The 72,089-nt window shown below is 37.6% G+C and overlaps 1 non-coding gene and 2 pseudogenes across 1 annotated transcript; 2 read left to right on the top strand and 1 right to left on the bottom strand.

Annotated features, from left to right (window-relative positions):
- Positions 1-5,966: 5,966 nt before the first annotated feature.
- LOC114498204 lies at positions 5,967-6,070 on the top strand. The gene has a single exon (XR_003684652.1). It is a non-coding gene; the product is annotated as a U6 spliceosomal RNA (small nuclear RNA).
- A 15,771-nt stretch (positions 6,071-21,841) lies between these two features.
- Positions 21,842-24,867, top strand: LOC114496315 (annotated as a pseudogene).
- A 21,788-nt stretch (positions 24,868-46,655) lies between these two features.
- Positions 46,656-47,700, bottom strand: LOC114496316 (annotated as a pseudogene).
- Between the last annotated feature and the right edge of the window lie 24,389 nt (positions 47,701-72,089).

Genomic DNA, 72,089 nt, shown 5'->3' with positions numbered 1-72,089 from the left:
TTCCCAGTCACAGTACATGCCCGGGTTGCAGGCCATGACCCCCAGTAACCGCACATTGATGTTTTTCTCTCTCTCTCTATCTTCCTCCCTTCCCTCTCTAAAAATAAATAAATAAAATCTTTTAAAAATATAGAAATAAGTAAAATTAAAGATAAAAACAGTAAATAAAGTTAATGTAACCAAACTTTAAAAGGTGTTCTTATAAAAGATGAGGAAAATTTTTTACATTTTCTGACTGACCATAGAAAGTATTAAAACAAAAATTCTACTTGTGTTTGTTGCCCTTGCATTTTTGCTTTGTCTTACTTGAGTGATTTTATAGGGATGGATACAATATACCCAACCCTGGAAAGACACAATTCTAGCAGAATGTGAGACCTCATGTCTAGCTGAAACAATTTACAAAGAATATATATTTCATTTATTATAAATATATATATTTATAATATTTATAATATAATATAATATAATAAATATTTATATATTATAAATATATATTTTTATATAAATATATAGCTATTTATTTCATTTAAAACAATATTCAACCTTCGCTTGGAGAATGTGTAAATACAAATATACTTCTTAATGATCTCATATCACATTTTTAATTAAATCCTAAATAGGTAATATTGTGCAGTGAAACACCACCAGAATGTTACCTGTGACTGGACCTCAGTTCAGCAACCTCAGTACTTGGGTTCCAGGTAAGGAAGAATTCAGAGTCAAGACCCAAACCATAAGAAAATGTTTATTTAGAAAGTCACAGAGAAAGATGTGAGTCATAAAATGGGCTCAGGAAAGAAGAGATTAGCAAGAAAAACGTGCCTGGGGAAAGGGGGAAGGAAAGACACTGGCATGTGCGTGTGCAAGTGTGTGTGTGGGTGGATTTTAAGGGTGGGATTTGTGTCCTTTGGGGGTCATTAGTTTCCACAGCTGTCAGCCATGGCTTCATCTGGTTTTGCTCTCAGGTTCTGCTGCTTTTCTGGGCCTGGAGCTGAAACACAACTGAGACCCAGATGTTATCTCTAGGGCTTAATGCTAAGAGCCTTGTTGAGCCAGAGCTTGTATGGGAGTCATATGAGGCTATTCTCTGGCCCTTGTTCCTCCTCTAAAGACATCTAAAACCACATAAGTGGCAACATGCCAGGGGAAGAAAGGTCAGGGGAATGTCCCAACCACATGAGCAGGCATATGAGAGGTCAGGGGGTCTAAACTGCATGACCAGCAATGTGCTAGGGGAAGAAAAGTCACCCTGGAGGTGAGGTCCTTGTTTTCCCAGTTTTGCCAGTTGGTTGGTACCCAGTGCTCTCTGCCCTGGTGACCTTCTGTGCCTGGCCTACCGTCTTTGTTTGGCTCATGTCTGTCTAACTGCCTGCCACAATATTACTAGGGGATTTGATTCTATTAATGTCATTGAAGATTCATTTTCATTTTCACTGAGGGATTTTACTTCTCTCATCCATATCTCCTGGTTATAATTGAAATTGAAGAGGCCATTATCTTTATTTCATAAACTCTGCAGGCAAAACTAATTTTATATAACAATGTGTATCTCTTCAATTTAGAGAATCATAATTTTTAAAATGACTTAACTAGTCTTGGGGAAAAATACTTAGTAAAGTAAAAAGAAAATAAGTCTTGCATTTGGCAATGACAGGAGAAGTGAAAATAGTCCTAATACTAATCAGGCACCAAGATGTGACAGTCTTTGTACCGTGTCTTAGCAAGGAATATTAATACTTTAAAAAACAGGGTTTTTTTTAATTTAGAGATATCAATCCAATTAAGTAGACAAAAATGCTTCATGTAGGTAAAATCAATGTGAAAGGTAGAAAAAGATTTGTTCAAAGAACAGAGACAATTTTAGTAGGTTTTTCTGAAGTAAAAAATGCATAGAAAAAATAGTTGAACAAAGAAATAAAACTAAAAGAAGTAGCTTATAATCATTAAATGCTAACCTAAAGTTTTGAATAATATTCTGTAATAAGGAGAGTTAATGCTTATTTATTCACTTTCCTTGTGTCAGGCAACTGTAGTTAATCATTTCAATAATCTCATGAAATAAAGACTATTACTTTAACGTGAACAAAATCAATTTAATGGAGGTAGTATAATTTGCCCAAGATATAGCTGGAATTACAATCCAAGGATTTGTGATTATAAAGTACATGTTCAAATCCATTCTAATATATTTCCAAATATCTCCTAATGTACCCAGTTAAACAGAATTAGAAAACTGGAAATTATCGCTACTTACCTGAAAGCCTCTAAGATGGTCAAATTTTATGCCAATTTGAAGGCACCACAGAGCGTCCACATTAAACATTATTTCTGGGTGTGTCTGTAAGGGTGTTTCTGGATGAGATCAACAGCTGAGTTGGTGGACGCTGTACATTGCCCTCTCCAGTGTCGGGAGGCATCATTCAGTCCCTCGAGAGCCTGTATACAACAAAGGTGGAGAAAAAAGAATTCATCCCTTTTCCCTTTTGCCAGCCTGCTTGAACTGAGACATCTCATCTCACCTTTTCCTGCTCTTGGGCTGGGAGTTGCACCATCAGCTCCCTTGGTTCTCACTCCTTAAACTTAGACCAGAATTACAACACCAGCTTTCTTAGGTCCCCAGATGGCAGATGGCAAGTCGTGGGATTTCTTGCCTCTATAACCATGTCAGGCAATTCTTCCTCATAATAAATTCACTCTCTCTCCCTTTATTCATTCTCTCTTTCTCCCTCTACCCCTCTCCCCCACCCCCACACATGTATCCTGTTGCTTCTCTTTGAAGAACTCTGACTAATACAACCTCTTTATCCACGTGCCCCTATTTTAATGGTTGCTCTTTTAAATAAATTTGAAACAATAGCCTCACAAAGAAAGGCATTACCCTAATTCAGTTCATTTTGACATTCAATCTTATTGACTAGATGAAAATATTTAAGTAGAAATGTTCATTTTAGACCTATAAAATCTTATTAACCAATGCCACCCCAATAAATTTAATCTTAAAAAGATTTTTAAGAAAGATCTAGCACCTCACTGTTGTCTCTTTTGAGGATGTAGCTTAAATTTTTTTAGCCTTACCTTGGGAATATGATAACATTAAACCAATATTTCTACTTCTGCAAGGCTCCAAAGTAAGACTTAGTCAATTTAAATTTCAGGTCACTGGTTCAGAGAACCTCTCTTAGAACAACCGTGTGTGCAGCACTAGCCAGTGTGGCTCATTTGGTTGTGTGTCATTCCACAAACCAAAAATTTGCCAGTTTGATTCCTGGTCATGAGGCCAGAGTGATGTCAACAGTGAGGGATGAGCCACAGGAAACCCCCGAGGTAGCTCAGGAACAGCCTCCATGTTCCCTTGGGGCATAACAACAGATTTCCCTCTCCCCGGGCAGAGACACCATAGGAGGATGCCTTGCATGGAGTCTGTGTGAGTCTGGCTATATGACTGATAAAGGGAAAAGTCTCTCACTCCTTTTCATAACATGGCAGGAGGGGGAGATGCTACCTGCCAGTCTAACCTGGGAAAAGAATGGTGTGGCAGATAACAGCCAGCAGTATCTGCAGCCGCTGCGAATGCTCAAGACACAAGAGAAATACACATGGACTACCAAGTCCTGTGGAGGAATAGGGACAGCACGGCCACTCTCTCTAGAGGAGAAAAAGCTCCCAGAGCTACTGCCTGAGTAGGCTTTTTATTAGGTAGTATTGGGTAGGAACATGGATACAGCTTATTAACCATTGTCTAGCAGTGAGGATCAAACAGATAGATAATGTCCAAAGGGCTAAGAAGGGCTCACACTGAGTTGGGGTCTTATCACCTACAGAACTTAAGGGAATAAATTAATTTCCTGCCCGGGCCTTCATAATCTAATTAGAGCATCCTCAGGAAAGCAGGCTTCACAGGATTTTACACATCTTTTTATCAGGCCTAATCGTGTTGGGAAGTCCACCGTCCCCAGTCTTGGATTGCACCACCCCTTGTTATTGTCACAGGCTTGAGTTGGGCAGAGGAGACAAAGGCAGCGGGAGATTTGGATGTCTTGCAGGCAGAATGAGGACCCAGGCTTCATCAAAACCAGGGGGCAGGGGTTGGTCACCCCCTCTTTTCCACAGCCCCCTGAGTCTCTCCCTGAGGGCCTTCTCACGTGTTCATGCCTGTCTTAGATCCATCCTCCTCTGAGGAATGTTACCTGTCATTGGCTAGCTGACCAAGCAATGCTGGCCAGGCAAGAAGCAGAAGCAGTGCTCCTGCCAGGGAAATAAGCTTATCTCCTTAGTGGCTTCTGGTCCAGATGTCTCTCACTCAGCCTTAGCCTCAGGGGATTACAGCTCCTGAAACCAGGCAGTGTGGTTCCCAACAGAATGGGATTGGATGAAGAACTTGACTGTTGTAGAGCATATGAAATGTTGTGCCAGGAGATATAAATGGAGGGAAGGGAGAAATGCATGCCTTCTCCTTCCCCTTGCTCACCTTGTCAGGGGCCAGAGTGCTTGCAGACCAGAAGGCCCTTGGAACTGCATGGCCAGGCAGCTGATGTTTTCTTCTAGGATTTTTATGGTTCCTGGTCTAACATTTAAGTCATTGATCCATTTTGAATTAATTCTTGCATAAAAAAGGTATTTTTAAATGAGAGAAGGAACCCCAGACATAGCCTGGGATTGGTCTGGCAGGGTTTTTCTCTGGGTGTACAGAAGGGATGGGCTCTGAGGCAGCAGCCTGCCACTCTTCCAAATTGTGTACCTCAGAATAAATGACCCCTTTCATTTTTCATTAAACCTCTGCCTTTGGAGTTTGCCTAGGGACAGTGGGCAGCAGAACCATATTTCTGTTTGGTAACAGGGCACATGCCTGGGTTTCAGGTTCAGTCCCCATTTGGAGCATTTACAGAAGGCAACCAACCAATGTTTCTCTCTCATGTCAATATTTCTCTCCCTCACATTCTCCCTCCCTCTGCCTTTTTCTAAAATCAAGAGGGAAGGAAGGAAGGAAGGAAGGAAGGAAGGAAGGAAGGAAGGAAGGAAGGAAGGGAGGGAGGAAGGAAGGAGGGAGGATTAGTTGTGTATGCAGTAAATAGAGTGAAAAAAATGAATCTCATAAATTGGTACTTGGTCTTGTATTACTTGGTGGTTTTCTGTGACTTCTAGCACAGCAGCAGTAACCTGATAAGTTCAGGCTTGGAGAATACTGAGATACAGAGATCCTCCTTCCACTTTCCTGATTCTCAAAATGTAGTTGCTTACTAATATTCCATTTTTTTCTCACCTTTCCTTCAATACCACCTATTCCTCCAAGAAGATAAGCACTTCATTCCACCCCTGTTTGAGAACATTTGTGAAAGAAAGGAACCAATTGCCAAAGAATTCTTCCTGAGTTCATGTTATGTAGCATTTAGATCATAATATATATCACAAGCAAGGTAGATTAAACCCAGTGATGCTTGTGGGGAAAAGCTCTTAATATATTTATCACATTAGCAGGTTAAAATAAAATGAAAAACATGATACAAAATGCTAAAATGTTTAAGAAGGGCCCTCAATAAAATTCAATACTTACCCAAAATAAGAGTCTCAGGAATCTAGGGGGAAAGTATTGTTAACATGATAAAAAATATTTCCAAAAATATAGAATAAGTATCAAGCTTTACGGTAAAAGTTAGTAACAGTTGGAAGATAAGAATGCTCTTCACACTACCACTACTAAACTTTGAAATGGAAGCTGTAGCCAGAATGGAGATAGATAGATAGATAGAGAGAGAGAGAGAGAGAGAGAGAGTTTTGGAAAACAAAGAAAAAATTATTCTTTGAAGATGATATTATCTACAAAGAGCACATAAGAGACTCTACAGTGAATCTGTGAAAACTAACGAGAGTTCAGAAAGCTATTATAATCCACTTTAATATATATAAGATCCATGAATAAATGGTGATATACTATATGCATAGGTAAGAGGAATTCATATGTTTTAGCGCTCGCTTCGGCAGCACATATACTAAAATTGGAATGATACAGAGATTAGCATGGCCCCTGCACAAGGATGACATGCAAATTTGTGAAGCATTCCATATTTTTCTCTATTCTTTTACACACTACTCCTATTTACTAATCTTTATTCCAACCTTACCTTAGAATCTGACCTCCCACAGCCTCACAGCTTGCTAGATCCAACTAACAATCCTTTCATCTCCAATAAGAGTCTTGCCTTCTTTCCATCCTTTCTAAAACGTGGATAGTGGGGTGGAGGATCACGGTTAACACTATAAGGAGCCAAAGGATAACCCATCTCTTCTCTACTGGCTGCTAATGTAAATATCATAGTATACTGTCTTGCTGTCTTAACCCATTTTGCCTTACTCCTCCAACTGATCACAAAAAAGAGTAGGGGGAAGTTGTGAACAGCAGGATACACGAAGGAGACTACACCACTGAATCTCACAAGTATTCTACCACAGAAGTTCACACCATAAGTACAGGGAACCAGAACAGATCAATTTAAGAAACAGAGGCTAACAAGAAGAAACCCACGAACAATGAGAAAACAAAGAAACAATCCCCAAATGAAGGGAAAGGAGGAAGCCTCAGGAAAAATGCTAAATGAAATAGAGGCAACTCAACTATCAGATATTGAGTTCAAAACAATGATTATCAGGAATTTCAATGAACTGACAATGAGCTATCAGAAACTAGAGGGAACCTACAACAATCTCATTGCAAACTGTATAAACATGAAAAAGGAAACAGAAACTCTCAACAAGGGCCAAGAGGAAATGAAGAATGCCATTTCTGAACTGAGGAACACAATAGAAGGAATGAAAAGCAGGATCGATGAAGCAGAAGATCGGATTAGTGAGCTAGAGGACAAAGTAGAAAACAACACCCGAAAGAGCATGAAAAGGAAAAGACTCAGAAAGGATGAAGAGGGATTAAGAGAAATGCAAGACAACATGAAATGTAATAATATCTGTATAATAGGGATACCAGAAGGAGAAGAAGGAGAGCAAGGGATCGAAAACCTAGTTGAAAAAGTAATGAAGGAAAACTTCCCTAATTTGACGAGAGAAAAAGTCACACAAATCCAGAAAACACAGAGAGTCCCAATCAAGAGGAACTCAAAGAGGCCCACCTCAAGACACATCATAATTAAAATGGCAAAATTTCAAGACAAAGAGAGAATCTTAAAGGCAGCAATGGAGAAACAGGAAGTAACATACAAGGGAGCCCCAATAAGGCTAACAGCTGACTTCTCAATGGAAACACTTCAAACCAGAAGAGAATGGCAAGAAATACTCCAAGTAATAAGAACCAGAGGTCTGCAACCAAGGCTCCTTTATCCAGCAAGGCTCTCAATCAAGATAGAAGGCCAAATAAGAAGCTTCCCAGACAAAAGAAGTCTAAAAGAATACACCTCGACCAAACCAGCTCTGCAAGAGATTCTAAAGGGACTGCTTTAAGGAAGGGAAGGAAAAAGAGAGAGAGAGGAACACACGTACATAAAAGACAATGAATAAGTACCTATCAATAATAACCTTAAATGTAAATGGATTAAATGCTCCAATCAAACGACACAGAATACCTGAATGGATAAGAAAAAATGACCCATATATATACTGCCTACAAGAGACCCACCTCAGGATAAAAGACCTGCACAGGCTGAAAGTGAAAGGCTGGAAACAAATCTTCCAAGCAAATGGACAGCAAAAAAAAAAGGCAGGGTAGCAATACTCATATCAGACAAAATAGACTTCCAAAAAAGGTCCATAAAGAGAGACCCAGAAGGTCACTTCATAATACTCAAGGGAAGAATCCACCAAGAAGACATAAATATTGTAAATATATATGCACCCAACATAGGAGCACCCAAATACATAAAGAAAATCTTAGAGGACTTCAAGAAAGATATGGACAGCAAAACAATTATAGTGGGGGATTTTAACACCCCACTATCAAAAATGGACAGATCTTCCAAACAAAATATCAACAAACATATTGTGGCATTGAACAATACTCTTGATGAAATGGATTTCACTGATATAAACAGAGCTCTCCATCCCAAAAAAAGCTAAATACACATTCTTTTCAAATGTACACGGAAAGTTTTCAAAGATTGACCACATGATAGGACACAAAACAAGCCTCAAGAATTTCAAAAAAATTTAAATCATACCAAGCATTTTCTCAGACCACAGGTGACTGAAGCTAGAAACCAGCCCCAAGGAAAAAAACCCAAAACACCCAAAATCATGGAGATTAAATAGCATGCTATTAAACAATGAATGGGTCAAGAATGATATTAGGGAAGAAATCAAAAGGTTTCTGGAAACAAATGAAAACGAACTCACAACAACCCAAAACTTATGGGACACAGCCAAGGCAGTCCTGAGAGGGAAGGTCATAGTGATACTGGCCCACCTAAAAAGTTAGAAACATTCCAAACAAACAACCTAACCCTACGTCTACAAGAACTTGAGGAACAACAACAAAGGCAGCCCAGAGCAAGCAGAAGGAAGGAAATAACCAAGATCAGAGCAGAATTAAATGACATAGAGACTAAAAGCACAATTCTAAGGATCAATGAATCCAAGAGCTGGTTCTTTGAAAAGATAAACATAATCGACAAGCCTTTAAGCAGACTCATCAAGACAAAAAGAGAGAAGATGCAAACAAACACAATCAGAAATGAAAGAGGAGAGATTACAACAGATACCACAGAAATACAAAGGATTGTAAGAAATTACTACAAAGAGCTGTATGCCAAGAAATTTGAAAACCTAGGTGAAATGGACAAATTTCTAGAAAAATATAATCTTCCAAAATTCAATGAAAAAGCAGAAAGCCTGAAGAGACCAATAACAACAAAAGAAATTGAAGCAGTAATCAAAAAACTCCCAACACACAAAAGCCCTGGGCCAGATGGTTTCACAGGAGAATTCTACAAAGCATTTAAGGAAAAGTTAACCCCTATCCTTCACAGACTATTCCAAAAAATCCAAAAAGATGGGAGACTCCCAAACTCTTTCTATGAGGCCAACATCATCCTAATTCCAAAACCAGATAAAGACACAACAAAGAAAGAAAACTTCAGGCCAATATCACTGATGAACATTGACGCTAAAATCCTCAACAAAATACTGGCAAACCATGTCCAACAATACATTAAAAAGATCATACACCATGACCAAGTGGAATTCATTCCAGGATGCTAGGATAGTTCAATATTCGCAAATCAGTAAATGTAATACATCACATAAACAAAAGCAAAGACAAAAACCACATGATCATATCAATAGATGCAGAAAAAGCATTTGATAAAGTACAGCACCCATTTATGATAAAAACACTCTGCAAAGTGGGAATAGAGGGAGCATTCCTCAACATAATAAACGCCATATATGAGAGACCTACAGCCAACATCATACTCAATGGGCAAAAATTAAAATCTTTTCCACTAAGATCAGGAACAAGACAAGGCTGTCCACTTTCACCACTTTCACCACTTCTATTCAATATAGTACTGGAAGTTTTAGCCACAGCGATCAGACAGGAAAAAGAAATAAAAGGCATCCAAATCGGAAAGGAGGAAACAAAATTGTCACTGTTTGCAGATGACATGATAGTGCACATAGAAAATCCTATGGATTCCACCAAAAAACTGCTTGACCTAATAAATGAATTTGGCAAAACAGTGGGATACAAAGTCAATGTCCAGAAATCAAAAGCATTTCTGTACACCAACAATGACACAGCAGAAGCAGAAATCAAGGAAAAAATCCCATTTGAAATAGCAAAAAGAAAAATAAAATATCTAGGAATAAACCTAACCAAAGAGGTAAAAGACCTGTATTCAGAAAACTACAGAACACTCAGGAAAGAAATCAAGGAAGACACAAACAAATGGAAATATATGGATGGGAAGAATTAATATCATCGAAATGTCCATACTACCCAAAGCAATTTACACATTCAACGCAATTCCTATTAAAGTACCAATAGCATATTTCACAGACATAGAACAAACACTTCAAAAATTTATATGGAATCATAAACAACCCCAAATAGCTGCTGCAGTTTTGAGAAAGAAGAGTAAAGTAGGAGGGATCACAATACCTGACACTAAACTATACTACAAGGCCACTGTAATCAAAACAGCCTGGTACTGGCATAAAAACAGGCACATAGACCAATGGAACAGAACAGAGAGCCCAGAAATAAACCCAAGTCTCTATGGTCAATTAATATTTGACAAAGGAGGCAGCAACATAAAATGGAGTAAAAATAGCCTCTTCAACAAATGGTGTTGGGAGAACTGGACAGCCACGTGCAAAAAAATGAAACTTGAGCACCAACTTACACCATATACAAAAATAAATTCAAGGTGGATAAAAGACTTAAATATAAAATGTGACACCATTCAAGTCCTAGAGGAGAACGTAGGTAGGAAAATCTCAGGTATTTCACGCAGAAACTTTTTTAACTAACTTGTCCCCTAGAGCAAGGGACATAAAGGAAAGAATAAACAAATGGGACCTCATCAAAATTAAAAGCTTCAGCACAGCTAAAGAAAACAGTATCAAAATTAAAAGAGAACCAACTGTATGGGAAAACATATTTGCCAACGATACCTCAGACAAGGGTTTAATCTCCAAAATATATAAAGAACTTACAAGACTGCACTCTAAGAAGACAAGGAATCCAATTTAAAAATGGGCAAAGGACTTGAACAGACACTTCTCCAAGGAGGACATACAGAAAATCCAAAGACACATGAAACGATGTTCAATATCGCTAGCTATCAGAGAGATGCAAATTAAAACCACAATGAGATACCACTTCACACCAGACAGAATGGCCATGATAAACAAAGCAACAAACAACAAGTGTTGGAGAGGTTGTAGAGAAAAGGGGTCCCTAGTGCACTATTGGTGGGACTGCAGACTGGTACAACCACTATGGAAAGCAGTATGGAACTGCTTTAGTTTTCCTCAGAAAACTCAAAATGGATCTGCCTTTTGACCCAGGAATTCCACTGCTGGGACTCTATCCTAAGAATACTAAAACACCAATTCAAAAGAACCTATGCATCCCAATGTTCATAGCAGCACAATTTACAATAGCTAGATGCTGGAAGCAACCAAGATGCCCATCAGTAAATGAATGGATCAAAAAACTATGGTACACTTACACAATGGAATTCTATGCAGCAGAAAGAAAGAAGGAGCTCCTACCCTTTGCAACAGCTTGGATGGAGCTGGAAAGCATTATGCTAAGCGAAACAAGCCAGGCAGTGAAAGACAAATACCATATGATCTCACCTTTAACAGGAACCTAAACAACAAAACAAAGAAACAAGCAAAATATAACCAAAGACACTGAAATAGAGGACAGGCTGACAGTGACCACAGGGGAGAGAAGAGGGAATTTCAGGGGACAATGGGAAGGGTTCACAGGAACAAATTTAAAGGACACATGTACAAAAACTAGGGGGAGGGTGGTAATGGGTAATGGGTGGGCTGGATTGGGAGTAAAAGGGAGAAAACTGTACTTGAACAATGATTAAAATAAAATTAAAAAAAAAAAAAAATATCAGTGAAGAAATGAAAAGCTCTAGAACCTCAAAAAAGGTGTGGGGAAGACTTACAGTACCAAGTTATCAATAAATGTAACTACTGTGGCAATTAAAACAGAGTAATCTTTGTATAAGAATAGAACTATAGAGTACAGGTCTCATAACAGAACCAAGGTTTTATGAAATTTGTGAGAGGTTTGGTCCACAGCTCAGAGGAAGAAAAGATGCATATATGTGGGGGAAATTATATAAATGAAAAAAAGAACTTAAATCTGATAGCCTACAGCAAAATAAAAGTCAGGTGGAGTAAATAACTACATACATAAAGGCCAACTTTTAAACCTATTACAAGGAAATTTGGGGAAGAGTTCAAAGGAAGATTGTAGGTATACAGCACAGTTTTTGACTTTCCAAATTCCCCTTAAAAAAAAAAAAAAAAAACGGAAAAGGAGACTAATAACAAAACATCCAGCCAAAATCTACATCAAAACTAAACAAAAAAATATCTCTATAAACCCTAAAATTTGGGGCATTTGGGGCATTGAGGCTGGCTATCGCAAGCCTCCCATAGGTACTGGCAACTGTGTGGGAGGAAGCAGAGTAGACAAAGGGATTTCTGACCGCTGGGAGAACTGCAGGACTCAGACACTGAATTGCTCAAAAACCCAAAATGAAAGAGTCCTTTCCGGAAAGCTCAGTGGGCCATGGTTAGAACAATACCAAAATAGGTACTGGCTTCATGGGCTCCAAATTGTGGTGAGTGCTAAGTGACGGCAGCACTTCAGACTATGCAGGTCAATTTATGCCTTAGGAAAATAGGAAATAAAACAACTAAAGCTCCCTTGTAGGACAAAGATCGGCCTCCAAGAGAATCTTCTGGGAGTAGAAAGTAAACTGAGCAGGATGGAGACAACAGGATCAAATGAAAGAAAAGATCCAGATAAAATTAAACAAGGAGAACAGAGAAGGTAGATCACAGATAGTAGATCATATATTTGAAGACTTCATATTAATAAGAGAAAGTTCCATAACTGTGAAGCTAGAAAAACTATTGACCAACATTCCTCTTCTGAGATTTTTAAAAACCCCATCTCACTTAAACACGAATAAGAACAAAGACTGTGGTCCAGTCGTGTACAGAGTTATTGTAAGATAAAAGAAAATAATGCACAGAACCATACAGCAGGATGTATCATGAGTTTTTGTTTTGTTTGGTGTGTTTACTTTTTTATATTCCACATATGAGTGCAATGATAAGATTTTTGTCCTTTTCGGTCTGAGTTATTTGACTTAGCATAATATCCTCAAGATCCACCATGTTGTCACAAATGACTATAGTGCATGTTTTTTATGAGTAGTATTTCATTACAGCTATATCACATTTTCTTTATCCATTCATCCATCCATGGACAGACAAACTAACATAAAAAACTCATAGATAGGCCACAGAATGACGGTTACTGGAGGAAGAGAGGGGGTGGAGAGGTGAATTGGGTAAAGGGGGTCAACATATGGTAATGGAAGGAAACTAGACTTTTGGCAGTGAGCACACAGTAGAGTAAACAAACATCATTATACTGTTGCACATCTGAAATTCATATAATGTTATTAACTGATGTTACCTCAATAAATATGTCTCTGGCCCATATATCCAGGGAGTGATGGATCTGAAAAAGAAAGTACATTCTGAATCCAGGTTCAGTATTTCTCTCATTTCATCATCTTGTTCTTTCTTTCTTCCTGCTCTATATGTCTTTTAAAATGTTTTTCTTCCCTTTACTTTCCTTCTTCTCCCTTAGTATCATTTTATTTTTTAAGGTCAAGTATTTTAGGACCTGAGGCTTAGGTGGTAGTCCATTCAGGCTAAAGGTGGTTATAAACTTGCTGTTTAAACATTTTTATAAGGTTTTATTTATTTTTAGAGAGAGGGGAAAGGAGAGAGACAGAGAAGGAGAAAAACATCAATGTGTGGTTGCCTCTCATGTGGCCCCCATTGTGGATTTGGCCCGAAACCCAGGCATGTGCCCTGATTGGGAATCAAACCCATGACCATTTGGTTCGCAGCCTGTGTTCAATCCACTGAGCCACACCAGCCAGGGCCCTTACTATCATATTTTTTTCTTGGTATAGAGAAAGGTACTGTGAAAAGTGGATGGATGGATGGATGGATAGGAGGGTGCATGGGTTAATGAACCTCTTCAAAATAGGCAATGAGATTACTGTAAAGGTATCAACTGGTAGGTCAGACATCAGAGGTCATCTGGCTTCTCTTGATCCTCATCTTATGGCTTTGCTCTTTTGATTACTGCTCTCAGCACACTGGCCTTCTTGCTATTCCTCAAATAGGACAAGTCCATCTGTGCTCTCCATTCACTATTACTCCATTCAGAATTCTCCTCATGGCCCTTTGCTTAAGAAGAACTTTAATGAAATAGCATCACTCACTCCTCTTATTATCATCCTTCTCTGCTGTTTTTTCTATAGCTATTATCACCATCTGGCACAGTATAAATTTTATTGGTTTATTTGTTCTTTGCCTTTCCACACTAGTGTAAACTCCGTTACGGCAAGGATTATAGTCAGTGTGTTCTTTGTAATAGTGTAAGAGTAATTTTATCTGACCCCAGTGATCAGTTAGCTTCTTGTGTTGGATCTATAAATAGTCACATTCTAGATAAAGGAAAGAAGTATATATTCAGAATATAAAAGTGAATGCCTACTTAGAAACTCCAAAAGGTGTTGGTGTGGGGAGAGGGGTGAGAATGGGTTGTAAAATAACAAGGGTTCCTTAAGGAAGAAAGGAATGAAAAGGAAGCAGTAATTGCAATTGGAACTCACATTTCAAGTGATGTTTTAAACCTTTGGAAGTGCACTTACTGTCTTTTTGGTTAACCAAGGTCACAGATCATTGTAACTTAGTAGATACCACAGATCACCCCACAGCAAATCAAGAAAGCAGTAGCAGACACAAGAGAATCCAGCTCTCCCTGCAGCATCATCCAGTGGCCCTGAGTTCTTGACTCAACCAGGAAATTTATGTGAAAAGGTCATAGTTGTTTGGGAAAAGCAAAAAAGTACTGAAATCCAAGCCAGTGTCCACTCATTAATCAAGCCTAAATGAAAACATTGCTTCTGGATCTAGAGGAGGTATCTTCTATATAAACTAGAGATATTTTGTATGTGGAAAAAAAACTTTCATTTTAGCAATTACATCAATATTTTAAATTTTATATCGTACCAAGGAAAAGGAGTGGGAAATGATACAGAAAAAAAGCTTGCACCAAAAATAAAAAGAAAGTATATATGTAAATTGAGGATCACTGTAAATTTCTGCCTCCTTATTAAACCAGCTACTGTTTCACTAAACATGGTGAAAGTATTTTTTCTATATTTTATCAATCTTTTTCATCATTTATTAAATAGTGTAATATTCTGTATTAGAAAACCATAACTGCATTTGATTAAAAAATAAAAACTAAACTTTTATAACAATGGAAATAGAAACTACGTATTTATAATGTGGCCTCTTCCCACATAACTCAGATTTGGGTCAATGCAATTCCTGATTCAGTGTTTGACATTTGAAGAGTTTTAGCTTATTTGAGGCCTTTTTTCCTCTGCTCCAAAATAACTGCTCCAAAGAACTAATACACAAGTATGTCTTTTGGCAGTTTATTACTGAGTGCCCACAATGCTAAAGACAAATGTAGGCACTCTTTCCTCTCAGGCTCCACTGCCCCCTGTATGCATGATAGCACATTTCACATTGCAGTTAAGCTTCCAACCCTTGGGAGCTAAAACTTCTTAATTTCATTACTATTATGGTGCCTGGCAATATTAAGTACTTCTTTGAATGACTTTTAAATTAATAAGTGAATAATGGATAAACCAGTCACCACTAGGAATGTGAAATTGTGTTAAGACTCAACTGATCTTACAAGTTAGCTGAATAGATAAGATATGCAAAATTAAATAACAATCCAAAAGTTGAATTTTCCCAGAGGCTAAACTCTTACAGAGAAGAGTACCTGGACCATAACTATTGTGAAAGGAAGAAAGGCAGGACAGTGTGCTCAGTAAGAGTTTAGGCTCTGAAATCAGATGGAATTTGTTTGTTGCTTCATTCTACCATTTGGTAGAATGGTCAAAAGCCAATGACACCATCACTCTTATTGAAATAAAAAACAAAGTTAAATGTATGACTTATTATGTCAAGGGAGGGTAATCCTGATCAGGCTCTGCTGATCTTCCATAAAATTTTGGGAAAGCAAGTTGTTCTTGGAGACTTCTAGAGGCATGTAGAAGCCTGACTACTGGGAGATAAGACTGTTGTTGATTGGTTGAAACTCAGAAATGTGTTTATTAGGGTAAGGCTTGACTGGCTGACTTTCAGAAGAAAAAGGCTGGCCCCGTTTGGTTGGTTTATAAAAGTATACCCACTGGTTTAAAAACAGTTCTGTTGACTATTTGTTGCCATGGCTGTAGAGCAATTAATCTGTTTTTACATTTGTGAAAATTTAACTTTTCTATGTTATGTATAAAACTCACTGGGATTTTATAGGAAAATTTTAAAAATTTCAACTAACCCTGGCTGATGTGGCTCAGCAGATTGAGTGCCAGCCTGTTAACCAAAGGGTCGCTGGCTCAGTTCCCAGTCAGCACACAAGGCTGGGTTGTGGACCAGGTCCCCAGTTGGGAGTGTGAAAGAGGCAACCACACAGTGATATTCCTCTCCCTTTCTTCCTTTCTCCCTTCCCCTCTCTCTAAAATAAGTAAATAAAATCTTTAAAAATAAAATATCAATTAATATGGTACCTTATTTACAAGGCCTAAGACCAATTAAATAGGTTTGTATTATCTAGGATTCCACTTTTCTTCTACTCTACCTTACTTAACTCACCTAGGATTCTGAAGGCATGAAATAATGCCTTCGGAGAGAATATGCTCCAGAGCTCTAGGAGAATAGGTGGAGATGTGACAGGCTAGATTATCCTCTTCCACCTTGTTACAGAATCATTCATTCCCTTACCATATCGCCCACCAAATAACAGAGTCTGTTCCCCACTTCCATTGATACTGGCATTGGCCATGTGGATTACTTTAGCCAATGGATGGCTGCAGATGTAACATACAAAGTTTTAGGCTTGCTTTCAGGATTTTGGCTTGGAATTTGAATTTCTGTCATCTACCAGGAGAGTAACATACTCCATCCAAGAAAAACAGGAAAACACATAGAGCAGTTCTGGACCCAACATGCAGATTGAAGCCAAACCCAGCTCACCAACAGCCCCTTGACTGAAAAAAAATAAATATTTGCTGGTACGAAGCCACAAAATTTTGAAGTTTGTTATGCAGCAAAAGCTGACTAATATATAAGGGAAAGACATGAGGTGAAGCTTGGATGATTATAGAACAGAAAGGAGAAATGGAGCAGGAATGGGAGTAAAGAACCAGGGAGTAGATTAGCCTAAGGAAAATATTGCCATTACTTTGTTTTGCTTCAGCTGTAAAAGAAACATTAATACATTAATACTTTCTCTCCTCCTAGGTACAAAGTAACACTAACATAAAGCGATCTTTCGTCTGCCACATTATCTATATTATAACAATATTTTCCTAGGATATGGATTCTAAGACTTCTAGGAATGAACTGTCACACTTTCAAACATTCTATCAGTTGAGTTTCTCTGGATGAAAGCAATATGATCTGACATTGGTTAACCCAAGCAAAAAGAAAATCCAGTATGGAATGCTATCTACCTAACAGCATCAGATAGTCACAATAAAAGTTAGAGCAGCTCTGAATACCTTTACGTGAGCTAATAGACAGTGTCATCAGAGTTAATAAGCTGCAATTATTTTTAGCTTTGTGTCCTTCCCCACGAGTTTCTGAAACCAAGGCCGGTGAGATAGATTGCCCTGCACTATGCCATGCCCTTCAGCACCACCTGTTTGCAAGCAATGGGGGAGAGATAGGTTACCCAGGAAAGAAATAGTTAATCACCAAAAGGGGGAGGGCGACCTGGAAGCTAGGTGGCAAACATAACAGATGTACAGAGGGACAGTTCTTGTTTGGGTTTTTTCATTAAAATGTACCTTGTGGTGCCTTTCTCAGAGTTTGGCCCACAGTGGGCCAAATAAATATTTGTTAAACAAATATTGAACAAAGAACCTAGAATAATCTCGGTCTCATTGACAATCCCCTCTTTTCCATCTTTTATAAAATAGAGATATCAATATGTCCTATTTTCCTTTCATTTGTCTCAAAAATTCCTTGGGGTACATGACACAAATCATTCAGAAAATTTAATGTTTTACATAAACAAAAGGGAGTTGATATTTTTTGTCTACAATAACTCACATTTCTTTGGCACGTCCAGTGAGCTAGCCACCATGCCGAGTACCTTACATAATCATTTCATTTACTCTCCAAACCCTATGCAGTAGATGATTTTATACACTCCTCCTTTGCTTCCATTTTACAGATGCAAAACTAAGGTGTAAGGAATGGTATGTGAGTTTGTTCAAGGTGACATAGTAAATCACAGAGTACACATTTGAATAAAAAATTTCATGATTTCAAAGAGCAGTCTCTTAACCATTTCACTCAGTCTCTCGGATTTTCTGATCCAGAAAGAACTTGCAGGTTTTAGAATTATCAGTGTCAGCACACATTATCTTTTAAATACTAGTATGCAATATTGGGAAAGTGGCTCATATCATTTGAGTCTTCTCATTTAAATTATGAAAAAATTATATTATGAAATCAAGTATCATACCTTTTAGGAATTATTATCTTTTATTAAACTAATATTAAAACTCTGACTAACTTCCAGAACAGCTTTGGTTATTAGGTCAGATCCATTTTCCATAAGACCCCTGTTAATTTATGTGTACAGTTAATTTCTTTCATATTTTCAGATTCCAAGAATTTTACAATGACATTCAAAACAAAGATCTTTTTTAAAAAGATTTTATTTATTTATTTTTTACAGAAAAGGGAAAGGAGGGAGAGAAACATCAGTCGCTTGCCTCTCACTTGCTTCTTGCATGCCCCCAACCAGGGACCTGGCCTGCAACCCAGGCACATGCCCCAACCAGGTATCGAACCAGTGACCTTTCAGTTTGCAGGCCAGTGCTCAATCCACTGAGCCACACCAACCAGGGCCAAACAAAGATCTTTCTGAAAGCAAAATTTAAATTTAACAGTTTAAGTTATATTTGCCAGATTACATCTCAAATTTAGATACTCTTCTCAAAAGATTAGAATGCAATGAAGTTAAACTGTTTATATTGGGAAATTTTGAACTTTTAAAAGAAAACCTCTTCAGTCACCATCGGCTCATCACTATTTAAAACAGTTCATGTGTATTTAATGGTATGAGGTTCTCTTTCCTCACACACTGTGATGGTGTTATTATAGTAACAACTTTGAAAAAGTATACTTTGTTCTCACTTTTGCACTTCTTCTTTATAACATTCTTAATTTATCTACAGAGTCAAAAGAAAAGCAAAAATAGAATCCTTTCTTTTTCCCCACTTAAACTGCTATTGCTAAAAGAAGACTTGGACTCCTGAATTATTTTGTTGAATAATAATTTAAACTTTCACTTTGATTCAACAAAATAGGCTTTGAGGAATTAGTAAATGTGGCTTTTGAAAGTGAGGAAGCACTTTGAACTAGTAATTATTTATCAACTACAATGCTTCCAGCTACCATTTAAAAAACCACACAAGCCAGTGATCCCATTTCTGGGAATGTATCTGAAGAAACACAAAACACTAATCCAGAAGCATATATGCATTGCTACATTTACTGCAACATTATTTATCATAGACAAGATCTGGAAACAGCCCAAGTGCCCATCATTACATGTGTGGATAAAAAAGCTGTGGTACATTCACACAATTGAATACTACTCAGCCACTAACCAAAAAAAAAAGGAAATCTTACCTTTTGCGACAGTGTAGGAGACTGTTCTGCGTGGCGTGGGCCCAGCTCCCCCTCAGAGGCGCACAGGACCCACTCCCACAGATAGGTTCTCCCGTGGGGAATCAGGTCTGCAATGGGCCTAGGCCGCTTTGAGTTGTGCTATTGCTAAAAATCTCCCTCACCTTGAATTAAGGACATTTACTGCAAAGCAAATTCCTAAAATTCATGCTAAACCTTCCAAGGAGGAGTGTAACTGGTTCAACCACTTTTGCCTTTTCGTTTGCAAATATCCCCCTTCTGTGATGGGAGTAATGGCATTGGCTCCTTCATTTTCTATGAAAGGTAACCACCTAAAGCCAACCTGTGCATAGTAAATGATGACTGTCATGTAATGGGCGAAGAAACCCAATAAAGGCCTGTCATGGCAGAGGCCTCGGCTTTTGCTCCCCTTGAGAGAAAAGCCATGCTGTCCCTTTTCCTCCACAGGACTCGGTAGTCCATGTGAATGTCTCATTTCGTCCATAATGACATGGGCATTGCGGGCCGGTGTCTGCATCACAACAGCATGCATGGACCTGGAGGACATTATGCTGAGTGAAATAACCCAGTCATAGAAAGATAAATACCATACAATTTCACTCATATGTGGAACCTAATGAACAAAATAAACTAACAAACATAGTAGAAACAGACTCATAGACACAGAGAACAGACTGACAGCTGTCAGAAGGGAGGAGGAGGGGGCTGGATGAAAGACAGAAAGGGATTATGCAAAATATATATATACACACATATATATATTCATCTACAGGTGTATATCACATAGACATGGACAGCAGGGTGGGTGGTAGGTGGAAGTGGGCAAAGATGGGGGAATGGGGAGGGAAAGAGACTTCGGGATGATGGGTGCATGACACAGTGTACAGATTTTTTTTGTCTTGTACAACTGAAACCTTTAAAGTTTTGTGAACCAATGTCACCCCAATAAATCAATAAAAAATAAAATTAAAACACACAAGTCAGTTTTTTAAACAATAAGAAATTCTATTATCAGGAAGTTCTATTAACAGGTAGAGAAGCTCCTAAGTTGTTGAATTCAGCAGCTCATCCATATCAGGGATCTGGTAGCATCATCCGTACACTGATTTTCATCCATGAGCATGTGCCCTCTTGGTTACAAGAGGACTTCAGCAGCTCTGGGCATCACATCTCACAGGCAGAAGAAAGGAATGTCCCTTCCTCCTTTTTTTCAAAAGTTCCTCAGACAGACTTTCCTCTAAGTTTACTGGACAGAAGTGATTCACTTGATTATTCTTAAATCCATCACAGACAAGCAGAATGAAACCAATGCCTTAGGACAATTAAAATTCATTCCCTGGGCTGAGAAAAGACCCAGGCATCCTTGAAACCTATGGCCCCAAAGGATAAAACTGGATTTAATACATACATAGCATGAGGAAAAAATTACTATTGAATAAATAATAGTATCTACCATAGGTTTTTAGCTAGTTTTATAACTTAATTTTTTTTCAAACTTTAGATATGTATTTTAATTCTCAAAACAATCTGCAAAGATGGTAAATAACTGATTATTCCTATTATACAAATGAGAAAACAAAGGCACAGAGAAGTTAAGTGTTTTGCACAAGGGCACAAAAGTGATAAAAAAATAACAAATAAAACAAACCTTGAATCTGTATCATATTCAGTTTTTGTTTTTTTAAATATTTTATTGTATTTTTCCATTACCATTTAGTCCTTTTAGATTCCCCTTCCCCCGCAGTCACCACACTGTTGTCCGTATCCATGATTCCTTTTTCCTTTGTGCTCAATTCCTCCACCCCATAACTTGGCCCCAGAGTTTGGATTAGAACACACGCTGCTTGGTTTCTTGCTCAGTTGCCTCTAAATGATAGACTTTTTGTCCTTTTTCTTTCACATCATCACACCTAAGTCTCTGAGATCAATCCAGTTCCCTCCATTCTTCATGGTAGAGGAAACTGTCTTCAGCATTCAAGTGGCTTATATAGAAAATTATGAAAAGAAGGACAAAAGCATCAAGAAAATATTCAAGATATAAAGACAATAAGTCATTCAATAAGCCCCCAAAATTCCTGAAAACTTTTCTTAATTTAATCTCCTGTAGTTGCCAGCAAGATGCATGCATGGTTAGTTGTGAGGAAATAATAGGAAACTGCTAGCAAAATTGAATCTGAAAAACAAATGTGCTATGTAAGAGAATTGTCCAAAATGTACCCAACATGGCATGTCAGTTTTATAACAGAGCCTAATTCAAGCAATCATTCATCGTGGGCTAAATATCAAACACATTTATATTCTTACAAAGATGTCACAGTAAGCTACCATGTGCAAATAATATATATAAATAAATATCAAAGTGCTTCTATGAAGGGCCTGGGTTTGGGGGAAACATAATTTCTTATCACATATTAGATATTCAACAAATATCTGTTAACTGGATAAATGAATATGTACTTCAAATCTGATTATATAATTGTGTGTCTGCTGGCTGTCCATTTTTGATGTACTTGAAAATTATCTTTCTTCTTTACTATCCTACAGAGTGAAACAAAAAGTGGATTTTTAATTTAATACCATCTGAACCAATGACCAGTGTTTCAATTTTTCTACTGACATAAACACTATACATTGAGAAATATTATTTCCTTAGATAAACAAGCTGCTCTAATAATTTTCTAATAAAATTTCATAGAAGTCTCCAAAAAGAAAGGGAAATGGAGAGGCAGAGAGAGATAAATAAAGAGAGAAAAAGAAAAAGGGATTGAGCTATGCCTGCAGTGTGATTCCTCTAGCGCTGCCTCTCAGGCCTCAGAACAACTTTGTGCCTCCGAGCCTTATGTCTTCTAAGATCCATAGTTTAGTTTCCTGGGTGGACTGCTGACTTCCACCGTCCTTGAACATCATTTTTCCACCCATTCAAATTACCTCTACCTGGTGCTGCTTTTTCTCTACCCCACCCTCTCTCTGCCTGGCAGAGTGTGTCTTCTTTGACCCATATACAAAATAGAAAGCAAAGGATTGGGATTGCTTTCCATGACCTGTCTTTTCATCTCCCCTTAGCTGAAGCATGAAATATTAAGCATAAAGCAGAGTGCACTTTTTTTCACTTCTTTCAACCAAACTATCATTTTTGCAGCATCCACTAGAGAACATCTATACAAGTTCCACAAATAATAAAAGAAGTAGGAAATTCTAAGAAGACACTTAGCTATTGTATACAGCTCTGTTCCTGGAAGACTACTGAGATTTGGAATTAAGAGACGAAAAGGAGGAAAGCTATAAATACAGCAAGACTGGAAACTACTATTTCTGGAATTAGTTGGTTTTCAAGTGCATTAGTCAAGAGCATTTATTTACCTAACCTTGACATGTTTATGATTTGTACTCATTTGTTCTGTTCTGTCATCAGAAAATAATTTCGGCCACAGTCATCATTGCCACTGTGTTATTTTGGCGGTCAGGTATAAAATCATCATTTTGGTAGTTTTACATATTTTAATTATGCTACCACATACTGCTCTCTTTAATCTCTTTTACATTTTACAGCTTATTTTAAAACCTATACTGTATTCTAGTTTCTTTTCTGTTTTTCCCCCCCACAATTATCCTCGGATAAAAGCTTTAAGGATTTCACTAGCGTATTACAAACTCTGTCTTCTGTCCTGGATGATTACAAGAGGCTCTTCAGAATCTCAGTGGCTGCATCCACAGCTCCCGAGGGCGCTGACTCCAACTCAGCAGCACAACTTGCAAGTTTATCTGCTTCTTTAATATTGTACCCAAAGCAAGGTGATTTTTTTACTTGACTTGGTTTTTCATTTAAAAGATAAATATTCCTGTCTGTTACAAACACCTTAGACCAATACTTATAAGAAATCCAATCCAGAGCAACAACTATTTATTATAGGTTAATAGTAAAAAAAAAAAAAAAAAACCTAAGAGAGAGTATAGATCTCTTCCCCCAGTGATTTTACAGCTGCATAGAACTATGATGTCCTAAATTAAAAAGAAAAAGCCTGGGTAGATAACTTTAAATTTTTTTTTCAGCTCTACGATTCTGTGATTCTGTTAAAAACAAAGGTGAGGCTTCTATGGTATGGTCAGTGACATCAGCTAGCACTCGGGGAAAGAGCAGACTACAAGAGTCTCTTTCCAATAGACGCATCTTCGACTTTTACTAGCACACACATGCACACACAAAAGCAGGAAAAAAATTATTACTCCTTTTATAAAAATAAGAAGAAAATATACTAAAAAAGGAACCTGAACTTTAGTAACAGCTGCAACAATCCACAGCAATGGTGGAAGAAGATATTTAATTCAGCTGATTTTCTGTGGTTGTTGGCTGCTCACTAGTCTCACTGAGAAGCTACAGGAGGTTTGGTTCCCCAGGGAGCAATCCAAGACAAATTGAAGATTTGGGAATCTTCACACAATCCCAAGATTCAAATGAGACATACTTTGGAAGGATGGGCAATGCTCAATCATAAGTGTGACAAAAGCTGACAAGCAGGAAACTCAGGCACTCATCAAAAACAGCGTGTTTGTCTCCGAGAGATGCCTCACGTTGAGGATGCATGGCGCACCCTTGATGACAGCTCTGGTTCTCCTGCTGAAAGTTGCTAGAGATTCACAGTGGGATTGGTGCAATGCAAAGCTTCTTTTATTCTTGTAAGAACTTCATGAAGCCTCTCACTAAGGATACCCAGAGCAAAATTTCCAGGAGGAAGTAGTTTCTTAATTCAACTTTCCCAAGTAGAGCAGCATTTTGTATGGCACATATGAATTCTGATTGTTGATACCTGTATACTTTAGATTTCCCAGTTGGTACTTTTATACTTTTGGTCAGTCAACCAGGTCAAATCCTGGAAATTCCGATGAGGGTGCTTGACCCAGCTCCAGATTCATGTGAAAGATGGTGTTATTGCCAAGGATGTTATCATGAGAATTGAATTTGTGACCTGAAACCAGGTCCTGTCATTAAAGCCACAATGTTTAATCCTTGTGGGAATTAGATGAACAGCATAAAATTGGATGGAACTTATCAGACTATTCACATCACTCCAGAATTAGAATTTTCTCATGTTAGCTTTGAAACAAACTTCACTCAGACCTCCTACAATGCCTGATTAGGAAAGCTGTAGAAGTCCCCAAGCCAGGAAAGTCTGTGACCACCTTGTTTGTAAACCAGAGCTCTAAATGTGGCACAGTGCTGTCTTCACCAGAAGACTGAAGGCTTTAAACATCTTGATTGCTAGAGTGCTGTGTTCAATAGAGGATAACTTTGTTTTCACCAGCTTCGCTAAGAAGTAGCAATAAGAGCAGAGTTGATTAAGAAAAATGAAGAAGGAAAAAACACAAAAAGAAAACACCCATAGAAGATGGTAGTGGCTGCTTCTTAGATATTGATACCGGGGAGTGTGTTTTCCATAACCACCATCTGGTAGTGGGCAGAAAGTTCTAGGTGCAATGATAGGGTGGCCATATTGAACTGTATGCATTATTATATCAAGGAGTTGGATATCTTGCATGAATGTTCTCTTTTGTGTTTAGGTTCCCTATGCCTCTCTTGCTGTGAAATTGAAATGCACCTAGAAAAAAACTTTTACTATATGAAACTTTACAACACTTGTGACAACAACTCAATTCAGTTCATGCACTGTGTAATATTTCTCCAGGTATCATCCAAAATTCCCACAGACAATGCTTTTGTCTGCCCGAGGTGTTGGCCTCAGCTGAGCCATCTGGGACTGTTCTATCAAATTGCTGCCAGGATATTATATCGAGTTACCTCCAATTTCTAGAATGTATTCTCTACTAATGTTATTGAAACCAATTTCTATTTCATACAGATGTTCTCTGCAACTGCAATTAAAGTTTTTCTTCTATGAGTCAAGTCTCTTAAGAAAGTAATTGTACTTATCCATTTTTTGTATTACTATTTTAACATTATTGCTTCCTGCACTTGTATTCTTTTAATTGATTGTGTTCCTCACCACAGTGTCTCCCCTCCCAACCCTGCCCCAATAAAGCAGTACCACTGTTACACTGTGGGTTTACACCAGTCTTATACCCCAGCAGGGGAAGAAGGGTGGGCCCTGAGCTTAGTTTTCTTTTAAGGTCAAGTGAGTTTGGCTTCTTTTTTATTGGCATTGGCTCTTTTGGAAGATAGTGACAAAAATAAACTTTAAGTGTTGATTAGCAAGAACAACATATAGATTGATATTAGAGCATACTGGCAGAACTACATAGGAACTCTATGCCATTCTGTGCTCTCCAGTAAATGAGATTTGATCCTCATTGAAAAAAAAAAAGAGTAAAGGATGAATAAACAACTTCAAATGCTAGAGCAAAATAGATTGAATGCATTCCAGTGTTTACAAAGGAACCATGGTAACTATCTGCAGTACTAAAGAAGAGGAAAGAAAAAGGTATCTGCAACTCTGTTTCAAGGGAGAGTATGAGCTTTCTGATTCCCTGAGTAATCTACCTCATGTATTTTATTATTTTTGTTTCCACACGTATCTAGCATCCCTCAGCACGCTGGCAACCCCTTCTCTAAGTGCTAAGTGATCTATATCCTATAGCATATTTCCCTGCCACAGCTCTTGCCTCCCTCTCCACACCTCACTGTCAATTCCTGAAGAGCAGAGATGTTGGAATTAATCATCACATTAATGGAGAGTTCTTCTTTTCTAGATAGAAGACACTTGGATATGCTTGTAGACTGAGAAAAATAAGTATGGTAATTCAGGGATCTATGAATGACTATGTTGTATTTCTATGGTGCCTTCTTACTTTTATCTCCTCATCTTCCTCCAGTTTATATCCTATGTGCATTTCAGGACATCTTGCCAAGAATCCAGACAGGAGAGGAGAATGATATGGAGCCAAGGATGCTCTAGCACAGCAAGCCATTTAGATTGCTTCCTCAATCAAAAACCTACTTTAAATCTACACTGTCATCAAAGAAGTGAATGCTATAGGGAGCATGGACCAGTGCAGACCCATCTTTATTTCTGTAGACTGGTACTCTATTTACAAGGTGTATCTAGTTCAGTGGTGAAAAACATGAGCTCTAGAGTCAGACAGGCCTGAACCCTAGTTTGTCTCTGCACTTATGGCTGTGTGAACTTGAGCAAGAATTTCAGTCCTTTTACATTCGGTTGTTCAATATATGAAATGTTCGTACCCATAATAAATCCCTCATAGAATTATTTGGAAGTAAATAAACCAATCTGTATAAAAACAGCTAATAGTGACTAGCACTCGGTAAGTGCTTAATGAAAAGTAAGTACAGGGTGGGGCCAAAAAATAGGTTTACAGTTGTTTGTATGGAAAACAATACAATATTAATAAATAATAATGCAAGAATAAATTGTTTTGTGTACTCACAAATGTAAAGCTAGTTTTGTACCCTGTATAATAATTCATTCATTTTTTCATTTTTTCATGTTCTAAACAAATATCGTTGCTAAAAAAAGAGTGAAGAAAAGGAATAAAAATCTTTTTTGTCAAGCTTTTAGTCTAGTAATCAAGACAACTGACAAGATTCATAAATATAATGCACGAGGTGATTATGCAGTGCAAGGGAGAAAAATACAACAGGAAAAGAAAATTGAAGGGCATAACAGCAGTAGTGGTTGTATTTTTAAATTAGGTGGCCAGGAATGGCTTCATTCTGAAGATGGTGATTACATAAAATTATTACAACTCTTCCAATTCCCTGTGCCTAAATAGGATCATATATAGAAATAAAATTTTCAGAATGTAAACATTATGAGGTCAAAAATTGCATTTATTTGATTCATTACCATATACTTAGTAATAGTGCTTAACTTGTGTCTAATAAATATCTGATGAATGTTGATGAATAAATATTAACAATATGAAAGGCATTATGTGGTTTACATTATAAACACCTTTGTTCACAAAAAAGTTATAATCATTCTGGACAAACAAGTATAAAAAGCAAGTGATAGAATATAATCAATAAGAAATTGTTAGGAGTAATAAACATTTGACTAGAAATACTCTGTGGTACCTGCTCTCCAGCCGGGACTCCCCACCACCAGTTTCTCTCTTAGGGGATCTGCTTCATCTCTCACTCCTTTATGGTAAGCAGAGGACTACAAAGCAATAAAGTAACAAATGTGTGGAAAAGGGTTGAAGGGAAACGAAGTCAATCAGATCTTCTCCTTGAGGAATTTGAACCGAAAGGACAAAGAAAAACATTACCTCTGATTTGGGTGCTTTGACTGATGGTTAATCTAGAGTTTGAGCTGGAGTGGTCACATCTGAGCCATAGTTAGGAGGAAACAGAGACTCCGAGAAAGCTGGCTGGGAGTGGGAGGTCAGAGCAACACCTCAGGGAGGGAAGGGGAAGCGACAGAATGACAAAGATGGGAAAGTGCTGGCACTTCAGACCACCTCAGTTCCCATTGACTCAGACATCCTTGTGCCCTCAAAATAAACTCATTTTTACTTAAATTAGAGGTAGGGTCTTTTTTCCTTTTAACCAAGAGAGCAGATTCTTGGTCATCAACTATGCACTATGTACTCCAAATATATAATCTGATTTAAACATTAACATGATCCTAATACTTATTTACTGTATTTCTTATTTAGCAAGAAAAAATAACAGTTCAGCCCTGGCTGGTGTGGAGCACCAGCATGCAAACCAAAAGGTTGCAAGTTCAATTCCCAGTCAGGGCAGACTCCTGGGTTATGGACCAGGTCCCCAGTTAGGGGCATATGAGAGGCAACTGATCGATGTTTCTCTTGCACATCAATGTTTCTCACCCTCTCTTTCTCCCTCCCTTCTCCTCTCTCTAAAAATCACCATTTTGTGAAAATAAGATAAAATTCCAAAAGAGTTACATGATTTCCCAAAATAGAATGGCTATCAAATGAAAGAACTGAAATTTGAACCAAAGCCTGTCCAAATCCAAAGCTAATGATTTTCATCCTGTTCTGGAGCAATAAGCACTATGGGAAGTCATGAAAAACAGATTCATTCTAATTAGAGTATACTGATACATCTCCATTAAGAAAGGAAGAACTTGAGCAGATCTTGAAAGATGAGTGGAATTGAGAAGCATGTAGAATGCTTTGGAGTAGTGAAGGACTCTGTTCCAGGGACAGGAACATGACTGAAATCAGGGTGACAACAGTGAGAACACTGGGCAAGACCTAAAGTCATGAAGTTCACCGTGAGGGAGAAGCAGCTTCGTGTTGGAGGATGGCAGGAACACAAGTTAGATAGTGAACTGTTACAAAATGTGAATTCTTCACCTTGCACATTTCACACAGCTAAATGATTGTTAAACATTTTTTGAGCCTTTAGTAGAATGTGTAAGTGGTCTTATTTCTGAATTTTAAGAGTTGGAACTTTTGTAACTTACTTTTCCAATAGCTTCTACTCCTTTACCACCCACTCATTATTAACCCAGTGCATTCTGGCTTACCTAAACTCTTCGAATGTAAAAGTGCACATTAGTTTGCTAGGGCTGCTATAACGAAATATCACAAACTTAAATAACAGAAATTTTCCTCACAGTTCTAGAGGTTACAAGTCCAATATCAAGGTTTCAGCAGATTTGGCTTCTTCTGAGGCCTCTCTCCCTGGCTTGCAGATGGCTGTCTCCTCCTGTCTCCTGACACGGTCTCCCATCTTTCTTTAGTGTGTGCACATCCCTGGTGTTCCCCTTTTGTGTTCAAATTTCCTCCTTCTCTAAGGACTGCTGTCAGATTGAATTAGTGCCCACCTTAATGGCCTTGTTTTAACTTAATTACCTCTTTAAAGGTCCTATCTCCAAATACAGTCACATTCTGAGATCCTGAGGGTTAGGATTTCCCCATATGAATTTTGAGAAGACAATTCAGCCCATAACACTGTGGCTTCCTAATGAATAAATCCAAAGGTCTTTCTCATCTTCACCATCCTTATATCCTCTGGAGCATTTAATCCTGTTCCACACTTCCTCCTCAAAGTTTTCCTCTCCTGGCTTGAGGAACATACCTCAGGATCTCTCACCTTCGAGCCTTCTTGTGTTTTGTTTTTGTTTTGTTTTTTTTTCTAATTAGAGCAATTCCCATGCACTCTTTCCTTTCATTCCTAACTGAACACTATTTCATTGGGATGCCTTCCATGACCATCCTAGTCACCTTGGATGCAACCTAAAACCCTTATCATAGTGAAGATAATGTTGACAAAAACAATAAAGAAGGAGAAGCCAACATTCATTGAGTAGTTTCTTTGTGCTTGGTACTGTTCAAAGTGCCTTACATGTATTGACTTTTCACATCATCCCAATAGACACTATTATTATTCTCATGTCATAGATAATGATATTGAGGCATAGAGAGGTAAGGACATGTGGCTCTAATAATCAACAGAACAACTGTCACATTGTATTATAATTGCAACTGTAATTGTTTATTTCTCCTGCTGGACTATAACCTGTATGAAGGCAAAGAAAGATCTGCCTAATTTATTGTGGTATTCCAAGTACCTAACATGCTGTCTTACTGGGAGCTGCCTAATAAACATTTGTTATTTCACTGCATTGATTTGAGTTGAATTGTGACTCTATTGTGTTGTACCTATTCTCTTCCTCCCTGCTTGGCAATTTCTCTTCTAAATGCTTTCTTGACTCCTGTTCCTCTTTGCATGCTGCAAATGTAGATGCATTTTAGCCTAACAGTTCCACAGCTTTCTCTTTCTACATACACTCTTTCAAAAGGATGTTGTCTTCTGGTAATGTTAACCAGCATATCAATTCAAATGACTTCCACATGTATAGCTATAGTCCTCTCCATTCTGCTAAAGGCAGATGCCTTTCCACTTGCCTCCATGCTAACTTTGGAGGCATGTGATAGTGCATTTGCACATCAATTTCAATATCCAGCCTGAAATCATCAGTCTCCAAGGCAGTTTCTTGCATTTATCTTACCCAAAAGCACTCTCTTACCCAACTTGATACCTGAAAATTAATTTCAATTCTTCTCAGTTGCTTCCTCTAGACAAGCAGCTGCTAGTCCTGTAGATCCATCCTCTGCAACACCTCTTCTCTTCATTCCCATTTCTGCTGTATCTGTTCAGGACCTGATTATCTCAAGTCCAGGCTTTCATACTGACTTCCTAACTGGACTTTCCTTCTCCAGTTCACCCTTGAAAATGTTGCCAGATTGATCTTTGTGAGATGTCACCCTGATTATATCACACCTTCACTTTGCCTTTAGCATCTATCTCTCTACTCAAATGAATTATTGATAACTTTCTCAATGCAGCATACAAAACCTTCCTCGTCAAATTTCTATCCTCTGTTCCTGCTCAGCTGACCCTTTTGTATTCTCTATACTGCTGTCACATAGACCTACTCCTTGATGCCAGGATACCCCCTACTTTCTCACTTCTGTTTCTCCTGAAATCTAAACCAACCCCTACTCCACAACTATAACAATCAGATTCTACCATGCCTTCAGATGTCAAGTGCAAACTTCTCAGTGACATCAGCTGAATGTGCTCTCTGCTTCTTTTGAAATTTTAAGATAGAAGAACCTTGGGTTTCTGTCATGCAGAAGATATTAAATTTTGCTTTATACTTTATTAGATTTTCTTATGTATTTACCTTGTCTCCCTATTTTTCTGGACTACTTAAGGGAAATGGCTTTATCTAGCTCAACTATCAGACTAAGCACAATGCTTCCTATATGTAAGATACTCAAAAATATTTGTTAAATTGAATTATCATAGAACTAGTGTAGAAAGCAAGAATCATCAGATTTTCCAAAAGAAGTAATTTACTTTCTGCAATTATACTAATATGTATTAAAAGAATCATAAACAATTAACCTATGATTCTTCTGGGTTCTCCACTTACAGGCCCACTTCAATACAGCTTGTTGTACTTTATGTGTGTGAAGGGGCAAAAGCAGGAGAAGGGCTATAGTCAGAAGTATTTTTTGAAGAAATTTTTTCCACATAGGGAGAGTTTGTATTTTAATTTTCTCCATGGAATTCAGAATTAATTGTCCAAAGTAGAATATCTCTCAGCCAGGAGGTAGGCATTTTGTAGGAGAGCTCAAGGACCAGTATCCCTGGAGCATCCTAGTGTTTTGATTCAGTTCTATTTCTGCAAGATTGTCAAAGAGCTGAGGTACAAGTGATTCTGCAAGCAGCATAATGAGATTTAACATTTTTCTGCCTGGTAATGATAGAAATGATCTAAGCCAAGCTTCAATTAACTCTTCTGAAACAAATACAAAACAAAAACATGAGAAAAAAATTGACTTAAATAGAAGTGTTCTGCCTTGAAAAGCCTCTTTGACTAGTACTTATGAAATACTTGCCCAAAGCAACTTCCTGAGTTCCACACTCAAGATTAATTCTGTCCCTGATTTTTTTATCAGAATCATTAATACTTGTACAAGGGGTTTGAAGTCTTCTTAATTCTGCAGTACAAGATAATTTCATAAGTATCAATGGTTGATATCTAGATCTCTGGGTTAATATGGGGTGAGAGCAAATGGGAGGAGAGTATGCTACTCACACTTACCCCACCCTAGGAGACCCACAGCCTAAACCATTAGGCTTGTTCTCACTCTATGTAACTTGTCCCTCAAATATGCAGACTTCAAAAATGCTTGCTCTGTTCATAGCCTTAGCTACAAGCCATTATTTTGATCCAATTACCCTGTGATTTTTACTTCAACAATATAAATCAGGGTTGTTATCCCCAGGGTTGTTATGGTCCTGCTCAAATGTTGATTGACTAATAAACTTCTCTTCCTTTATATCTAGATATCCAGAGTCTTTGGAGCATTTTACTCCCTCAAAAGCAAGACCATGGTGGGACAGAGCTGCCTCAGAGAGACCCTTCAAGCTCAGACAGCTTTCATCAGTATCCTTAAAATTTGATGACAGGTATGATGACCAAATGTCCTTGTCCTTCCTCTTGACCTTGCTTTGTCCTTCCTTCCTCATCCTTCCTCTTGACATGCTTTGTTTGATGGGCTTCCTTTTCTTCTGGCTTCCTGGTAAATTCATCCAATGGAAGGAATTAACAGAGTTGGAGGATGACTGCACAGTAAAAGCCAGGGTATTTCTACCTATCTTTTTATTCTTCCAGTAAGTCTCTGAAAGCAGTCATGTCTCCTCCACAATCTGACAGCCTTTTCCTTGATAACCCAGTCTCTAAGAGGCAACCTTCACCATTGCTCTAGTTCCAACCAAATGACCTCGGGTTCTCCCATTGAAACTCCAAACCCAGATGTGGCTTTCTGCTTGGCAGATCCCTGGGTTACCTCATTATCCATTTGCCTTCTCATCCATCTATGACCTATACAACTCTTTCCTTAACTTCCTTTGGTTTGAAAGATATGAAGTGGTTTCTGTTTTCCTAAATGGACTGTGACTAATAATGTAGGAAGTATTATACCAGTGGCTTATGATATTAAATTACTGTGAGTAATGACTTTATAGTGGACTTGTATAATTCGGTACTCTCAGATCTAAGATTCTCAACCTGGAATGAACGTCCAAATAACCTGACAACTTTTAATTTTGTTGAATTTATTGGGGTGACACTGGTTAACTAAATTACATAGTCTTCAGATGTACAATTCTATAATACATCACCATTATGTTGTATTGTGTGTTCACCACCCCAAATCATCTCCTTCTATCACCATTTATCCCTCCTTTACCTTATCCTACCTCCCCTTCAACCCTTTTTCCCTCTGGTAATCACCACACTGTTGCCTGTGTCCATGAGCTTTTTTTGTTTGCTTAATCCCTTCAGCTTTCTAACCCAGCCCTCTACCCCACCCCACTTCTGACAGCTGTCAGTCTGCTCTCTGTATCTAGGAGCCTGTTTCTATTTCACTTGTTAGTTTATTTTGTTCACTAGATTCCACATATAAGTGAGATCATATGGTATTTGTCTTTCTCTGACTGGCTTATTTCACTTAGCATAGTGTTCTATAGGTCCCTCCATGCTGTTGCAAAATGTAAAAATTCAGATTCCTGACTCTCGTTTAAGATTTCTGGAGAAGGAACCTCAGATATACATAATACTTTAAATCTTCACAAATGAATCTGAAATACACATTGTGGTTAAAAACAATTGTCTTAGGGATATTCTAACAATTTTTTTTAAAAACTAATCTTCATCATGTTGATAGACTAGCAAAGAAAACCCAGCTACTGAAATTGTTTATCTTGGTTAACTGCACTTGCTATCTCCCCTTCACATGTCCATTCTCTGCTCTTCTGTGCTCTTCTCTGTGCCCAAGCACGGTGACTTCTATGAACTCATTACTTGGGCTCTTGTACCTACTGGCTTCTGGTGTGATTCATTTGATGGAAGGTACTAGACAGAGAGCAGAGAGTGAGAAGAGAGAAGCTGTGGTACTTAGTGGTACCACACTCCATGTGGTACTTACTCAACCCATGTACTCCCTGCCTGACCTGGATTTTGGCAACAGTTACATTCTGTGGACATAGTTCCCTTCTTTCATGACCCTATCCATTTCCCTTATCCTTTCAGACTTGTGGTGGTAAATAGCTTCCACTAATTCCCAGGCATTTCACCATTCCTGATGGGTTCTCTTACCTCTATCTCCCTCTGTAAATATCTTCTTTATTAACACTTCTGAGTACATATTCTTTGCTCATGGACTCTGGCAGAAACACCAATAATCTAAAAATATTCATGAATATAATTTTAGAATGTTTTTAAAATTCAGAACCACTTTACAATATTATGAAAGGGGTAAACAAATGCTAATATTACAGAATAGACCATTGTACCCTGTTCTAAAGTGATTTTGAAAGAAATATCATTTGGTTCATACTATAAAAATCCATTAATTAATATAAAATATAATATGGGATTTTTACAATATTTTACCTACTTCTGATAATGTTTTAAAAATCAAACATATACATTAGTAAGCTTTTCTTGCAAGAGTTATTTTAATAACAGTGACAAATAGATTTGTTGTCTGTCTGAGCTCATTTGGTAGAATTCAAGCCATTCTATTCCTGCACTAATTGTACATATTAGATTCATCCTGATTGATTTTCAACACCCCAAAGCAATCCCCAATTCTTCTAAAGCCTGCAACCGACTTGTCTGATCTATTTCTCACCACCGCCTATGCAAAAGTACGTCACCTCTTTCTAGTCCACAATGAAGTGATTTTTCTCTTCACTTTCATCAAAGTACTTTGCCAAGAACTATTCTGACTAGATGGAAAAGGAAATGAAAATAACGAACAGAGGATAAAGAACATAAGTGGATAATCACAAATGGAAAAAGGAGATAACAGAGAGTAGAAGACCAATGTCCTGGCCTGCAATCACTTCACTGCAGTTGAAGTTGCCTAGACCTTCCACAGAGGCTTTGCCAAACCACATGCCAACTACAAGGTAAGGAGTCTTCAAAACCACTGCATCACTTTCCACTGACCCTTCACCAGCTAATGGCCATAAGCAGTTTCAGTGAAGATGAAAAGAAAACAAATGGTGCAAGGAAAAAGAAAAATATGTGTAGCAATGTAACTAATCAGAAAGGGGAATATACAGATGATATTGAATTCAGAACAAATATAAAAACTGGCATGAGTTTGGACCCTTCATTTAATTGCCTGATATAACTTCTTTTCTAGCATTCTGTAACCACACAGAAACTTTATTTTCTTTAATCTGGCCTTTGATTTTAATTTTTCCCCTTGGTTCAAACTGACCTTACCCAGGTGTTCTGACTCACCCACCTCCCTCTCCCCGGCTTAATCATTAAGCCCTCAGGACAGTGAGGTTCTGGTCAACATCCAGCAGTCTTAGGAACAAAGTCCTAGGTCTACTGACCACTGAGACAGAGTTTTCCATCAAACTAGACAATATTTTGGTCTCAGCTGTGTTTTTGCTCTGGACCCAGGAAAGCAGAACGGTCCACAGAACAAATCCTTGAGAAGCTGGGCAGAACAACTGCATGGCTAGCATCAGGACCAGGTGTAATCATCAGTAGAAATCACAGACCTGGCTCCTTTAGTCACCATGATTAATTTCTTTTTTTTCCCCTGTATAATCCATCCCCTATTAGCCATCAGAGAGTCAGGTCTTTGAGCATTTTCTTTCTATTACTCCAGGCATGATGCCATCTCCTTAATCAGCCCTTACTTTCTTGGCTACAAACTTCTGTTCATGTCTTATTGGGTTTTGATGCTGGCAAGCAAATGTAGCCCTTCAGTCCAATGACAGTTCTCATCAGATCCAAGTGCCACCAGCAGTTGAAGTTCACTTGATATGTTCTTTGGCTTCTTTATCTAATCTGATCGATGATTTTTCATAATTTCTTACTTGCTTCACATATTTTCATGCTTGATTTTCTCCTTCAAAAGATAATAATTTCAAGTCTATGTCTAATAATTTTCTTATCTGAAATCCTTTCCTATCTGTTTATAAGCCCTGTTGTTTTTGCTGGGTTTTGTTGCCTTTGACCTTTCATGCTTATTTCTTCTTTACTTTGAACTGGTTATGGGGATTTTTGAGGACTGGGGTAAGAGTAGGTTTTTTCCAAGAGAATTTTTATTTGTGTCTGCCTAGCTGTTGATGCACAAGTTTATAATCAATTTAATTTAATTTTTGAGATGAAGTTTTCTAGGAGCCACAAAGATATTGTAATTTTGTGCTGCAAATATACGTATAGCCAACTCATGTTTCCAAATTCCCAAGTGCATGTTTTCCCCACTCTGTTCAAGGTTTGAGATAGCTGATAAGTTTTGCAGTTTCCTGGAAGGTAGGTATTCCTATTTCATCATGTTATTGAGAGTGAAGACCTTTGGGGGTCTCAATGTTTTACAAATATGATTTCCAGTTAAATAAAATCCAAGTTCACCTGATGTTGCAAGTGTTTTTAAGATAAAAGCTAGCTCAGGGTTCAGTCTGCTTGTCTAAGTGTTTGCCTTTACATGGTCACCAGTTTGAGAATTCACTAACTTTCTTATTAGCACACCCATGTCCTTTAGTCGTTTTGTACCTCTTCTCATGAGTTTTAGTTATTTTCAGTGAGATCCAAATACTTAGACCATCGCAGTTCCAAAAACAAGAGTCTAAGAGGAGCACTTTTATGATTCTGAGTTCTGAGAGAACTTTTTAAATGAGTGTTTTTTAAAACAGTATATTGAGTGACTAATCAATTTCTTCAGATGCAGTTATATCTTTAAAATAGGAGAGCAATTCTTCATATGAGTATGTAATTGTTATGTTACTGTTTGGTAAAATCTAAGAACATGAAGTTTTAAGCAAAGCTTTATGAAGGAAGTTCTCTAAGGAGCCAGAGGAAAGTTACATAAGGATGTTTTTTAAGGTAACAAATTTTGTATTCTGGATAATTAGCCCCTCAATATGTTTTGTAATAAAAGAGAATTTTGATAACTAAGTTTGAGAAACATTGCATACAACATTATCCATACTCTAATATCTTAGAGATTCATTGAATACATTAACATGGAAAAGGATCTTCCTATGTTCTGAAATAAAGAAATCTGTTTTTCTAAAATTTACTTGAAGATGAAATTCTTTCCTTTTTATACAAAAGAGAAACCTAGCATGCCATTTAAAATATTTTGTGAACCTTGCCTTAAGATATGTTCTGGCATATTACTTGCTAAAGGCTGGAGAATTTTCATTAAAGAATGCATAATCTTTCCCTCTTACTACTTTTAAATTTATTATCAATAAATTTTTAGCAGTAGATGAATGGAAGAGAAATAAGGATTAAAGCTTTCTCTTTTTAAAATTTTAAGTCTCTTCTTTAATTCCAGTCAAGATGGAAGCATAAGTAAACACGACTCACCTCTTTGGACAACCACAACAAAATTACAATTATATTATAGAACACACATCACTCAGAACTGGTAGAAATCAGGTTGAATGGAAGTTTGACAACTGAAAAATTAAAGAAACCATACCATATCCATCCAGACTGGTAGGAGGGGCAGAGATGCAGAATGGGCTGGCCACACATACACATGTGATAGATAAAAATTCTAGAGGGTTTTCTCAAGAGCTAAGAGTCCCAGCCCCATACCAGGCCCCCAGCCCAGGGTACCAGTGCAAGGAAGATAAGTCCCCACAACTTCTGTTTGAAAAAACCAACAGGGATTGAGTTGGTGGAAGAAACTTCTGGCATCCCAAACAGTTCCTTTTAAAGAGCCCACACATGAATATACATAGGCCCACTCCCTCTGAGATCCAGCACTCAAGTAGCAGCTTGAGAAGCACAACTGGCATACAAGGAGGAACTAAAGTGACTGGAATCAGGGTGAGAGTGAGGGACAGCTTTCACCCAGACAAAAGTCAGGCAGAGCCACAGAGCTGGCAGGTGGATGCTATATCTGAAAGTCCCTCAAGCTAGCTAAGATTGTATGCCCCACCCCACCCTGGAGATCCCCTGAGGCTTTCTCCCACCCAAAAGTTGTTAACAGTAGCTTTTCCATATGAATGATTAGTCTTGGTTCAAGCTTCACAACTTCCTAAATCCTTTCAAACAAGCAACAGCTGGCCTCAGTGAGACCCCAGTGCCTGTACCACTTGCTAAGTGGCACTAGGCTGGCACTGACAGCAGGCAGCCTAGATCCACAGCATGGCTTTGCCTGAGAATCTCAAAGCCCAGCACAAGTAGCAGCCTTTTCAGATTGCTCAATATCTCATACAGGTTGGCCCCAGACAAAACATAAGTGAAGGCTGACCTTGGCCTGCACCACCTGGGAAAACCCAGGGCTTGCACACCCAGTGGACAGCTACAGACATCGTAGGAGCACCACCACTCTCTCCCTGCACAGCAGATCCTCCAGAGAGAGCAGAGGTTGGTGGTCAGTGGTCACAGCCAGTCCTTGCAGCTGACTGGCTTGGGTAAATCCCTCCCATTGATCTGCCAACAGCAACCAAGGCTCAACTACCAGAGGAGGAGGTACTCATACCACACAAAGGGCACATCTCAGGTACTCTGCTTGGGGGATAGGTGAGGCTGTACCACTGAATCTTTCAGGACACCTACTACATTAGGCCATGATACCAAAACAGGGAGTTATAGCAGCTCTGCCTAATACATAGAAACAAGCACAGGGAGGCTGTCAAAATGAAGAGATAAAAAAACATGGCCCAAATGAAAGAACAGATCAAAACTTCAGAAAACGAGCTAAATGAAGTGGAAATAAGCAATCTATCATATGCAGAGTTCAAAACACTGGTTATAAGGATGCTCAAGAAACTTAGTGTGGACCTCAATAGCATAAAAAAAGATTCAGCCAGAAACAAAGGATACACTAATTAAATTAAAAAACAACTTACATGGAAACAATAGTAGAGTGAATAAAGCCAAGAATCAAATCAATGATTTAGAACATAAGGAAGCCAAAAACAACCAATCAGAACAACAAGAAGAAAAAAGAATCCCCAAAAAATGAGGATACTGTAGACTGTGAGACAACTTCAAGCATTTCAACATTTGCTTAGGGTGACATAAACAGAAGAGAAAGAGCAGGAAATTAGAAATCTTTTTGAACAAATAATGAAAGAAAACTTCTCTAATTTGGTGAAGGAAATAGACATACAAGTCCAGAAAGCACAGAGCGTCCCAAACCAGATGGATTCAAAAAGGCCCACTCCAAGACACATCATAATTAAAATGCCAACAGTTAAAGAAAAAAAGAGAATCTTAAAAACAGCAAAAGAACAGCACTTAGTTACCTACAAGGAAGTCCCCATAAGATACTCAGATGATGTCTCAAAAGAAATTGCAGGCTAGAAGTGATTGGCAAGAAATACTCAGTCATGAAAAGCAGCCAAGATTGCTCTCAGCAAAGCTATCATTTAGAAATGAAGGGCAAATAAAGAGCTTCCCAGGCACCAAAACTAAAGTAGTTCTTCATCAACAAATCATCATTATATAAAATGGTAAAGGGACTTATTCAAGAATAGAAGATCAAAACTATGAGCAATAAAATGGCAATAAATACATACTTATCAACAATTGAATCTAAAAACAACTAAACAAACAAGAAGAATAGAGACAGAATAATGGATACAGAGAGCATTTTGTTGGTTGCCAGATGGCAGGGGGGTGTAAGGGAAAGGATGAGGAAGTGAGGGGATTAAGAAGTACAAATAGATAGTTACAGAATAGCCCTGGGGATATAAAGTACAGTATTGGAAATGGAGTAGCCAAAGAACTTATATGCATGATCCATGGACATGAACAATTGTGTGGGAATTGCCTGAGGGAGTAGAGTTGATGGGTGTAGCGGGGCATAGGGGCAATATCAGGAGAACTGTAATAGCATATTTTTAGAGAGAAGCTAGTGGGATAAATAAAGGGAAGAGAAACGTCAGTCAGTTGCCCCTCATATATGCCCCAACTGGGACCCAACCCACAACCCAGACATGTACCCTGGCCAGGAATCAAACAGGCAACCTTTCATTTCACTGGAAAACACTCAACCAACTGAGCCACACTGGTCACAGCAAGACTGAAGTTTTCTCGCTAGACTCAGAATAGTACATATTCTATGCTTCCTCTTTCCTCTATGAAACACCTTTTCACCTATTTCCTGGACAGAGTATTCACCCTTTTTCTTCTGCATTTCTGTCTGATCATTCCCAGTCTCTTTTGCTAGTTACTTCTTATCCACCCAATATCTAATAGTCAGCCCCTGTGTATCGTCTCTACTTACACACATGAACATAGTGATCTCATCCATTCTTATAACTTAAATTGTATCTATGTGCTAAGATTCCTAAATTTATGTCTCCAAATGAGACCTCTCTCCTGTGTCCCAACTTCATATGTCCAGCTGTCCACTTCACATCTCCGCTTGAGTGTGTCAGACTTAGAATGTTCCAAAGGAAATTCCTGAATCCCAAACCTGTTCCTTCTGCAATCTCTCCTGTCTTTGTAAAGTTGTTTCTTTCTGGTGCCAAAACTGTGAAGTAACCATATTGATTCCTCTCTTTTTCTGACAATACAAATCCAACCCGCCAACAAATTCTATTGATTCTGCCTTTAAAATATACCCAGATCACACACACCTTTTTCTCCTATTTCAGGGATTCATCCCTAGTCCAAGACACCATCAAGTCTTACCTACATTATTACAATAGCTCTGCCCTAATTTCAAAGATTCTATCCTTCCTTGCTCACTGTATTAGTCAGGAGTCCACAGAACCAATAGGAGATTATATAGGTATAAACAGAGATAGGAGAAACAGAACCAATAGGAGATTATATAGGTATAAACAGAGATAAATAGATGATAGATAGATAGATAGATAGATAGATGATAGATATAGAGATATAGAAATAGACAGAGATAGAGCCTGATTTATTAAAAAGAATTGGTTCATGAATTATGGATGCCGAAAAGTTCCAATATTTGCTTTCAGCAAGTTGGAGACCCTGGAGAGCCATAGTGTAGTTCTAGTCCAGGTCTGAGGGCCTAAATACCAGGAAAACTAATGATGTAGTTCCAGTCTAAATGTCAGAAGGCTCAAGGCCCAGAAAGGACTGACATTTTAGTTTTATTTCAAAGCAAGAAAAACACCAATGCCCCTGCTCAAGTATAGCCAGGTATTAAAAGTGCCCTCTTACTTGAAAAAGAATCAGCCTTTTGATCTATCCATGTCTTCAAATGATTGGATGAGGCCCACCCACACTACAGAGGTCAATCTGTTTTACTCAGTCTGTCAATTTAATGTTGAATTCATTCAAAAACACTTTCACAGGAACACTCAGAACAATGTTTGACCAAATATTTAGGCTGGTACCCTGTAGCCCATTCATGTGGTCATATTAAGATTAATCATTATACCCACTATAATCAGTGCCAGTTTTAACAACACAGGTCATTATGTTCAAACAAAATTCAGATCATGTTACTCTGCAAATTCTTCATTGGCTTCCCATCCCCTTATAACAACTTATCAGACTCTTCCTAATTTATAACTCCCTATTCCACTTTTTCTCTCTGATTTCATTTCTAATAACTCTTCCTTGCTTGCTGCTCCTCTCCCTGGATTGCTCTTCCCCTCAGATATCTGTCAGGCTCACTAACCTCTATCAAGTCTTTGTGCTAATATTATCTCCTCACTAAGATCTTCGCCAATCATGCTATTGGAAATGGAACCTCTGACTCCGATACTCTCTGTTTCCCTCCCTGCTTGAAAATTTCCCCCATGGTGTTTATTACCAACAAATTTACTATTTAATTTACTAATTTATCCCATGTTCTTTCTGTCACTGGAAGATAAACCATGAGGGCAGAGGATTTTGTTTGCTTTATTCACTGTAATATCACTGGTGCTTAGAAAATTCCTTGAACACAGAAAATGTTTAATAAATATTTGTGAGTGAATGCACAGAGGGGAACCCCCAAAACTAGAATTATCTTCTGGAGGGCAGGCCCCTTGTAGTAAAGGCTTCTCCACAAGTAGTGTATCCTAGGAACCCATCTGAATCAGTGTGCCAACTGGCATTGTTGTGAGAGGCTGTGTTCGGCTTCAGTAAATTTTTTTAAAGACTGTTTCAACATATTTGACCATTTCATGATGGGTGATTTATGAGCACCCCTGCCTACACCGTGCTAAGTGTACAGCAGTTTTTGACCAAAAATGGCATGACCCCCGTGCCCCACCCTCTCTATTCGCCTGACATCTATTCACCCCATTGACTTGTTTTTCGTTTCCCCATATGAAAAAAGACCTCAAAGGGGAATGTTTTGCCAACACAGAAGAGGTGAAACAAAAAACAGCAGAAATACTAAAAGACGTCAAATCAACAAGTTCAAAAACTGTTCTGAGCGGTGGACAAGAATGTCTTAATAGGTGTGTTGCTTTGGAGAGTACTTTGGAGGTGACTGGAGAGTACTCCAAATGGAGAGTACTTTGAAGGTGACTGAAATTTAAACATGTAAGAATAAATACACTATTTTTTATAAATAAATTCTGGGGGGTTTGGGTCCCCTGTCATATGCTTTCCATATTTACATATAACTTATGAAGTTATGTTTCATTGTGAACATGTTAAAAATCTGACTTTTTTTCTGACTTCTAATAACCTTCCTACCTACATACAGAAAAACTACAAAAGTATATATATATATATATATATATATATACACACACCTGTATATATAATTACACACACACACATATATACAATTTCTCAAACAGGAGCCCCTGCTCTGTTCATATTCTTAGGTAAGTACTCAGTGGAAGTCTTGTAACTTTTTATAAGAAATGCCTATGAAATGTCTCAAATCAGCAGGAAGAGAGACACTAGGTCTGGGATTTTAAAATATTTCTCACAGTGTCCAAGAGGCTATTTCTATGTTAATTTTTCTCAACTCTTTGATCAGCATTACTTTGCTAATATACTTGAAAATTATCCTTAGGCAAGGAATATACAAAAGAGTGAATTCTCCATTTTAGGAGAAAAGGATCACTTTGAAGCTGTCCCAAAAGTTCAAATCCAACATGGAAATACATAGGATTTGTATGGTCATTAATTAATCAATAATACTATTTCTTTAGACAGGTAAGTAAATTTTTTTCCATTTAGTTCATTGGATAACATTTAATAATAATAACTTATGGTTGAGAATAAGTTTGCTCAGTTTCACTCTTTTGCTTAAACTGTCCCTACCATTGAGGCCTAGCACACAAGGTAATTGTCTTAACAACCCATCATCTACAATTAAAATAATCTCTTTTAGTCATTCCTAATCCAGGTATTTAAGTTACCTATCACTATTAAGTCAACTAAGTTTCAAAAGGTCCACAAAGAAGGAAAGAAATTGATATATGTTGCTTGCCTAGGTTGTGTCAGTCACTAGGCAAGTGTGTGTGTGTGTGTGTGTGTGTGTGTGTGTGTGTATGTGCAATTCCCTATATAAGGCCCATGAGATGGGCAATACTATCTCCATTTCCACAAGTGAAAAAATTTTACCAAGGTGTCATAGCTAGTCAATGAAAAAAGATGATAGTAATTTCTAATTCTGTGACCCTTTCTTGCTTTGTTGTTTTCACATAGACTTAGAAGATTATAACAAATAAGTATAATATTAACTGTGTCAATGACCTAAAGTTAAATCTTTAAATGAAAAAGTTTAAAGTGGGAAAATTTATTACCAAACTTATCCATATTTAAATATGCATGACTCTGATGGCCACAAGTACTATGCAAGTAAGTAACTGGATTTGAGTCAAAATGAGAAGATAAAATATAAGATAAATTTCTGTAAATGTCAAGGAAATTTAATTTTTTTGAAAAATACTTCCACCAAGAACATAAATCATAGGTATAAATTTATGGGCAAATCAGTAGATGTTTCCAGACAGTAAAGTAATCCTGTCGGCAATTAGGGAATGTGTTTAGGGAATGTAGTTCAGTGTGCCTGACCGTATTTGTAACAATGCCCTGAATATCCTCCTCATCATTATTGATTCTAATGATTCACTCTGCTCAATTCTATTACCTAAATACATAGCATATTTATTTTTGTACATGGAATTCAATGAAAAGATGCATAAATGCAATTTAAAATCATTGGCATCTTGCTCTTACAAGTAAAGTAATATTGAGATTATGCTGAACTAGTCAGACTTTTATACTGTGTTTGTATAGATATTTTTAATCTACATAAACATTGTTGTCAATAATTATCAAGTAAAAGTATAGCATTCTGATGTTCTCTTAGATGAATTCTTTGTGGTGGATTGATTTTTAAAGCATTTCACTCATTTGCATCTTTTTTTGAAATTCTTAAGAAAACATGCATACTCCACAGACTTATGTAAAGAAAACATGATTAGAGAATTACCAAAATGATTTTTCTAATTCTGGCACCTGGTTTAACATTGTAATTATAGCTTCATAAAAAGGGCCACCATTGAACAAGTGCTAACATCCCACTGGGTTCTTCTTATACTCTCTCTAATGCTATTGATGATCTTGCAAGGTTAGGATGAATTACAGCCTATTTTACAAGTGGAGAAACTGAGGCTTAAAAATGGAATAACTTGCTGAAGGTGTCACACAACTAAGAAATGGCAAAGCAGGTATGTGGAACCCAGTTCTCTGGGCATACTTTCCATTTACCACATGGCAGAACAGGAGCAAAATGTATCTCAGTTAATAAATATAGTCAATCATTTCTACAGTAGTCAAACCTCATCTTGAATTTTTGCCCAAGTGAATTCCCGGCTCTTCTAGAATTTCAAATAACAGTCAGCATTTGATTTCCCAGCAGCATCCCCCTTCTCCCACTCACTTCTAAATGTCATTGTGCATCATTTGTAGTTTAAGTAAATTTATATGCTCTTTCCAAATTTTCACAAAAATCTCATTAGGAAGTTGAAGGCACTTTGTTCTATTGCAGACATTACCAAAGTCGCTGGCTAAAAGAAATGAATATTTTATTATATTTTATTATATTATTTCTGGGTTTTTTTCACTAAGAACCTCTATTTTACTCCATATCAAACTGAAAGAGCAATTAAAACAAAAACATTTTCAATTAATAAAACACTTTTACATCTATCACACTGACTAATAGAGAGAAGAATGAAATCCCTGAGGAATTGCCAACAATGAAGAAAGCACTTTGAATGTTCTGTGTTCGAAGGAAAATTTCCTGACACCGTTCAATTTGGGGAAGTCAATGGTCCTTTGCAAAATTCAATTTTCAAAAGGATATCCAATTGTTACCAGTTCCCTGTCATGCCAAGAAGATGCTACTTTTGATAGCACCTTACATTAAAAGAGGGGAAACAATCAATCTTCTTTCCATCAATTTGCCTGTAGTTCTGGGAAAGCTATTGCACAGAGCAATAGAGGAAAATTGTTTGTACTGTGGCAACAGAATTTTATGATATACTAAATAAGTACCAGTCTATTTTGATTTGTCTATTTTAATGAACCACTTTCTCCATGTGCTAATGTTGTACAAAAGGTACATAATCTCCCTGCTATTTGTGTGTGACAAAAAAAGACCCCAATTTTTGTGAACAGGTAAGGTTGACACTTTAAAGATTCCAGGATGTAGCAAAGATAAGATTCTCTGTGAAGTCCCAGGACTGAGGACTTGCTTTGAAACTCTACATTTCTCTTCAGGAATAGTCAAAATACTATATTTCATTGATTCTAGAATATACTTTTTTGCACACTTTAATGCCTGAAATTCAAATTGGATTGACCATTAACTGTCACAAGTTAACTGTTAACTCTCCCCCATCTGACTTTCTTAGTGGTACATAAAATAATGGTATGTTTTACAACGGATGCTTCTTCATTAAATTGAATACATTACTGTGTAGTGCAGTCCACACAGTGAGTCATATAAAAATAAATCTGACAATTTAAACCCCGGTAATTTTCCCAGCTTAAAGGATGCCAGCAAAAATATTTGGTATCTTAAATTTCAACATGAGCATCATAGCCTCAGGAAGGGTCAGAAGAATGGTGATGTGGGATAACCTCGCCCTCTGGTTCTGGTTCTGTCCAGACCCTGCTGGGAAAACAAGAAGGAAATTGATTTCACACTTCTGGGTCTCATTTCTATAAAATAGGAAATGCAATAAGATGGCCTCTAAGTTTTCTACCCAAAAAGGAAGGTAATTTCAAATCTTGCACTATTGAGAGTGTATGTCACTGTGGAAATGTCATCACATGCTGCCCCAAAGGCAAAGGAGTTTCTTGTGCAAATTGATGGCCCAGATCCCTCTCCAGACATCCCTGTGCCCTGTTCCACAAGTGTGACAGCTCCCAATCCAGAGACCGTATCTAGATCAGGTAGCCATCACAATTCATTGACATGTAACTGATAGAAAAGGGTCACTCTTGAGTCTGGGCCAACTTATAAACTTATTTTAGAAACTGTAGAACTCTGCTAACTTAAACTAAATGTCTATCATAAATTTAAAATAACAAAAACTTACAGCAAGAGTTCATATCAATGTCTTCATGATTGACATAACTTCTACAGATCTGGCTGCTCTGAGTGCCTCCTTCCCTGCCATAGAAACACTGGCCAGAAAACTCCTGTTTTCATGGGCATTACTGGTAGGTCAAACTGTAGTAGCCAACCAGAGGATAATCCGGGTCATCTAGCCAACTTTTAGGAATAGACAAAGGTCGCTGTCTCCTTACCAAGTTCACATGGTAGCCTTTCCTGGTGGACCTGCATTCTTCTTGGGATGGTAGGAATTCACATATGTGATGGGTGATGGTAGAGTCTGTCCAGTTTTTCATTGACTTTAAAAGTACTCAATGTACTTCCCAATGCTGCACATTTCTAAACTCTTATGGACTTCTCCATGCATATCATCACTGGTGACGCACTGTTGCGACAGCTGATTGACATGTAACTACAATGCTATATGATGGAAGTTTGTTCATATTCTTGAGCTTCAAACGCCTCACAGGTCTCAGCGTGCTCACTCTGCCACAATTCTTGGACTGTATCCAGTGTACTGATGTGCAGTATATACTGTCTTATGGAGCCCTCTGCTGCTGTCTTCAAAGTTGCCAGTTTCATAAAAAGCTTTTCTTGCTGCTTTGGATTTACCAGGTTGGCATTTTGGTGGACAACCTGCTCTGGTCATCTTTGTCTCAGCATTTCTGCTCATAGTTCTTCTTTCACAAGTTTTCTTGAATTGTAAGCTCTTTTGTTTATGGACAGCATCAATGATAAGCTCTGTCCTTTTCCATTCTAGCTTTTGCTTTTCCCTGAATTATTCTATCTTCCTGGCCTCTTCTCTTGGATTATGTGCAATCTGATTGTTACATTGTGCCACATTGTCTACTTGCTGCTTGAACACTTCCAAGAGTCAGCTTCAGGATATTGATCTCAGACTGTCCGCATGGTTTCTTCCTACAGAGGCTGAGCAGATCTTTGCCATATTTCTCTTCAACTGATGTCCTTTCTTTTAAAAAGTCTTCTAACTCTTTGTGTTTCCAACAGCCGTTGTTCAGCTGTTGGATGCTGCTGTCGTAGCCAATGGTACTGAGCATGTACGGCCTCCAGAAGTTCCCCTTAAACAGCAAGTCGGTCGTGGCTAGCACTTCAGCATGTGCAGAGATCAGAGCAGCAATCATGCACGTGCGGGGAAGCCTGCGGGTCACGGCCAACTCGAGAGTCTCATCGTTGGTCAGGAGAAATAAATTACTATTTTAAAGAATTTAGTCTCTATCATTTCAGAAACCATCATTTGGATTGTGTGCATTTTTTAATTTATTAGTTACACAATTTATCTTCTTGAACATAGCTCTCTCAATCTCAGATAACATATCATTTAATTTCGGCTACCAACACAGTTATAATTTTTTTTCATGCTATGCCTGCAAATGGAATGTATTCATAAGTTATACATATTCATAAGTAATTATTGACAAATTACCAATAAGTTATGTATATTAGTATTTTAGTTTTTCAGGTTGTAACTGCTATTACGATATACTACCTCCTATAACTTTTCACTTTTATTTAGAAATTTCTACTTGAAGTTAAAATCCTTCAAATTAGGCTTGATGCTTCTCCTAAAGTCTTCAATGGAGAAAATGTTATTCATTACTTGTAAAGTTTGTGGAGTCCCTTAAATGAGCTTAATTTATTTTTTATATTTTATTGATTTATTTTTTAGAGAGGGGAAGGGAGGAAGAAGGAGAGGGAGAAAAACATCATGTGTGAGAGACACATCGATTGGTTACCTCTCCCTTGCCCCTAACCAGGGACTCCCCCACACCCTCACCCCCACCCCCACCCTGCCAAGCAGCCCAAGCATGTGCCCTGACCTGGAATTGAAACTGCAGCACTTTGGTTTGCTGGTGGAAGCCCAGTGAGGGCCTTAAGTGAGGTAGAAAATTCATCCTGGCTCCTGACCTTTGAGGGTTTACAATTGAAAGCAACATGACTCACTTTTTATTCACTGTGTATATATCCCTGAAATATGTAATCAGGGGGTCATTCATCTCAGCACTACCACTCTGAAAAAGAGCTTAAAATGGAAAGGAAAACAAATGAAAAGTGAAACAAAACAAAAATATTCTTGAGTATATTATCTTTTGGGAAGCCAAACCGATGCTGGAGCCTGTGGCCCAATCTCTGCATCACTGTTCTCTCATTACAGGAAAACCCTGCAACTTAGAGTCCACTGAACTTGACAGTAGATGTGTTGTGCCTTGTCTCATCCTCCCTCACTGTTCCATTTCCCTTTCTCTTTGCTAACGTATTCCTTTGAGATCTTTCAGCTTTATCTCCCTGCCTGTCTTGGCATCTGCAGTGGCTCTGCCTAAACTCAGGTCTTCTTTCTCTCTCTCCTGACCATGGTAACCACCTCCACAGTACCTCCAGCTTCCATTCCCCATCCCCCCACCACATATCCTTCATCAGGGCAGTCCTAATGTAAAACTAATGGGATCATATCAGCCTCTGGCTTAAATCTTTAATGAGTTCACAATTACCTTCATAACTGAGTAAGAGCTCCTCAGCGTGGCACTTAAGGCCCTTCATTCACTGCTTCTTGCTACCTAGAGACCAAGTGAAGGAGAGCAGCCAAGGGAGCTGAGAGCTAAGCATTAGACTTGTTCACAAGTATAGCCCTGTCCAAGGGGGGATGCCCTTTGCACAAGAGTCAAATGTGATGAGTGGCCTTCAGAGACTCCTGGATGTCTCGTCTTCTTGGACCTTTGAGAATATGAAAAGTCAGCAGGATTAGGAAAAACTGTTCTTTCTTAGTCTAACATAGTCCTTGAATTGGATGAACTCAGTTGAATCATTTTGAAAGCATAAACTTTTTTCTATTAAGTGTAAATTCATGAGATTTAATCAGTCTCCAACATCTAATAACTTTAATTGATTTAGTAGAAAAGATATTGTGTTGTGAGTATTTTTAAATGATTTTATTGTATTTTTCCCATTACCATTTAGTCCCCTTACAGCCCCCTCTCTGCCACAATCCCCACATTGCTATCCCCATCCATGCATCCTTTTTCCTTTTTGCTCAATCCCTCCATCCCCTAACCTCTCTCTCTTAGCTGTTATCCTGCTCTCTATCTGGGTTTGCCTCTATTTTGCTTGTTTTACATTATGAGTATTTTGAAAATTATATTCCAACACTTTAAATTGATATGTTGTTGAATTTTCTAAAGATTTTATTGAGAACTTACTAGAATGATGTCTAAATATTTTATTACATGATATTTAATATAGGTAATTTTCAAAATTACAGCACAGAATATTTAACATCTCAGAAACAATTTGAGTAAAGGTTTAAGCAAATAAAATCAGTTGGTAACATCATTTTAACCAGAGTATTCTACTTTTCTCCTAAAGAAAAGTATAATGTTATTTCCTCCTTTTTATTGTTTTGTTGTTATTAAATATATAGATGCAAAGAACATAGAAATCAGAAAGTAACGTTCTTAATATTCTTTGTTATTCCAGGATATGCTTCTTATTTGGTTTTTGGTTCATTTTATCATATTTGTAAGACAGGTACCTTTTTGTTAACTATAGGTTTTTTCATGGATTGCACAATAAGAAAAATAAGTTACAGGGCAGCTCCATCTTCCTGCAAGTCACTTATAAGAAAGTCTGAGGACAAATTTGTACTTTAGGAATTGACAAAGAACTCAGCAGCAACAAATTTTATGTAAATTCTACTTAAGAGTAAAACGAAAGGCAGATGCTTGTTTTGATACGGGCAGGGGGCTAAGGGACTAAGTAGCTTCACGTTGGAGTTTTCTCTCTGATTTTTCTAGTCCCTCACTTTGGCCCAACTTGGACTCTGCACCACACTCATATGTAACTACAGCAAATACAAGACACTAACCATAATAGTGACAGAAAAGACATTACACATATGAAATCACAGGGACTTGTCCCTGGCAGCATCCAGCCTGCCACATCAGGATGCTTCAATAATGTCATAAGGGGCAGAAGGACAAACTAAAAGTGTTTCAACAACAGGGTTTTACTGTCATATAAAAGAAGTCTGGTACTGGAACATGTCAGGAAAAGTTCAGCAGCTTCAAAGACACCATCAGGAACCCAGGTTTGTTCTCTTCCCTTTGTTTTCCATCAATGTCAAAATATCTACAATGCTTCCTTCCATTCCTGGTTGCAAAACTAATCTTATGCTTCTAACTATAACCATCACATTTATACATGAGAATATGCAAAAAAAAAAAAAAAAGAGAGAGAGAGAGAGAGAGAGAAAAAAACTGTCCTCTTTCCTTATATGACCTAAAATTAAGGCTGACTATTATGTGCTGGCTTGACATCTGGTGAAATGTCAAGCCTAACTCCTATGGCCTAACTAAAAGTCCCCTTGGCACACATTTCCACAGATAAGGTCCTTGGGCCAAACAACCCTCTGTATCAAGGTGACCAGGGTACTTCTTGCTTACCCTTGAATAGTGGATTTCAGTTCCCTGATAGCCAACAGAATTAGTCAAATGATCCAATCGCATCTTTTCACAGGAACCAGGGTGCTCTTCCTTCCCTTGATACCACAAAGCCTGCTCCCCAAAGCTTCTGGTTGTTCACTCTGCTGGGACTGTAAGCCCTGTGAGGTCCTGTATGGCACCATGTCCTCCTCCCTGGGCTGTGAGTATGCATGACTAATACATTTCTGGCAATCTCATCTGTCCGATGTCCGTATCACAAGTTCCCACGCACACCCATCCCTCTGGGTATGGGTCCCTCCCTTCTTCTCTAGAGAAATGAATTAGAGGTTAAAACAATCAGCAAAAGAAATCTTTCCCTGAGTTTCATCAGAATATCCCTGATGTCCCATCCACCAGAAAGAAATCACACAGCCATCCCTGAATTAACACTGCCCTGCCAAAGAGGATGTAACGATATCAATCGGCCTAGGCCAGTCAGGCACCAGCCTCTGCAGCCTGCATGGGGCTGCCTAATGTCAGGACAACACTGCAGTTTCTTAGCCAGGGGGAAAAGGAGAATGGCTGTCAAAGAGGCAATCACAGGATTACCACAAACATTTTGTCAAAACCCTCTAACCCAACTTCAATTGTACTGAGATTATCTGGTCACAGAGGAGCAGCACAATCAGGCCTACTTACAAACGTAGAACTTCTGGCACATTTTATTCTGTTTGTCACTCTAGTAGGCTTAGCAATGTGTCAAAAGGCTAATTGTGGCCCAGGGGACGTCAAAAAGAGTGGATGGTAACAACATGTTCTGCTTACCTTTAATCCAGCTGACCTCTATGTGCAGGAGATACTGTCCACATTCTGCTGACAGTTAAAACTTTAAGTTCAAGGACACCACATACTCAGTGGGACATTTGGAATTTAAATGCATGTCTGATCACAGGGCTTAAGCTTCGTTGCCACTCAACCATTCAGCCTGGCTGAGGTATGACTGCCAAAGTCACAGGAGGCTGCTGAAGAGGAGAGAATAAGACGTTGACACCAAAAATCTTGCTCTATGGGCATGAGAGCTGCGTAAGTGTGGGTAAATTAAGACACACAAAAGTAAAGCCAGTTTTCCTATATCAATGCATTGGATTTATAGTCGTTTTCAGTCATCTGGGAACTAATTCAACAGCCCGAGGATCAAGTTCTGCTTCCGTTGCTGCTTCAGTCTTAACATTTTGGTCATTCTCTTAAAAAGAAAGAAAACAAATAAAAATATGCCACTCAGTCAGTCATGTTTGTGGCTAAGTAATAGATTTGATAAACTTCCCTGAGGGAGAAGGTTTAATTTAAGGGCTTTGAGGATATCTGTAGATTCTGAATCATAACTTTTTGAGGGCAGATGCAATGTGTTTATTCTTATCAGCAATTCCAGGTCTTTTGTTCAAGTATTTCAAGGTATTTCTGTTCAAAGGTCTTTTTAAATTGACTTCATAATAGATTTAGCAAAATAAATGAGAAAGTAAAGAAGTCAGCATATTGATGTAATCAAACTAAATAATGTATTATGTAAAAAATAAGACAGACTTATCAGGGTGATTGCTTTGTAAGGTGTGTAAATGTCTAATTACTATGTTGTACATCTAAAACCAATATAATACTACATAGCAACTCTAATTGATAAATAAATAAATAAATAAATAATTGAAAGAAAAAATAAAAGTATTTTAAAAGAAAAAGACAAATCTGAATGTGGTAGGCTGAATCATGGCCTCCAATTATACCTACAGCCTAATCTCCAGAACCTGTGAATGTTACTTTATAAAGCTAAAGAGACTTTGCAGATATGATTACATTAAGAGTCTTGAGATTAGAGACTACCCCATATTATTCAACAAAGTCCTAAATGGGAGACAGAGGAAGACCTGACTACAGAGGCGGGAAAGGCAAGGTGGTGATGGAAGCAGAGGCAGAGTGATCTGTTTTGAAGGTGGAAAAACAGGTCACAGGCCAAGAAATCCAGGCAGACAGTGGAAGCTGAAAAGTCAAGGAAAGGAGTTTTCTCCCCAGAGCCCCCAACAAGCTTTGCAACCTGACTTCTGCCCAGTGAAACTTATTTCAGGCTTCTGACCTCCAGAACTGTCAGAGAATAAGTGTGTATTGTTTTAAGGCACCAAGTTTGTGGTAATTTGTTAAGGCATCCATTGAGACTAAAACACTGACTTTGACTATGCATTCATTTTTATATAATAATTTCTAAGAAAATAGAAAAAATAAGCTTGAAGACAAATAAAATGATTTTGATCTCAGTCAGGGCACATGCCTGGGTTTCAGGCTGGGCCCCCAGTAGGGGCTCATTGAGAGGCAACCACACACTGATGTTTCTTTTCCTCTCTTTCTCACTCCCTTCCCTTCTCTCTTTAAAAATAAATAAAATCTTTTTAAAAATAAAAAAATAAAATAAAATAAAATAAAATAAAATTTTAAATACTCCAATTCATTTTGGAGTACCAGGTCCTCCTGTTTTAGCAATGCGATCATAAGTAGTTCACCAATTTAGGAGACAAATTATTAAGCCTCTGTGAACCTTTTTACTCATCCACAAAAGGAATAATAATTACTGCCATATTAGTCAGAGTTGTCCAGAGAAACAGAACCAATAGGATTTGTGTGTGTGGAGAGAGAGAGCTCTCAGATGATTGTGGCAACTTGGCAAGTCCACAATCTGCAGGTTAGGCAAGCAGGCTGATGTCCCAGGGAAGAGTTGCAGTTTAAGTTTAAAGGCAGTCTGCTGGCAGAACTCCCCCTTGCCCTGGGCAGATCAGTCTTTTAAAATTAAGGTCTTCAACTGATTGGATAGGGCCCACCCATATTATGAATATTAATCTACTTTACTCAAAGTTTACTGATTTAAATGCTAATATCACTTATAAAATACCTTCATAGGAACATCTAGAATAATATTTGACGAAATATCTGAGTATTGTGATTTAGCCAAGTTGACATGAAATTAACAATGACAATTATGAGATCACTGTGAGAGTAAGTAGGAGAATACATGCAAAATATAGAGAAAGATAAAAATATATGATTCTACAAACAAAAAAAACATTATTCTGTTAAATATTAGTGCTGATGAAGAAGTAACATAATATACTACAAAGAACATCAGTTTGGGAATCAGACAACTCTGAATTCAAATTTTAACTTGATCGTATTCTGCATCTGTGACTTTGTTGACATTAACCTCTCTGAACATCTGTTTCCCCATTTATAAAATGTGGTTAAGAAAACCTAGCCAATTAGGGTATACAAAGGTGAAAGGAAATAGTAATTCAATGAAAAAAATACTGTGCTAGCTGGAAACACATGTGCATGTTGCTACCAGCTCTCTCTTTCTTCCATCCTCCTCCTTCCCACCCCCTGAGTCTTCACTGCACTTTGTACCCTTGTGGCTTACAGGGATGCTGCCGCCCCTCTGAAACGACCTGAGGATAAGGTGAGCGGAGATGTGGGCAAGGTCTAAATGTTTGTCACTGAGCTTTTCACTGAGACATAACCCTCTGGAAGAATCCTATTGTAATAAATACCATTTTAACATGAGATTCCATTTCATAAAGTGATTCCCATATCCTGGCTGATGGCCCACACTAGCATAAACTTGCTGATCTGATTTCAATAAATTTTATTAAGAAAAAATGTAGACAGATGGATTCCCAAGGCTGTGCATGTTGAAGCCAGCCAATTTGGCAATTATATTGTAATTTTTATTCCATATTTATACTTTCTATTGTAACTAAATGTATCCAGCAAATTTCAGTGAAGTTAAAAACCAAGCAAATTGGAAAGAACACTACCTCTGGGGTCATTCTGAGCCTGGTTTGGGTCCAAGCTCAGTCATTTTTATACTCTGTAACCCTGGGTAAGATTCTAGGCCTTGATTTCCTCTTTTTAAATGTTTTGACAATATACTCTTGTCATTACAGGGAGTTTTCTATAGTTTAGGAAGGACTATAAGAGATAACTTTGAATGTAAGGGATTTCAGAAAGTCTCAGTGAGCTATAGAGTGAAGAATAAGAGCTTGAGCTCAGCAGATAACCAGCAAATGAAAACAAAATAAGCAACATCTTTCCTGCTGAGAGACAGTCATCTAACTTACAAATAAAATTAGCAAAGCAACAATGGAGCTTTCTCAAGTTGGTTATGATACAAAGCCCCTTATACTTAAAGAAATGGAAAAAAAAATTTCAATAATTTCTGGCTTTTCCATGGTGACTAGAAAAGAATTTCTTTCTTCTGCATCCACAGAATCTATGTGATGGAGAAGAAGCAGACCTGGACTGAGGTTGAAGCCTTTAGTTTAGGCTCTGCCAGTGAATTGCTGTGGGGTTGGGCAGACAATTTCCCAAGAAAGAGAGTAAACACAAGACAAGCTGAATGACTTGCCCAAGCATACAAGAAATGAAAGCAATATCAGTTTAAGCAAGACAGTCCAGGACTGCTTGCTGATTCCACAATCAAAGCCCTTCTATTTTTGTGCTTTATGTGCTTTCATTCCTAAGACTGCTCATGGACCAGGATATGTAGAGAACCCCACCATCATGTTCACATTACAAACAGCAGGAAAGAGGGAAGGGCAGAAGTGTGAAAAGAATAAACATCTTGCTGGTTCAGCAACCTCCCAGAACTTTATCGCATGACCAAATCACACCTCAAAGAGGTGAAAATATGGTGTTTTAGATGGGCATATTGTTTTTCCAAGTGATACTAGGGCATAATTACCAAGGAAGTAAAATGTTGGCACTACAAGAAAGAAGTAAGAAATAGGCCTACAGATTTCTTTTTTCTTTTTATTCTGTGCTTTAATAGTACGGTGGTATTAACATGTGTCCAAAAATTATTTGACACTTTTCAACAAGTGGAGCCTAAATCTCGCCTCCCCTTAAGTGTGGGTGGTACTCAGTGATTCCATGAATAGAATGTGATAGAAGAGGCAGTGTTAGGCTTCTTGTCTCAATGAGATAATAAATATTTGCTGTTTTAAGCCTCAAAGATTTGGGGTAATGATGCAACAAGAGACAACTAATACCAATGACTAAACTACCTAAAGACCAAAAAAGATCCTGTCATGTTTAGCCCATTTTTTCTAGTCATTCAACATTTTCTGAGCACCTACTATGGACCAGGTACTATTATAGACACTGGATATACATTCTGGTAGACAATCAAGTAAATAATGTGTGCAATGCCAAGAGAAAAAAATTAAATGGATGCTATCGATCACAGTCCTATATACAGCCAATAGAATCTACTAGTTGTCTCAGCAAGAAGGAATTTAAGGGCTAATAAAAAGCTCACAAAGCAACAACCCCCAGAACTATATCACAAAGCGACCTCAGAGGAAGCCGCTTTGCTGCTCTTACAGCCGCTGGCCTTTGCACCACGCTGCCTTTGCACAGTCAGGAAGGCTGCTTTTGCCCCTGCTGCCCCAGGAGCTCCTGGCTCCTGCTGACACTCGCATTGTTAACACAGTGAATGCCCATGCTCAGCCTGTGTGCTGTGAAGCTGTCTTTGAAGTCACAACTTTCCACCTAACTGTTGGTATCTGCACTTCATTGTCAAGAGAAGCTGGAGAGTCTCAATTTTTTTTAATTCTACACTAGGAAAATTGGAGTTTGCACTGTACTCACAATATGAGAAATAATTAAAATGGGGAGAGGATGAGCAAATATTGAGGAAAGTCATGAATAATAGAGAGCCACTCTGCTGAGTAAGAGAGGCTGGAGAGTAACGGGTGCTGCTTTAGATAAGGTGGTCAGGGAAGATTTCTCTTAGAAGGCAATATTTGAACGGGGACCAGAAGGAAATAAAGCAGCAAGTGCAAAGGTCTTAAGTACGAAACAGCACATTCGGTATTTGGGGAACAAAAACAGTTTTTTCGATGTCATTAAACCTTTAATTACATAAGCTGCTTTCAAAAAGCACGTTCAGAGTGGAGATTTTCCAGAGGTGCTGGAGTTGGCAGGTGGCCACAACAGGAGCCCTGCCCTAACCTCTTCAACAAATGCCCCCTGGCTGCAGGCAGAATGTCCTCCATGCCCCTCTGCCCTATGAAATCAGAGAGCAGTCTACAGCCATACCACCCTGAGTGCACCCAATCTTGTCTGAAATCAGAGAGCAATGGCCTCAAGATGGTAGCAGCACTGAGCTGGGTAGAGTAGCCAGCTGACAGAATGCACTCAGAAATGAGGCCTAAGGATCAACTCAAGTCTGAGAGCTGGGTTCCCAAGTATCCTCAAGCCTTCAACTCTTGAGCTGTTGGGTCTGTGTTAGAGGGACCCCAATGCCTCTCAGCCCCTCAAAACCTCTCACCCATACTCAGGTCTGGCAGAGAGAGCCTGATGCCAAGCAGCTCCTGTCCCTAAAGATAGACAGAAATTCAAGCAGGATACCAGAGACCTATTTACAGAAGATGCAAAGAAGTCTCCAGGGGAAGAATTTACTCTAAGGAAAGAGTCAAGGCAAATTAGTTAGATTCAGAGAAAAGTAGGCAAGGTGAGAGGGATGACTCACACACTACCACATCAGGCACACAGATCTTGGTGGATCAAACCACCCAGGACTCACCTACACCCTAAGGCAAACAACTCTAATTGTTTAAAAAGTGAAATACTCAAAAATCTGCACTGGTACAAGGTTGCAACCCATAGGTCCCAGCAACTTATACAGTGGTGAGCAAGAACAGGAATGGCCACTGCAGAAAGAAGATGAGTGTTATAAAAATAGACATTGGCAGTAACCAAAAACAGGTTCATTTTCAGCACACCATGTTAGAGCTGTCTCTTTTGGAATAATTAAAAGCAGAACACATCACAGAGACCTAGTGCGGGAAATGAAAAACTTGGCTAATGTGAGGTAGCAAACAAGACCAGATTATGAGTCTGAAGTGGAATCTGTAGAAATCCAGTTCTACTTGGAAAACTGTGAGAACTGTTAGCTTTCATTGAATGGGAAGGTGTGAAGCCAGAAAAGTAACAATAATCCTCAGATGTTAAACACGTTATATTAGAATCATTTCTAAATATTTGAATTTTGAGCAATTTCTTTTTCCTAATGTTTTTTTATTGTTGTTTACAGTTGTGTCCATTGTCCCACCACCACTTCCCCTCTCCCCACCCACCCCTATCTCCCACCCTCAATCCTTCCCCCTTTTGGCTTTGTCCATGGGTCCTTTATACGCATTCCTTGACAATTTATTTGTGATATAACAGTGTGTTTTGGGCATTTCATCAGTAGAGGCTGATGTAAAAACAGAGTCTGTGGATAGGGGTGAGGATTGGGACAGTGTATTAATATATCCCTTAGGTAATCTCAGTTACTTTGCTTCTTCCACAAAGGAATGTTATTCAGTTCCCAAATCTATTGATAACGGTGTAGGAGAACAACAATTCCATGAATACTTGTTCATAGCGTATATTGTAAAAGGACACCACATCCAAGAGATATATTTCATACCAGTCCCAGCATTAAAAAACTGTGTTTTGCACTTGGAGCTAAAACTCATTTTTCCCTATGACTAGAAATTTGGTTTGTATATGGGATAAAAAAGTATAAATCAAAGCCAAAAAGCTATCAGGCTATCTTTACCCTGAGTAATGGCCCTCTGGGGCTCTCTTTGTTCCAACTTAAAGTGTGCATTTGGCTCAGCTTTCCTCCTTCACATCACTCCACATCACAGAGGCAGTGGGCTACTTACACCAAAAGGAAGATTTACGGTCAGTGATCTCTTTATTCTGTGCAGTTGGTTTCTATCAGGACAACCTCCTTTTCCAGTCATCACCGCTTTTATTACTCAGAGTGTCCAGATCCTGGGCATAATGCATCGATGGGACAGCACTGGGAGGTAAGAAAACAGCAGTCTAATAAATCCTACAAATCATAAGGGGCAACTCCTCCCCATATTTCTCCTGTTATTCCAAGTGAAGCATTAATCCCATAAAATATTGCACCCCAGTTAATACACTGGGGTAAAGGCCTACACTGCTCTTTATTCAGTCCCATAATGCTGGCGCTTCAAGACTCCAGGTCAGCTGCTCTGCAACATACCATTTGATATTAACAAAACACGTGGTACAGTGACCTACACAGGCCTGTGACATTACTTGGCCCTCATACCACTCAGGTCCCTTGAATCAAAAATAGTCAACTGATTCAATTATGTCCTGTATCTGTGTCATCTTAGGCAGTGGAATAAAGCCAACATTCCAGACCACAATGTTCTTGTTCATTCTGTGCTTTCTTTTCTTTATTCTTCCTCTCAAAGTCTTCCTCTCAATTTCAATTCATAGGCAATTTCAACCACATGGATGATTTATCTAATAATCTAACCTCAAATTTCTGTCTATTCCTAACTCCAGTATCTTTTATCTAAATCCCTCCTCATTTTTCATTTTTTGACTTCATTGCATGCACATTTTATAAATAGTCCCTTTTCTAAAATTTCTCCAATTACCCAGTTTGAATATATCATCTGTATTCTACTAAAACTTTCTCATTCTGTCCACCATGTATCCTCATTTTTCATTCATATTTCCTAGCTCCTTATCTTTCTATGTTGCATTATGGATAACTTCTTCAGATACATCACCAAGCTTCTTAATTCTTTATTTAGCTATATCCAATCTCTGATTTAATTTATTTGTTGATTTCAAAATAATATAAAAATATATCTTAATTGTAGAATTTTTCATTTTCAAATATGCTTGGTAACTGATAATCTATTATTGCTTATTCATCTGTGTGATTATATTTTTTGTACTGCATAAGCCTGGAACTACATAATTCAGGATCCCTTTCTCTAATAGTTGTGCTTTGGAGTCTACCAATCGTAGGTCCTCACATGAAATTTTTGAGTTGCAACAGAGAGGGTACTATTCACTGAAGGCAGCTGCATCTAATGCCTCCTAAGATCTGAGGTTGACAGTAATTTTCTTGCTACTCTATTGCTGTGGGTGAGATTGTTGATAGGAGTTCCCCAGAGATTGTGGAAAATTATAGTGGCTTCCCAGTGAATTCCAAAAACCCACACACTTTGGTGACTCTGGCTAAGAACAGCTTTAATAAATTATAATTCCCCATTTCTTCCAAAAATGTAATCTCTAGTTCCTTGACTTAATTTTTGAAAACTAGAATAATGGAATAAACAGCTTTTGTTTTTCTTATTGAATCTTAACTTACAAACCAGTTAAAAGTGACCATTCCCATCTTTATGCTTATTCTTTAGCATATACAGACACTGATATTATTTAAAAGAGCATATTGTATTTGTTTATTAATGTAATTATATCTTTCCTCTTAGCCCCTACCCAGCATACTGTAAAAGAGCTAGTGCTCTTTTAATTTTTGTATCCCCAGCATTTCTTAATTTTTGTATTACCAGAATAATGAGGCTAAAAAGAAACAGTTTGTCTTTAACATCATGAACCATAATTATCATGGTCATAAACAAACATTACAAATCAAGGCAAAGATTTTTTTCTTCAACATAGTGGGAAAACAGAAAACTGGAAATATGTCCACTTCCCAGAAGTGACACAATAATTTTTAAAACTTCCATATGCCTAGTAACTCCTCTTTCCAGAATGTGTCCTCCCCTATAATCAACAGCAAAAAAAAAAACAAACAAACAAAAAGCAAAAAACATTATACTACATTTCCACAGTGCCTGGGAAATCTATCTCTTTCTACACACACACACACACACACATACACTTTTGTTATTCAGATTTAGAAGGCATACTCATCGATCCCTCAGAATGTAAACTCAGTTCACCACTTAACCTATCACCACAAAATTCAATTTGCTCCTTCACTAGCAGTTGTATAAAAATTTGCTATATGTTTTACATAATATTTTTAAATGTTGAAAAATCAGGGTTAGGATTATTTTAGTGTATAAGCATTCTTGATTATCCAGTCTGCCTACAACAAAAACATCAGTTGCCCTAACTTCCCCATGGTGTGGCAGGCAGCTATACTCAACTTCTGTATGGCTTCTTGAATGGCATTGATCCCTCCCCAGCTTCTGAGGAAATGACCAGCCCTGATGGGAGTCATGTTGTTTGAGGAGAACAGGTTACTTTGCAGTGTGGCCATTCATGTGTTCACACTTCCTGCTTCATTGTGATTATTCAATAAATACATGTTGAATGAATGAACAAATGAATAGATGAAAATCAAGCACATCGGCAACTTCACGCAAGCATAAGTCACACGGCTGAGGGCTCCCAGTTAACAATACTGTCTTTGATGCTTATCATGTTTTATCATCTTTTTATGCATACATGGACATTACATGTATGTAATTGACCAAATAGATACAGCCATGTACAACTAAAAAGCATATTTCTTTAAGTTTATCTTGTAATGCCAAGAAGAGCATAAAGCAAATGAACATTTTATTCAACTTTGCTGAGTAGTAGTGGTTTAGTCCACCTTACTTCATCCAGTCACATAAGCTATTGTATTACCCTTGTCATTTTACCAGTGAGAAAAGAGAAGTCCAGAGAGGTCATTTATACAGCCAACAAAATTAGAATTTGGACCTAGATTTACCTGACTCCAAAATTTTAACTTTTTCTATGACAACTAGCTCATGTTGTTTCTCTGATTTTTATGGTATTTTTTTGGAATTTCTTATTGAGAATGACCTGTCAAATAAAACATGTTATTTGTGGATTCCAGGTTGTAAAGGTATTGAGAAGTTCATGCAGGTCATTGTAGGTTATGGTAAAGTCTTTAGATTTTAGTTTAGATGTTATGGGGAACTATTGGATAGTTAGAGCCAGAGAGTGACACAGTCTGATGGTAGAAGCAGGGAGACCAGTTAGGAGGCAGGTGTTCCATCAAGAAATAGTGGTGGCTTGGACTTCAAGAGGTAAGAAATGGTCAGCTTTGAGACATCATTTTCTAATTGAGTCTAGGGCATAGGAAAAAGAGAAGAATGACAGATGATTCCAAGAGTTTTGAGCAACTCAGTGAATGAAATGACATTTATTACGAAGGGGAATACTACAGAAGTAGAACTGGGGGAATTTGAGAAATTAGAAATTCATTTTTTAGACACTTTAAATTTCATATGCCTGTGAGATATCCTATAAGGCATTAGAAGTAGTTTAGGGAAAATTCTGGGCTAGAGACATAATTTGGATATAATTAGCATGTAAGTACTATTAAAGTCTTGAGATGGGGTCATCTAGGCTGTAAGTATATGAAAGAAAACAGGAGATCTGACTACTGAGTCCTGGGTTTTCTAATATCTGAAGTATAGTGTGAAAGAGAAAGATAATGGAGCAAAGGAGGGTGATAGTGGTCCCTGAAGGAATTCATGTGGGAAAACTCTAAAGCCAAGTTAAAAAAGGCCAGGGTGGTGTGGGGAGTGCAGGGGGGCTTGTTCAAGAAAGAGAAAGAGGAAAACTTCATCATATGATCTTGAAATAAGGACTAATATTGACATTGACTTCAGTAATTTGGAGGTCTTTGATGAACTTCATAAGAGTTGTTTGAAAGGAATGATGTTCGAAGTGATTAAACTAGTAATTGCAAAGCAAGAAAGGCAAGAGAGATAGCCACTATTAACAATTTATTCAGGAAGTTTTCTATAAAAGGAGAAACCAAGGGATCATAGCTAGAAGGAGACATGGTATCTTGGGAGAGTTTTTATTTCAGAATTGGAGATGTTATGTTTTTATATTGATGGGGAAATATGATGATGTAGAAATGGCATTGGATAATTATAGAAGTAAACTCCACGAATAGGTAGAGAAGATTAGGTCTAGTGCCCACAGGGATGGACTAGACTCCAGATAGGCACATCGACTGCTCCCGAAGAACAACGCAAAGAAACTCAGTGGATATAAACCCAGAAGCATACAGCTTAGTGGATTTGGTAGAAAAAAAAAGGAAGTTTTCTTCAGATTGCTTCTATTTTCTCAATGAAATCAGAAGCAAGGTCACCCACTGAGAATGTAAAGGGAAAGGCAAAATTTTAAAGACAGGAAAAGTCTTCTCAGGAAACAGGAGAGTGATTAATTAGAAAAATGTGGTAGAATTCACATTTTAATGGTGTATCCAAATCATTAACTATACACAAGTCTGTATATATTTAGAAAGCACCTGAGGATGAACTAAAATTTTATCTGTTCCAATTTCTGAATAAGTTAGAATGTGAGCAGCATGAGAGGAGGTACTGTTGTCTACTTTGTTCTCAACCAAATCACTGCACAGAACATTGCCTGTACATAGATGTGTAGGAAACATTCGGAAACTGAGTAAGTAAATGAGGAAGCACTGTATCTAGCTCTTTTGTTGTTATTCCAGAATTCCAGATGATCTTCTCACCCGTGAATCTCTACCTTCTCACCTCATCCTAGCTCATTTTTAGCAGCACTTCCCAACTTATTTTTTTAATATGTAGCTATTTTTAATAAAACATTCTGAAGTTTAATTCATCTCTTTTTAATTCTCCAAAACTTGTTTGCAGTATCTAATGGAGAATTTAAAAGCTTCATGAACTAAAAAGCACATATTACTAAAATTAAATGAACTTTTGAAAAAATGAAAAGTTTGGGTAGAGTTCAAGATTTTAAGCTCTCAAGGATAAAGAATGCACAAAACTTAAGATTTTAGTTTTCCATATTCTCACAATCAAGGGTCCAGACTGAACTGAGGGAACAAAAAGCTTAGGACAAACTTTCAACTGTGAAGTGTACTGAAAGACTCATAAGCCAAAATCCCACTAAATAGCCTGCCTACTAACCATATTTTTTTTATTTCAATGTGTTTATGTACAGCAACAACAGTAAAAATTTGACTAAATCCCAAGCTATTTCCAATCATTTCACAGAAATGGATGGCTTTGTGTGTTTGTTGAAGGGGAAGAACAGAAGGTCTGCTACTCTTCAACCACCAAAGGATATTAATCTTATTCTTTCCCACAGAACTGGTTATTAAATGTGTAAAAATATATAAATTTATTAGCTAAGATAGAAGTGCAAATCAAAGCAATAAGGCAACATTTTACCCATTAAAAAGGAAACATAGCCATGGCTAGTGAGGCTCAGTGGATTGAGTTCTGGCCTGTGAACCAAAGGGAAATGCCTGGGTTTCAGGCGGGTCCTCAGTAGGGGGCACGTGAGAGGCAACCACACATTGATGTTTCTCTCCCTCTCTTTCTCTCTTCTTTCCCCTCTCTCTAAAACTAAATAAATAAAATCTTTTTTTTAAAAAGGAAACACTTATATGCATGTAGGTTTCCCATATTTTTAATGATTTACTTCTTAGGGTAAATTTTTCAGTATAGAGTTATTAGATAAAAAGCTATGAACAAATTTTGGCTTTGGAAATAAAGAGCTAAATGACTTTAGAAAAAAAGTGTAACAAATTATTATACCAGAAGTACAAATTTTATAGCATTCTATATACACTGACTTCTTGACATTTAAAACAATTTTATTTAATATGCAGTAAAATTCACTCTTCTTGGTGTCTGTTTAATGATTATCACTAAATGTATATAGTCACACAACCACACCACAATCAACATGTAAGACAGATCCATCAACCTCAAAAGCGCCCCTTTGTAATCAATACTTTCTGCACTTCAGCTCCCAGAAACCACTGGTCCATTCTTTGTTCTTAAAATTTGCCTTTTTAAAAAATGTCATATATGTGGGTGTATCCACCATGTAGTCTTGAATCTGGTTTATTTCATTTAACACAAGGCATTTGAGTTTTTTTCCATACTGTTGCATGAATCAGTAGTTTGTTCTTGGTGTGCTGAAGAGTGTTCTATTGTGTGGATGTCCCACAGTTTGCTTATCCATGATTAGTTGGGTTGTTAGCAGTTTTGGTGATTACAAATAAAAATCTGTTATAAACCTTTCCATACAAGTTTTTATGTGAATCTAAGATTTATTTCTCTTTAGTTAGTTGGCTTTCATTTTTTTCAATTATTTATCCCATATTTATTTTGTGGTTTTTAAATTCAAGTTCTTCCCAGGAAATATTTGTATCCCTGTTTGAACAATATAGGCTTATGTAAAGTCATATCCAAGACAACATACATAAAACTCTTGGAAGTTTGGATAGTACTAGGGATATAAAGATACTCTCATAAACAAAATTAATTGTGAAGATTTAAAATACTCAGAGCAGTTGATTTTTTTTTAATGATGAGTCCAGCATTCAAACTTACTTTGAATGCCTCTGTTGATTATGGGGAGACATGTGAGAGACAAAAAGCTCCTCAAAATTAAATTTCCCTGGAAAACTTCAAATCTGAATGATCTACCTCATTTTCTAACAATCTTTTTAATTCTAAATGTAAAATAATTAATTGTCCCTGCCCATTGTGGATAACAGATTCACTAGACAAGGATATCTTATATCTAGAGAGATACACATTAATCCAGGACAGACAGGTAATGGTATCAAAGCAGAGCAATAGCTAATATGCACTAATGGAGTTCGGAGTTGGGAGCTGAGAGAACGACTTGGTGGAGGCTGGTGAGTCAGGGTGAAAATTTGCTGTGCTTTGAAGGAGTAATAGGATATTTCATTTGAAGTGTAACCTTCTTTTATAACTGGTATACCTTGGAGTGTGACTCCAATTTTGACAGGTTCTTGGCATTGATTCTTTACTCTGTCCTTGTACAGAAGAGCTGTAATGAGTCACGGTACCATCCAAGATAATTAGAAAACCCCTTTGGCACCCAAATAGAAAAAAATTTAGTTCTCTGTGTATCCAGAATGCAGCATTAAATGTCCTCTTCTAAGTCTGTCTGCTAATAGCCATATGACAGATTACACAACACCACTATTAAATTTGGAGAACATTAACAAAGAAGGATGAAGGACTAATGAGTCAGTCCCAAGTAAAGCCATCTGATTTCATTTGTACAACAAACTAGTTGAAGTCAGAGGCAGCTAAATCTCAATTCACATGTAATTTTGCAGGCAGCAAACTATAGTGTCTTTCTGTAATATCGAAAAGAATACACGTTCAGGCAGTTGCCCAGAATGTATTCACCTGGCATATCATATAAAAAAATAATGAGGTTATATAAAAATAGTTTGCACAGAAAAGCACATATGCCTTTCCATTTTCTCTCTCCATTTTTACAGTGTCCTTCCTTCCTACTACTTTATCTCCATCCCTCTCACTCTTCCCTTCCTATGGACATATATGTATCACAAACACGCAGTCACTGAAGAAGCTAATTTACTTTTTTTTCTGTGAGCTAATTTACTTTTTAACTTAGTATATTTGATCCCCAAACATAAAATCACCAAAAAGTACAAAACTATTGTTAGTAATTGCTGCATTTTAATTATTTAAGTATACATAATTATGTATGTATACATATATATACATATATAATTAATTCATGAATGTACTCACTTATTAATCAGTATAGCAAATACTAATTACATGTGTACCATACTTCAAGCATTAAGAATACAGAGATAAAGTATACAACCTTGCTGTTATGTCAGTCCAAACTGATAGATTTCTTTTAATATTATGGACTTTCAAAATATAAATTTTACTAACTGTATTATACAAAAATTATACTCAAAAATCTTTATGATAATTCTTCTCCACCTCAGGTTCCCTGTGAAACTTCTGTAAAATAACATCTTTATGATTCTGAAAAATCTTGCTATTTTATGAGAAGGATCTGTGAGGCAGTCCCTGTGAAGGTCCTTCGGGGGTCTTCATATAAAAGGGTCTATGAGGCACCTTACTCATAGGGGCGACCTCAGATGCTCACTTAGAGCCATTTTACTTGAACTTCAGTTACAAATCTAATAGCCATGGCCTTGAAGTTTCCAGCTCCCTAAAGATGCTAATGAGAAGAGCAGAAGTAAGCAAGGGTGACCCAGCTGTAGTCAGGCGAAGTGCCAGCAATGAGACATTACAGATGAAGTCAGACACCAAGGAGGATGCCAAAATACTATAAAGAAAAAGAATAAATCTACACAGCAATCTGAGCTCTTTAATTTTTTCATAAATAATGTTATACTCCTCAGTAGCCCTGAGATCATGAAAGCCTCAAGGGATCACAGAGAAGTAAGCTGGTGCTCATTCTGGCATTGTGGCTAAGAGCTCAGCTCTGGAGCTAAGCCCTGAATTTTAATCCCAGATCCAATACTTCCCTGCTTATACAGCCTTAGGTAAGTTATCTTATCACTGTGCCTCAACTTCCCCACATACAGTAATAGGACCTATCTCATAGGGTTATTGTTAAGGTTATGTGACATAAAATACATGAAATGCTTAGAAAAGTACCTAGAACACAGTAAGCATCCAATAAATATTAGCTATTGTTATTATTATTATTTAGCTTAGTTGACTTCAGAAGATAAAATATTTAGAAAGCATATTAATATAAATGTGTAAAATATACATCAATTAGGGCTGAAAGTAGTATGCTCCAGTTATCTGAAAAAACTGCTCACATGGAATTTCTCACTGGTGAGGTCAGACTAATAATGTGGTCATGTTCCCATTTCACAGATAAGGAAGCAAACACAGTTGAAATGAGTAGGTGAAAGACCCTCATGAAGACAAACCTGAGTTCCAGAACTCTGCTCACTAGTCCAGAAAAGTATTTTATAGTTTTGTTATGTTTGATTCTCTGCAACTTTCTTTCCTGAACAGTGTCTTTGAGTCCCAAGTGTAGTCTGGTCTTTCCTTTGGTGTTTTCTTACATAGTTGGGGCTAGTTAAATTTCCTTAAGTTTGTGATTTAAAACATTCTGACATTTCTTCCACTTACCAACTTTTGGGATGTATTCAAATCAAAAAGCACCCTTAGAAACTGAAGATCAGAACTTCCCAAACAATCAAATGGAGTTTCTTGAACTTTGAAGGGTCATAAGTACCTTTACCAACCTATTGAACCTATTGGTTTTTTCCTCCATAAAAAATGCATATGTACATTTGTACACAATTGCAGTGTATTCATGTGGATTTTCCTTACCTATTGATATATCAGTTAGAGTATCTATAAACCACAGTTTAAGAACTTTGACTGATTGATTTTTTACTTATTTTTATTTATTTTTTAAAAAATGGATCTGCATTTTGACCCAGCGATCCCACTTCTGGCAACATATCTGAAGGAACCTAAAGCACTAATTTGAAAGAATATAAGCACCCCTGTGTTCATTGCAGCATTATTTACAATTGCTAAGATATGGAAGCAGTCCAAGTGTCCATAAGTAGATGAGTAGATAAAACAATTAGGGGACATTTACACAATGGAATACTACTCAGCCATAAAAAAGAAGAAAATTTACTCTTTGCAACAGTATGGACGGACTTGGAGGATATTGTGCTAAGTGAAATAAGCCAGTCACAGAAAGCCAAATACCATATGATCTCACTCATATGTGGAATGTAATGAACAAAATGAATAACAAGGGAAATGGGGACAGACTCATAGATGGAGAGCAGGCTGACAGCTAAAGGAGGGAGGTTAGTGGGTGGAGGGACAGAGCAAAAAGGAAAAAGGACTCATGGACATGGACAACAGTGTGGTGATTGCTGAGGGGAGAGGAGTATAAGGAACTAAAATGCAAAATTAAAAAATACAATAAAAAACAAAAAATACATAAATATTTTTAAAATACAATGGAGATAAAAAATAAAAATTAAAAAAGAACCTTTGATGTAAAGACACTAGCAAGGTATGATTTCCTAGAGGAGCAGAGTACATTCTTTCTAATAGGGCTGCCTTCTTTCTAAAAAATCATAAGCAGAAACAATTGCTAATACAACATACCCAGTTTATGTCTCCCAGAGCTATGCCAGAATCATCATCATATGCATTTATTTTCCCTAACCTAAAACCTTTCTACAACTTATGTGTTCCAATAACTATTCTTGAATTGTCAAAGCATTCTTAAATTTGACCCTCAAGTAATTACAGAATCTGTTTCCCAGGATTATTTTCCAAATTATTTCAGTCCTGCTCTTAGCTTTTCCATCTTCATACTGTTTCTGGGGAATAAAATGCCCATAGCTTGGATCTGACTCTTCCTTTTTGTCTTCTTAGAAGAATCTATGGTTGTATACCATATATCAGAACAGGAAATGCAGCATGTCTTATAAACTGGTAGACTGATTTATTCATTCAAAAGAGGCCAGTTACACATCACCACATAAATTGAATTTATACTTCCCCATCCTTAAGTTTTCTAAATTTTTCAAAAAATATCTTCCAAATATTTACCCATTCGTTTAATAATTATATTTTATTTATAAAATAATATTTTATTACTTTCTTTATATATTTTATTTTCTCTATAATTTTGAAGAAATACCTAAGAGATATGGATGGAGAAAAATATTATCTGTGGAGGGCACATAAAAGTTAGAGAAGAAGAAGAAACAATGGTTGTTAGACACCCTCAATTTACAGATAAGGAAACAGGGTCCTACCAAATTTTGACAGTTAACTTAAGGTAAAGAATTAGTGGAAAATCATGACGATAGAATTGATACAAAAAAGAATACAATAAAATGTTCAGTTTTGCCAGCCATGCTTTGGCTTTTTTAATGATCAATACAAAACTAAACTTTTAGTATGACAAATAGTTTGTTCCTAAATTCAATGTCTCAAAGACCACTTAGTTATTCCACCCTTGGGAGATAGTGGAAGGAAGTATGATTCAAATTTCCCCATTCATGCATGGCTTACTGTATTCTTTATTAACATCTCTAAGTCTCCAAATATACTACTAACAGTAACCTTAAACTAGGAAGAAATACACTCACTGGGGACAAAGAGCTTTTCTGACTGAGTTAAAACCAGGGATAGAGATGGGAGTTTTACCCTCCAACATGACTTCTAATTTCTGCTGATTTAAACCCAAACTCTAATTTTTACTTCCTCTATCTTCTTTTCAATCATCACCTAAATCCTCAAAGAATTCAGTGAGATGTTTCCTTCTTCCTTAAGCCTATAACAACACTGCTTTGATAGTGATGCAGCATGCTTAGTAATAGGAAAGACTTGGCAAAAGTTGTTTCAGTAGAAAGTTGTTTTGCTAAGACATAAAGTTGTTTTTATCCAGCACAATCAACTACCCCCATGTCTGGAACCACCAGGCCCCTAACTCCTTCAATCACTGCAAGTGTTAGACCTGTCATCCCCTGCTCTTTAACTTTGGTCATATATAAATATATTTGCTTATTTTTGATGGTGCATGCAATATTATAAATTTTTATCAGAACCATTTTTTAGGATTAAAAGTATTCATGTAGAGGATTAAATAGCTTAGATGTAAACAGTACTGACACCAGCCTTTACACGGCAGCATCAGTTATTTATCCAGTAATTTCCCTCTCAGGAAAATAAAAATGGTGCTGCTTCTGTTCTAATGTTGTCGGACTCAAATGCCTTGATTACTTTCTTCTGGAGTAACTACAATTTTACCTTTCCTACAGGACCGAGAACAAGTAAATAGACTCCTCTAATGATAGCAACTTGTAAAAACTGATTTGCTGTGAACTTGAAGATTTATTATCCAAAGGTTGCACTCCTATTACGTTCTATTATCAGCCAAAACAATCCTAGCATTGGTAATAACTTTAATGCATATCATCCGTCTCCCTATGACAATTTCTAAGAAGTGCTTCCAAGATACTTCTTAATTAGTACCATTATCACCTTTTCTTAGGACTGAAAAAATCCATGCAATATTTGCCTCCATCCATCTATAATAACCTTAAATAAGTCCACTTAACACCTGGCTGCTGGGGAAGGTTGAAATATATTACCCAGCATCTGGTACAACAAACACACACACACAACTTATTAGGCATGTGACTACCTGGGGATCTGTTATCAGGCCTTTGGTAAATGACAGGGAACCATCAGCTGCATGGCAACGAATTGATGCTAGTGATAAGGACCAGAGCTGAGAAATATTGAGGTGCAGTGGTACCCTTCACTAGCTTGAAGCTGGGCCAGATGGGAAAGCAATCCTCCAAGAACAGTTTCACTTGTAAGGAGCGCAAATGGCCATCTATCAACAGCAAGAGAGGACGTTTTTGAAGGTCAGCTGTCATGGGAGCTCTGAAAACCTTGACAACACAAGGGCTGCCTACCAAGCTGGGTTCTCTCTGAACCTGAAGAATGTTTTCAGTTTTTATTTATTTATTTTAACTTTGGTGGGAAATTAGTCGTTTGGATGTCTCCAGAAAGACAGGTAACCTACCTCAGGACCAGGTAATTGAACATATTTACTGCTTTTACACCTGGTAATGTGTTTACTTTAAGAAAGAGATTTGATTGATAAAAAGAAAAAAGAATAAGGTGTGATTCAAGAAAGTACTTTCACATCATAATTTAAAATATAATAAATGAACAGAATAAGACAATGGTTTATTGGAGCTCTAAATCCCACCCATTGTTCACAGAGGGTCCAGAAGACAGCTGTGAGAACCTTGGGCAATAAGTAGTGTGGGATTAAGATCCATTCTAGATCCCTCTGTAGACACTGGTCTTTCACTTCTGACCTAGGTTGGCTTTTACATTTATCTGAGCACCTGTTGCTGCCCCCTGGTGGCCCTGGAATTCCTACAACAGAGCCCCTTTCCTTCCCCCAATAAAAACTCAGGTGTCAGTGTCCCCGGGCCTTGCTTTCTTCTACTCAAAGTTACAAGAAAAGATTTTAGAAGGTTTAGAAATAATTTACATCTGACACTCTTTTTTAAGTCAAAACAACAAAAACAACCTGACAAACATACAGAAGGCAATCATTTTAAGTAAAAAAAAAAATCTTACATTTATGGATTCTATTCACATTTTTTTTCACTTGATTTTATGTGTTTATGTATGTGTGTGTGTGTGTGTATACACTTTTACACACACACTATAGTATATATGTGTAATATAGTACAGGTTCTATCCAGAAAGTATTCAGCCATATAATATGAAATATTGAACATTTACTAGGGGTTAGATGTACCTATTGTATCATTTGATCTCAATAATTCCATGAGGTTGTTTTATAGATTAGGACACAAGCTAAAGG

Source organism: Phyllostomus discolor, chromosome 5 (assembly GCF_004126475.2).
Source record: "Phyllostomus discolor isolate MPI-MPIP mPhyDis1 chromosome 5, mPhyDis1.pri.v3, whole genome shotgun sequence".
Taxonomy (NCBI): domain Eukaryota; kingdom Metazoa; phylum Chordata; class Mammalia; order Chiroptera; family Phyllostomidae; genus Phyllostomus; species Phyllostomus discolor.
This window is presented reverse-complemented; position numbering and strand designations above follow the sequence as displayed.